The following is a 72,089-nucleotide window of genomic DNA, read 5'->3' as shown; positions in this document are numbered from 1 at the left end:
ATCAAACGATCCTCCTCCCCAGATATCGCCCGATAAATCACCGTGTCGTCCATGAGCATCCTGATTTTACTTTTCAGTGCGCGGTTCAAATCGTTAAAAAAATCAAGAGAATCACACTCCCCTGAGGTACCCCCGAAGTCACTCGTACGCTTTCGGATCTAGCACTGTCAAGCTCTACCCTCTGCTCCCACCCTGACAGAAAGTCTTCAACCCAATTTTCCGGCCCTTGTTTACACCTGCGCAATTTAATTTAAAATGAGTTTTCATGGGAAATTTAATCAAATGGTTTAATGGTTTTTGAATATTAAAAAAGATCGCATCCACTTGCCTTCCGCTTTCACCCGTTAAAGTAAGTCATGTGTGAATAATCCTAATTCGGTCTGGCATTAGTTGGGTTTCCCGAATCCGTTGATTGCTACTTAAAAAGTTAATGTTATCAAGGTATTTTATTATCGAACTGACAATTGTGTGCTCTAAAATTTTGCAACGCATGGAAGTGAGAGAAATGTGTTAGTAATAACTAGGGACCTTCCTGTAAAAACTTTTAAAAATAGGCGTTATTTGCGCGGTTTTCCAATTCTTAGGGTCTTTGTAGTCTGTGAGAGATTTGTTAAATGTAACTTTGAGGTACGGGGTTATGTTAGTCGCTTAATGTTCTATCATCCTGGCTGGTATGTTTTCGGGATCCGGGAGTTTGTTGGATATATTCTCATTGAGCAATTGGACAATTCTTTGTGTGACTGCCGTTATTTTCTCCATGGGTTCCGTATGTTTTGTATCTTGGAGATACGCGAGTGCAATATCGTTCGTGAAAACGCTTTGGAAGAATGTATTAAAATGTTATATTTACCCTCACGGTCAGTATGAATGATATTGTTGTTAATCCGTTAAGCAAGCCACGGTTTGCTTACCCCCTTTTACTTCCCTATCATATGACCAGAAAGCATTTGGATCATTGTCCAAATGCTCGCAAAGTACTTAAAGTTTAAAGTCATGTAAGTCGCTTCGTGATTGCGCTTTCGTTTTAAATTTAAGGGGATCTATACTTTTCCAATAACTCTTTTATCTCCAAGGATGATATGTTCCTGCCTGCATTCTTTACCCTAGAATGTAACATCCTCTGCTTTCGAAGGGCTTTTCTAACGCCTTTATTGTTTCACCTGGAGTGGCGATTTGCTTTAACGTACTTTATAGGGATGAAATTTGTCACGCATTTTTGCATAATATTGACAAATTGAGCCCAAGTTTTTTCCGCGGTGGCATGACTTAAAAGGTTTTTGAACTAGGGTAGTGAAGAGTTTAATTGATTGGCAAAAGTCTGTTTTATGGCAAAAGTCTGTTTTTTTTATAAAAGTTTCAAAGTCTGCTTTATGGTAAGTCTAAATGTTTCTTATCGGTTAAAAAATCTATTTTATTTCTACTTCGAAGTTTTCATCAACGGAATTATTGTCACCTAAGACCTCGTCTGTCTCGATTTACTCATAATACGTTCCGGTGTGTTCGTTAGAAATAGGTCTAATATGTTCTTTCCACGGGCATGCGGGCTGCTTGATGGAGGGAGATTCTTTGAACCAGGTTTAATTAGGAATTGCAATATTTGCGATCGCGGGTCCTATTGCTAAAGGGACGCTATTGCTGTCCCTTTCGATACCACGGAGGTTAAAATCACCGCCAATTATGTTGATGCTGTTATTATTTTCACATTCAAATTTGTATATTTGTTCATTGTCGGTATTAAGTGTTTATAGATCTGAGTGTTGAGGTCTATAGAAAGAACAGAAATGAATGTTGGGTTGATTAGATCGCAGTAAGGTGTACCCAACACTTTCTATGTTATTATTATGAAATACACCTTTTCTGCTTTTAAAAATACTTTTAACAGCCACGAAAACTTCTTCTCCGGATCTTGTACCTCCTACGTGTCGGTAAACTTTAAATTCTATTGGAAAACATTTCTTGGTCGTTTATACGGGGGTAGCTATTTATATTTTCAATCTAATAATGAAAAAAGTAATTTATTTTTGAAAATGTCTCTGTTTTTAAAATTGTTTTTCGAAGTGTTCTCCATGATAATCAAATTCACTTTTGCATCCGCTCAAACCAATTTTCGTAACTTTTTGTCCACTTCAATTGAGGTACCTCCAAAGGTTGGGGTACGAGGCGCACCCTTTCTCTCAATGGCACCATCACATAGCGGACATTCGAACTACCTATCACTAAAATTCCCTACTTTCCCATCCGCTGACGGCTTACGGTTGGCGGCGCCCACGGAGTACGGGTAGGGGCTGCAGATACGCTACTACTCTCATCCGACAGCATCTGGTACCTATTGGAGACGGGGATAGGAACTGCGGCCGCAGCGTCACCTTCCCTTTTCCCCGAGAGATAACCCTCCAATCGCCCCTACGGAGGGGTGACACTACTTCATTGGGAGATGGGGCACGAGTTTAGTCCTTGATCTCCCAGCCACTTTTAGCATTCGGACGAATCCGTGCTGCCCTAATGGCGCGGCGGACTTTTGAATTACTACCCATAACTCTATCCCTCTCGGTAGAAACCACCCGGTCGTCGATCTTAAATTGAAGCTCCTGTACCGTTTTCTCCAGCGTGACGATACGGGCACTAAGAGTCGCGCATTCATCAGCGTTTTAAGCATGGCAACAGGAGACCTAGTTGAAGCCATCATAGTACTATAAAAGAGTTACAAAAAACTAATCGAGTACTTTAAATTAGGGCAGCTTTAATTAAAAAGGAAGGTGGTACTTTAAATTAAATTACACAATTCTGTCAAATAATTCTATTGGACTCTAAAGCTTACTCAGTGGAGAATAAAAGAAAAAGAAAGAGAGTAACCGGACAATAACCAGTCAGAGGAGCGAGAAACCAATAACTACAAGCCACTAATAATACCCACTAAATCTACCACCACACTATTCAAAACTAATTACAAACAATGTAAAACTAAATAATCTAAAATATTCCGCAATTAAAAGTTAACACCACACTACACTTGACTAGGGAAGAAAAAGCACAGAAGCAACAGCAGGCACGCAGGTATGCTCAAGTTCGGTCAAAACGGTTCTCAGGAGCGCAATCTAGCACGACCTTCCTCGGCAAGAGCCAGGTAGTAAGAGAGCTTGAGAAACCTTCATCACACGAAAGCAAGTCCTTACATGCGCAATAGTTATTAACAGAATAATAACATTCAACTCATGCTGCAGGACTATTAAAAAGATGGGACTGTTAAATAAAAAGAGAAACATGCAAGATATTGACAAATAAGGTAAGTAATCTGCATCAAATATACGAAGTCTATTTCACCTGTATTTAAGCCCACGGTCAACTATTGGCTCCCATGCTAATTATTTCAATAGTAACGCGACATTGCTGCCTAGTTCAAAAGAACTAATCACAAGCCCAGCTGCTCTACGTTGCACTCCATCCAGTTAAAAACATAAGCCTATTTCATGAGGATCCCATACACTCGCCCCTTACTTATGGTTTGGCCTAAAAAACATGGTTTTTAAATGTAACATACGGCTTTTTCAGGTGCCGAAAAACGTTGGCCACGCTATTTTTCTTGATAAACGGAAATAAAAAGAAGTCATTTGGTGCTAAATCAGGGCTGTACGGAAGATGACCCATCATTATCGAAGTTTTGGCCAGTCAAATAGGTAGTTGTTTCAGCCGATCTGTGAAAGTTTGCGTTGTCATGATGAAGAATGATCCTTCGTTGCCGCTTCTTTTTCCGTATATCACCAAGCACTTCTGGCAAACAAATACTCGAAGACCATTCAAAATTCACGGTTTGACGTTGCTCTAACGGTGCGGTTGCCACATGTCCAGTTACTATTCCGAAGAAATAGGAGCCCACTTTCTTCGATGTGCTTCCTGCACGAGCCACTTTAGTCGGATTTGGCTCGTCTTGGAAGACCCACACATTGGATTGCTGTTTTGTTTCGGGCTCACACGCATAGATCCAAGATTTGTCAACTACGTAGATGTAATACACAGCTTTTGATGCACCGCGATTGTATTTGTTGAGCATTTATTTGCACCAATTGACACGGGCATCTTTTTGAGCTTTTGTCAAATTATGCGAGATCTAACGCGAACAATTTTTGTTCACAGCTCTATTTTCATGCAATATCTTATTGATGCTCCTCATACTGATCACCAAAGATGCTGCTATCTCATGATAAGTCATTGGACGACTTTCCTAGACTAGTTCTTGCAAAGCTTCAATATTTTCTGGCACAACAACTGATTTTGGAAGACCTTCATGACTTTTGTCGCTGAGCGAACGGCGTCCAGGATGGAATTTGTTTTACCTGTGTTTCACAGTGGCAAAGAATTAGGCTTCGTCGCCAAAAGTAGAAGTAAGTCAATCGATGTACTCCTGTCTTGATAATCCACGTCGAAAGTCGTAAAAAATGATCGCACAAGAGTGTTCACGAGTTAGCTCAAACTTTTCGCGGGGACAAAATTCGCGAGGCACTGTACACAACACAAGCTATTATCAAACGAAAAAATGTTTTGATAAACGCTAGCGTTGAAAGAGTCAAACTTTCAGATGGAAACGTCAGATGGCACCTAGAGCACTTGGTGTTACCAAGGCTCAAAATATAAATAGCAACTCTTGATTTCTTAGAAAATCGCGATTATCAAAAACAATTTTAAAGTAGTGGTTTACAATTTTAGCTTTTTCTAAACCAGTGCTAAGTTGTAGCCCAATGTGATTTAGTGAAGCAACTCAAATTCTTTCCCTTAACTTCCCGTACATATGACCAAAACGCTTTTCGATTATCGTCCAAATATTCACCCAGCCTTTTATTTTTAAATTCTGTAACGCCTGGCTATATGCTTTTCTTGCTAACGCTTTATCTGTTTTATAGTTATGTATTAATATCATATTGTTTATTGTTGGACTGGCGTTCTTTTGTCTCCTTATTGAAGAAGAGGGAATATTTAGTTCATACTTTTTTTGCATCCCTAGCGAAAATCACACTTTGTGTGCGTCACAGATGCTAGCGCAGCAGCCGCTGTAGTTCATTCCATTCCCTTTTTAAATTCCAGCCAGATTTAAATTTCCTTCGCTTTCTTTCTCCCCCTTCCGCCTTTTCAATCTATTCTCCGGACGAAAAATGTCGTGATTTGCTGTTTCATTTTTTGCTCTCACGCGTGGACAAAATGGAAAACACTTTCTCGTTGGGCTTTCGTGGGTGGATTTATCGCTATCATCAATGCTATCTCACCTCTGGCAAAATAAATGCTATGTTTTGCAGGGAATCTTAACAACTATCCGGCAACCGCCACAAAGGCGTGTAGTGAGGGTTTTTAGGACATCAGCCTTTAAGTATTAATACTCTAATAACAATAAAACTCATTCCAAATTATCTTTGATCGTTTTTAAATGTATTTGAAATGATAAAAAAGTGCGTTAAACCCCATTATTCGGGATAATACTTTGTACTTTCTAAAATTTTGCATTTTTATGCTAACTAGCGGACGATTTAGTCAAAAGTTACGTTCGTCGCATCTCCCCCAGTCCTCTTAATTGTTCATTAAACGAAATGAAGCCAATAATGATATTCAACAGCTAATGCGACAGTAAGGTGGGCCGCGGCAATGCAAAAATGTTATAACTTATGAAATTCGTTCTTGATAATTTTTCTCATCACAAGTTCTTCAATTTCCCAAGAACTTAGGAACATTAGAAAATATAATCGCATTTTTTTCCGAAAATGAAGAAAATCATATTCGCAGGGCTGAGATGACTTGTATCGTCCCTCCCACGGCTGCTTCTTGGGACAAGGTTGAGAGCCATTTCCTTCCCAGCCCCATGTCAAATCTGGATGCTGCCTTCTCAAGAAAATATCCCCTCGATTCCCACGCTATCATCCTCCGAACGCGTTCCCTTCGCCCACTCAATCCACGCCCCGTGGGGGCGCCGCCGAAGGCACCCCCGACCCCCTCGCCCCGAATACACCGCCGAAATAAAGTCAATCACCGCAGTAGGCGGCCGCCCACGCCCCTGCAGTCGCCGTCTCCGCAGACGGCGGCCGGCCACCACATCACAGCGACACAGGCCACATAGACGCCAACACAGACGTAGGCAGGAATGACGTAGGTGTGACGCAGGCGAAAAGGAGGCCAATCGGTAGTGACGACGGGCGTGGCTACACTATGCCGAGAGAGCGGTAAAATGCGCCTTTATGGAGTAGGCAGACGAGGTGTGGGGGCGTTGTCGTCTGCGGCAGGGGCGGTGCGCGTGGGGGGTTTGTGGCAGGGCGGGAAATATAGTGGGAAGAGGCAAGCGGGCCAGGAGAGGGGAACGGAAAGCGCGGGAACCGTTCTAGGGATGCCTCCCGAGTGGGCGGATTCCAGCCCGTGGACCCCCTCCCGTAGGTGCATTTTGCTTCGGGGGCGGGGAGCAGGCGCCCTTGCAGATGAGGAAATTTCATTTTGGTACGCCCGGCAGGGTTGATATTACTTGCACACCAAATCATTCTCGAGATCCGCTTCCCCGGCTATCTGTTCTAAAATTTTTACGCAGACGTATCCAATTTCTGCGGAATATAACGCTTTATAGAGGCATACAATGGGACAGTCCACTTCTATTAACATATCCAATGACTTTTCATTTTTCTCATTAATATAGCTGTGAATATTTTGCACCCCATTTTTCAAAAATATTTTCACCAACGCAATGAAAAAAATGTATTCTTGAAAAAGGTTGAGCAACAATCTAATCTATAACTAATCTAATTTATAACCGACAATCTATTTAAATCTAATTTATAACCGACAAGCCGCAGAAGAGGGTGTGTTATGGGGGTTTTCATCCACATCAATATTTACAAATTACTACACCAGTCGCCGCAAGGGCGTGTGGTGGGGGTGTTTGGCCGCCGCCTGTAAAAGAAAACATAACCGTCAAAAACGTTTTAAGTAATCACCCATTCAAACAGAATAAAATCATACGCAAAACCAACAAATTCATGCCAATCCACCCCAACAGAATAGTATATATTCATTTAAAAACCGTTTACTTACGCAAATACATATACTTTCATCTTACACACATGAGCACCAACAAACATACCTATGTCTACGCAACGTTTAATATTGTCATGACTTATAAAGTAAATGACTTTAATATTTCTATAGTGAGTTTGATTTCTCCCTATTAATATTCCTGATTGTCTAGGGAAATAACGAATATTTGTTGCTATCTATACTGGAATATATCTCCCTAAGCTTATCTTTGTCGCCTGATCTGTCTTAATATGTATATAATTTAGTAAAAATTTAAGTTTTTGGTGTTCCTCAAAGAGCCCCCGGTGGAAAAGAGTGTATAATTTTGCCAACTAATGACCCCCCGAGTCCAGAGAAACTTCAATTTTAGAACTAGATAGAGGGCTGCCCAGATCAAAATCCCAATTGCGCAATAAAATAATTGTAATCCGCTGGGATTTTGCATCTTCCATCCATCAGCTGGAAAATCTATGCTTTCATAGCAGGAGGTAAACACAAGGAGTCATAAGAGCAATTGCTTCTTGTAGTCACATCAAACTCGTTAAACTAATTAGTACTAACACCCACTAAAGGAAAAAATATACTCGATCTGGGAACCACAATTTATCCGAAGTGGTCTTAAAAATACAGCAGTACTGGAAGAACTCAGCGATCAAAAAAATAGTGCTAGTTAATAATTAACTTGAGCCGATTTAAAGTTGAGAAAAGAAAAATTGGCTTGATTTACTTGGCCTTTTACAAAGGAATTAGGTGTGACCAGTAGTAGCCTGATGGCACATTTAAGAAAACTTGTAGAAAAAGAGACATTGAGAGTTGTGGAGCGCTTTTCGTGAGGCTGCGATCTTTTTGGATTTTCAAAAGGCATTTGATGAAATTCTCCATTGTAAACTTATTCATATCATGGTTGCAGGTACAAAAAAGGGCGGAATACATTGGGTTGAAGACTTTCTTTTAGAGCGGGAACAGAGGATAGACCTTGACGAAGCTAGTTCCGACAGTGTAATAGTGACATCGGTGGTACCTCAGGGAAATGTAATCGGACCGTTGCTTCTTTAAATTTTTGTCAAAGATTTCATCCGCACAGTGAAAACTAAGATTAGGATGTTCGCTGATGACACAGTGTGTTATCGGGAGATATCTGGGGATGACGGTCGTTTAATTCTAGCACAGGATCTAGATTGCTTAATGGTGGTCAAATTAGCGATTGTCATTAAATCTTAAAAAAATATTCAGTGGAATAAATATTTTAAAAAATCAACGGGATTTGTTTACCAATCAGCTGGAGTTGAACGAAAAGTAGTTTTTACAATAAAATACCTGGGTGTTGCATTAACTAAATACTTAACTTGGAGGACCCGCATACGTAAAATCTGCGGGCAAGCATATAAGAAAATGGGATTTATTAGACGCATTGTTGGTGGAAGTAACTGCAAGGCCAAGGAACGTTGTTACCACGCCCTTGTAAGGCCTTATTTGTAATATGCATGTAGTTAATGGGATCCGAGTGAAAAAGGCCTCATTCGGGAAGTTGAGGAGGTCCAACCCCCGTCCACCCGTTTCGTTAAACACTAATATGATAAAACGAGAAGCGTCACTGCAATACTTATGGAGCTGTGGTGGGAATGAACAGAAGAAAGACGATTTAATGCAAGGTTGAAATTACTAATTAATTTCAGATGCGCATTTTTCAGCACCAAGGTCTCGCAATTATTCGCACACCAACATACGTTGGTCGTTTGGATCATGTTTATAAAATTCGGGAAATAGATACCAGATCTAGCAGACTCAGGGAAGTAGGGATACAGGGACCAGGGTATTACAATTGCTTGATTGTCACTTATTCCTTCCATTGCATAGGAATGTTTGAAGATTTCGGGACGGTTTATTAAGCAAAGATCTAGAATATTTTTGCCCTTCGTTTGTAATCTTATTATTTGGCTCATCGTGTTGGCGGTGAGCCTATTAAAAGAAGCCTTGCATGGATTGCGGTTTCTTGCAGCAGTATCATTGCATTTTTTCAGTCTATTGAAGGAAGTTTGAAATCACCCCAACTATAATATGACAACAATAAAAGAAGGAACACTTAAGAAAAACAAAGGAAACTCTTGCATCATGTTGACGTTTTGACTATACAGCCGTTATCATCAGAGGTAACAGGTTTCTATTAATAAATAAATACATACATACATACATATATATATATATATGCATATACACAAGTATATATATATATATATATATATATACAAGTACATACATACAGAAATACATGGGTGGTCTGAAAAGTTTCCGACCTAACAAAGATCCCAGAAATTTTTTCTGAAATTTTTGAGGCTGGAAACTTTTCAGGCCACCCTCGTATATACTATATATATATATATATATATATATATATATATATATATATATAAATAATGGGCTCATGAATAAATAAACTCCCTCGCAGGGGCTTTGCAGGATAATTTTTAGGAGTAGTTTAAGATTAAGGTTTAGCACCCGTGGCATCCAATAAGAAATCTCGAAATGACACCAACTATCCCGTTCCCAGGCATATTTCATGATTCGAACCATGACTAAGGGCCGTCAGTGACTGCCCCAATACTCCCTTCCACTCGCCCAAACGGCGGCGCGGACCCAAGGGGTGGTAATGTGCGAGCGGAGGAAAGAACGCTCGGCTAAAGATATGGATTGGTAACCAGGCATCACCTTCCCAATCCGCACCCCACTCATACATAACTCCCTTGTTCCCTTCATTCGCTCACCAGTCCCCTCTCCGCGCCTTGCCCGCCCGGCCGGTGCGGGGTCGAGGGGATCGCTTGCCGGGCCGCGGCGTGAGTGCGTGGGTTTTTCGCCTCATCCGCAGCCAGTCCACACCCAACGGCGAGCACCCAAGACACGCACCATGAGCAACTCGACGCTGGGCACCGCACCAAGGATGAGCACTGCAATGGCATCCCGGCGAGGGAGGCGGCAACGCCACTCGCGGCCCGCCCTGCCTGACGGAGCTGGTCCACACCCCGCATGCACCACTGCCCCCACCCACTGTCTCCCTCTCCCCTGTGGTAGACGCCGGCGTTTCGCGAGAGTACGCCCAGACGAGTCGTATCGATCCCCTTCCCTGCGGAGACCCTACATTCCCCACGACTACTCAGCATCCAGCCCGACCCGACGACGGCTACTACTCCCGCCGCCCTCCCCCTTCCTTCCCCTCCCCCCTCGCGGGTTCCTGCGCCCCCGCTACTCTCGCCCATTTAGTCCAACCTCCTCCATCCCAAGCACCAATATCCACGGTGCTGTGTCGGGCGTTACTCGCTACTAGACACTTCCCTTTTACGCATCTTTTTACTTTACTTTTTACGCATCGTGGCGGGCGTACTCCGAGCTATCTCACGAGCTCCTCCCTTGAGGGGCAAAAATAAAAACGAGGCTCATGGCGCTGGACGACTCGGTCCGGCGGAGGCAAGCGAAAGGTTACGCACCAATTCTACGCCTGCGTGGTACTCCTGTCACTATAAAACTTTAGGTGATTCCACACCAGGCAATCAACCAAAAAATCAAGTGATTCATTGATGAATCAATCGTTGTCATTAGATACTTGTATGTTTAAAATGTGCAAGTAATGCAAAAAAATTCAGAAATGAGATGCAATGCGGAGTTAAGTTTAAAATATTTATTTGTTTGAGCAATGTTAACCGCTGGTAAAGAGAGCATTTAAATTTGATATGTATAAAATACCCTGTTATCCGCCGCGGGGGCGTTTCGCGGGGGTTTCCGGTCAACACCCGTAAAAGAGAATTAAACCACGTGCAAAACCAAATCATGTTACCACTGCAGAAATATTACTTTGATCATGCACTCCATAAATTTATAACACACAAAAGAAAGCAATTACATCCAACAATAACAACCAACGTACTCGTATATTGAAAGCATGCAGAAGAACTGTTAAAAAGATGGGTCTACACGTCTAAGGACAACACGCAGGATATTGACCATTTTATGCACTACAAAATTCTAATTAACTCTCACACGATGGTTGTTATATCAATTTCAATGCATATATGTAAGAGGAATAAAAAAATTTTCAATCTATTCGTTTTATCTCTCTGGTTTTACGTATGCGATGTGACCACAATTTAGCCTACTTCCTTAGGATGCCACACACTTGCAGTACACTCAAGGTGAGGCCTAATTATTGTGAAATAACAAAGCTCCTTGACCCTTTCATTAAAACTCCCAAGCATTCCTCTCATTAACCCTGACTTTTTATTAGCTATTCCACAACTTTCACGAATGTGTTTTCTCCAGGACATATCCTCAGTTATCGTTACAACCAAGTATTTTAGCGATTCCACGTGCCTAATGTTGGTTCCTTGTATAGAGTATGTATTTTTTGGTGAAATACTCTTTCTTCAAAAATTTATAGAAATGTAATTTTTCAAATTTAATTCTGGCTCCCATTATTCGCAGCACTTTTGAATTGCATTTAGATCGTTAGCTAATGATACTCTTTCTTAATGAATATATATATATGTATATATATATATGTATATATATATATATATATATATATATGTTTGTGTGTGTGTGTGTTTGTGTGTGGGTCGCGGTAGTCCAGGGGGTAGAGCGTTGGACTACTGGCCGGAGGTTCCAGGTTCGATTCCCGGGCAACCCTCTCTGGGCACCTGTAGCTCCACCCAAGCTGTGTGATTTTTCGGGTACCAGATCTTCCTTGGAAACCATAACTGGCACAGGGAACGTAACTGGCCCCCGTGCCCTGATGTGTGAATTTCACACGCCGTCGGGCTTAGTACTGGGTGAACTTTACCATCACCTACCAAACCGACCTTTGGGTTGATTACTGTGTGTATGGTTTATATATATATATACACGATACACACAGCAATATATATTATTATTATTATTGGGTAATCTACCGGTTAAGGTACGTTTTTGGATGGACATAATTACTAATTAAATAATTGGTGACCCCTAGCAAAACCCAACATTCTACTCTACATCAGGTCCCTCTTCAGCTCTGAGTACTTTCTTCCTCCCTTCATCCCGTCCAACATCCCTATCCTGTTCCTTCCCTTTCCTCGTTTGCCTAACATTCTCCCCTCAATTACAGTCTTCAACATCCCGCTGCCGGTCAATACCCCCTTAAGCCACTTTTCCTGCCTCCATACGATTGCTCCCAACGAACCCCTCTCTTCGCCCACCATACCAAGTACTTCCTCATTTGTTTTCTTCTCTGTGCATTTCACCTTCTCCATTCTCCTCCACACCCACATTTCAAAAGCCTCCAGTCTACGTCTATCCTCCTGCTTCAATGACCACGTTTCCGCGCCGTACTAGCTACGCTCCATATCAAAGTTTTTACGAGTATTTTCTTAACATCCTTACTCAACGTCCCCGTCATCAACTCCCTCCTCCTTGTGAAAGCCTCTTTGCCTAGCGCAATTCTTCTCCTTACGTCCCTACTACTCTGACCGTGTTGGTCCAAAACATTACCGAGATACGTAAACTGCTCTACCTGCTATAGTTTTTGCCCTCCTATTTTAATGTTAACCTTGGCCTTTTTCTTTCTAGAGAATAGCATAACCTTTGTTTTTATATATTAATATATTGATTCTCATCCCATACCTGTCGCACTGAATTTCCAATTCCCTAAGCAATGCTTGCAGCCCCTTGGCTGATTGACAAACTAAAGCTTGGTCATCAGCAAACCTAACTGATTTTACGAATTCCCCGCCCACTTTCATTCCTACCCCCAGTTCTTCCCATGCCACTTTAATCATTTCCTCTGCATACAGGTTGAAAATCAACGGTGATATTGGGCAACCCTGCCTTACACCCCTTCCTAACACTGCCCATCCCGACTCCCCGCTTCCCACCCGCACCTGAGCAGTCTGAGACATGTACAGATTGCGGATTAGCCTCCTTTCCCTCCAATCTATTCCTATTTTCTGCAATATACTCATTTGTTTTTCCCGAAATACCATTATTGTATTTTTTTCTGTTAAAGTGTAGTTGCCCTGTCCCAAAAATCATTAACATATATTTTTCGAAACTGAAAAATTTTCGTCGGTCACGGGAATCGAACCAGCGACCTCCAGCTTTACTATGGTCTCTTCCCGTCCCCGAAAATAGGTATCGTGCCCTTGATAACCTGGAGGAGGGGAGACGGAAAAGTGGTGAAAACGGACTAGGAACGAAAAATATTATCCTAGGAAATTGTGGCCGTCTCCCATCATCATATATAAAATTTTGAATGCAACTAAGTTTATCAGAAAGATTAGAGAAATTGCGAGGGATAAAACTTTTATCATTAGAAACCTTTATGACGGCTCATGGCTTAAAATGAAAAGCCGGGAAGACCACGATAAAGTACTTGATTTTCTCAAAAGACAGAATGCACAAATGAATATGTTAGCCCCAAAAAGGGAAGAAGCTCATTATGTCTTCCATGGTTTAGACAAGGGGATAGACCTAGAGTTCATAAAAGAAGATCTAGTAAGCTAATAGATACCATGTGTGTCACTACGTTCGATCGCAAGACACCGAGAGGAAATCTACGTTGCTCCAATACAAAAGGGATAAAATTTTAATACTGGATTGCTGTAAAGCATAGGAATAATTTGCAGTCAGCTGATTACAATTTCCCCGTTTTACGATAAAACTCCGCAACGATGCTACTACTGCAACAGGTACGGGCATGGGTCTCGGTACTGTCAGGCAGCCCCGAGATGCTATTGAAGCGCCCAACACCATGAAGGGAAAGACCCCCAGGGTCAACCCGATCAAAAGCTGCAATTGTAACGGACCGCATGAGGCCAATTTAAATGAGTGCACAGCATATCAATGAGCAGCAGGCCATAAGGCGTAAGCCAGGCTGGAAAAGAAAGAGGAGAGAATTGCCCTCGAGAAGGCACGAAAATGAGCGACTTTGAAAGAGAAAAAGAATTCTATCCCCAACATTGAAGCTCCGATTCCCTCGGAAAACGTAATGGACCCAAAACTAACAGGAATGTTGTTACAGATTCTTTATTTCTCCATATATATGCATTAAGTTTTGTTCACCTTCAAAGTATTCCCTACTGACCACAATGCACTTCTCCTAACGAGGCTTCCATTGATCGAAACATTTCTGAAATTCATTTATCGGGATGTCCTTTAGGCCTTCTAGCGATTTTTGTTTTACCTCCTCCACAGTGTCAAAACGCTTTCCTTTCATGTCCCTTTTGAGCCTGGGGAACAAAAAGAAGTCACAGGGAGCTAAATCCAGTGAGTAGAGGGGGGTAGGCAATCGATGTCATGCCGTTTTTTGTCAAAAACTGCATCACGGAGAGGGCGATGTGAGCCGGCGCGTTGTCATGATGAGGACCAGTCACCTGGGTGCCAAAGATCTGCTCTTTTCTTCCGGATACTCTCCCTCAATTTCTTCAAAACTTCCAGGTAAAACTTCTGGTTGACAGTTTGACCCGGGGGAACGAACTCCGAGTGAACAATACCTCTGCAATAGAAGAAACAAATGAGCATTGTCTTGATTTCACTTGGCGAGCTTTTTTTGGACGAGAAGATCCAGCAGTCCATTGGCTTGACTGCTGCTTCGTTCCAGGATCTTATCCATAGCACCACGATTCATCACCAGTAATCACCTTGGAAAAAAAATCAGGATCCTCTTCGAGCTGATTTTGAAGCTCAAAACATGCCTGAACTCGACGCTCCCTTTGCTCGTTAGTGAGATGGCGAGGGACAAATTTGACGGCATCCCTTTTCATATGCAAATCTTCAGATAGAATCCTCTGAATTGAACTCCACGATACTCCAGACATCTCACAGAGTTGATCAATGGTTCTGCGACGGTCTTCACGAATGAGGGCATTGATTTTGTCGACGTTTACGTCAGGTCTTAATGTTGTGGGGCGGTCTGAATGGGGTTGGTCTTCAATTGACATTTCACCATTTTTAAAACGTGTAAAACACTTGTAGACTCAGGTTTTGCTTGGGGCAGCTTCCCGATAAGCAGGCTTGAGCATTACAATAGTTTATGCGGCCGATTTCCCCAACAGGAAACAAAATTTCACTGCAGCGCGTTGCTCTTGATAATCCGCCATCACGTTTTTCGCCCAAATGAAAAATTTTTTTCACTGAAACAGCTCTCACGGACAGACCGATCCAGTCATAGCGACGGCGCTGCGCATACTGACGCAGGTGGCGTGAGCCTGACGGACGACCGGCCGAACAAAGGATTGCCCCACTCTCTCTCCCCACCGCAGCCCAATTCCCATTACCTTTGGGTCCCCCCTCGTATATACCTAGAATTTTAAAATGCCAGTTGTGTCGATATTTAACACAAAAGGCATGGTGGCCCATTTTTAGCAGTACGTTGGTAGTTTATTGTGGCCTTGCTGTGCATGGGCTTTGTTTAAAATCTTGAACTCATGATTTTTTACCGCCTAGCAAAATTTTTATTTCCTCACATCATGGTTTGCTTTTGTCTGGGCAGGGGATTAAAACCCACACTATAGTTTGGTGTACTTCCATGTGCATCTACGCTATACCTCGCAAGCCGCCGCAAGGGCGTGTGGGTGGGGATGTTAGGTCACCACCCGTAAACTGGAATAAAACCAAATGCAAAACCAATTTATGTTACCTCGACAAATATATTAGTTTGTTCATGCACAACGTCTACGTCCATCCAATTATTAATATACCACAATTAAAATGCTCTTCTGTTGGTATCAGGGATAAATTTCCGTAAAATGATTACCTTATCAAAAATTCTTACATAATGGTTTTTACGAATAAAAAATCTGAATTAATGCAATATGCTTACACTACAATAAAGTCCGTTCCAATAAGAATGTCTTGATTCACTAAATCTACATCTACATAATACTCCCAAGCCGTCGCAAGGACGTGGGGCTGGGGGTGGTAGGTCACAAGCCATTCTGCAGCTGTTCTATACCTGCACAAAGAGGACAAGAAAAAACCTTGAAAGAGATCAGACACTCATACGATTCAGACAGTTATTACTAACTACTACTCAACATGTTCCGGACGGGACTTCAGGAATTAATCGACGTAATTGCTTCAACAATACCACGTGTTCGTGGCAGCAATGGGTCAAAAAGTAAATGGAGTATTATAAATAGTTTTGAGACTCACAACTATAATGTTTAACAATCAGTTGCTTTTGTGTGCCTACAGATAGTGCCTACCACCGTGAGTAATCACTTTAAAGGAGAAGATAATATTTATAACAGAGATTTCATTTCAGCACTTGACTTGCATTTTTCGTGATATTTTATGGTAAACCCAGGTGGCACAATGTAATTTGGATGTTATTTATGTTAGTGAAATTCGTGTACATTGAAAACTGAAATTATGAACTCTTGAGCATCAATATAAATATTTTTGCCAAACCATATCAAAATTCTCAACCTTTACTCTTCATGCACCACTACCCAAGCATCAAGTTATATATAAATGCATTATTATGTAATGTATTCACAAGTGAGTAAAACCTTTTCATTCTGAGCAATGCTTAAAACTGAACTTCTAAGGGATTTGATTCATTGCAAACAAATTCGGGTGCTCGGAACTTCCCTCCGAAAATCGTCGCCGTGTGTTGTCAATGTTTAATTTATTCGCCGTTACGCGTAAGGATTGTGAATCTGTCTACTTGCCCCTGCCAATGTATATAATACGAGTACGACACAAAGAAATGCTTCTCTGCTGATTAGCTGTTCAATAATAACTCACTAACGATGGCATGCGAGGCGAGCAGCACAATCTTTCATTAATTCAACTGTTATCAGTGGCAATACCTTACAGCAACCGTTCCAGTAGAGCCAATAATCAACCTTCCAAATTGCTCAAATTCGAACCGATCGTTCAATTGCAACAACAAAACGAAATATAATGTCATTCGAAGCGACTAGGAATTTTTTCATGATATTCTGGAAAATTACCAATACGCTACACCTACATAATACCCCGCAAGTGCGTGTGGCGGGGGGTGTTCAGTCACCGCTCGTAAAAGATAATAAAGCACATGCAAAACCAATATATTCATGCAAACTTACAAACACAGTGGCCTTTATATTCATGCAAAAACCAGTTTAACTTACATGCATGCAAAATCATATAATATCAACCAACATACACTGGTAACTTAGAATGTAGAAAACAGTTATCCAACAACGTGAAAATTAGAATTTCAAAGTAATGAGAAGAAATTCCACTTCCACATGGACATGCAACTCCTAGTCTCCGCCCCCAAAGACACAGGTAGGGAATGTGACTCGCCGTTGCAGGCAGCGGTAGTCGCCCCCTCCCCCCCCCCCCACAGAGAGAGACGAAGGATGTAAGGAGAAGCTTGAAAACAAAAAAAGCAGAGCAAGCAATAATGTTACCAGCACAACGTAATTTAATGGCATTCCATGCGGTCATGCAAATGGGTATTATATTTTACTGCATTTCTTTAATTCCATACTTCAGGCTGTGCAGGAAGTTTGAATTTTAATCCATCCAGAGTTCTACATGTCAATTTTCACATATCTCCAGGGAATTTTCATACAAAAATGCGTTTAAATAGAGGTTAAATGTGAGAGTTATCGTGAGAAATCTGCGAGGAAGAAGAGGACAAGTTATTACGCTAACTTTCAATTTCCACTCTTAAAAGGGGTTCTCCAACTCTCAATAGCAGTTTATTGCAGTACTTGGACGAGAATGTTTGTCATGAAAGCCTTCTTTTTTGGAAAAAATATAAAGATGACGAAAAATCCTGAAAGTTAGAAAAACTGGGAATATATTAATTCTTGAAGGCATTCAATTTCTTAAAATTGAGCCATGAGGGAGGGAAAATGTGGTAAAGACTAATGATTTCAGGTACTGGAAAGTTTACTTCTGCTACTAAAGCTATCCTATTTTGTATTCCCATGTGAAAGGGGTTTTCTTGATGGACGGGATGATGTATGTGGTTTTAGGCACACATGATTCTCTTTGTAAATTTTATTTTTGGCGGATTGCACATGTTCTTGAACAAGATTTTATGCATCTTTCGGAGGTTTTTACCTGTTAAAGCAGGGCATGCAAACTCATTTTGGTCAAGGTTCTCCAGGAATTCTATGATTAACTTCCTGAAAGAAGCAATTTCCTAGTTATATTGACTAAACGCCCGCCAAAAATTCACTCTTCTGCTTAGCTTTGGGGTAGAATTACTTGGTTATTATTACATATTATATCCTCTCGAACAAAAGTTGACACCTTTGTGACTTTGTGCGCGTTTTTGATTGAGCAAATCACCCAGATCTCTTGCTGATTCTTGAGTGCTCATGGATCCTCCCATACATCGTGCGTAGGAGTTAGCTGCCCTGCTTCTGGGTGCAGAAATGCTGAGCGAACTTGGACTAGATAGAGAATTAATATTTCAATATCCCGTTCCCGTAAGATATTCTAAGGTTTGTCCCAGGAGATTTTTTTGTGGATTAATGGGGCCACGAGTTGCTTTTATCAGTAGATTATCGGACGTATCGGCCTGCAGGACTTCTGTGAATCTTCCACGAAAGCCTGAATTTTTTTAGTATAATACTCATTTAGTGCTAATGAAATTTTTATTTATACTGCCCCGCATTGCCCCGCAAGTCATCATAAGAGGTCAACATAAGAGCATGTGATGAGTGGTGTTAGATCACTACCCGTTAACTAGAATAAAACCCCATGCAAAACCAAATCATGTTGCCTTTACACAAATATCAGTTTGCCCATGCTCTCGACAAACTTTAATCATACGAAAGTCGAGCAGTCAAAGCCGTAACTCCAATGCCAAAATGGGTCCGAAATTAGTTCAATTTTTTTGAATTGATTAAAAAATTTATTGACGGATTAATATTACATTTTTCAGGTGGCCATGAAAATGGTGAACAAATATTGAGTATCAGATTGGTCTGAGGCAAGGAGCTATTCTATCTCCCATTCATTGTTAAGATTCCTCCTTTGTTTATGAGTGGTTCACTGACAAGTTTCTATCAAGGTCGAAGACCAGCTTGTGCCCATGGAGGTTTGCCTGTTACGGAAGGTATCCCACATACCGAGAGTTATCAAGCTCTTGGACTACTACGAGCGCCAGAACTCTTCCATTATCGTCATGGAAAGACCAGAATCTGTGAAGGATCTTTTTGATTTTATAACTGAGAAGGGGACATTGGAAGAGAGCGTGGCCCGAGCCTTCTTCATCCAGGTTGTGGAGACTGTCATGCAGTGCCACAAGGCTGGAGTCATCCACAGGGATATTAAGGTAAATGTTTTGACTGTTTCCTTGTGCCCTTGTTTTCGCGCAAATGAGCGTTAATGGGCGTATTCAGTATTCCGTCGGGAGCACGTTTTAATGTACTTTGTCTCTTGTTGTGTCAGGACGAAAACATTTTGGTGGATCTGAAGACAAGCTCCCTGAAGCTGATTGATTTTGGCTCCGGGACGTTCCTGAGAGACGGCCTCTACACAGATTTTGACGGTGAGTTTGTTTTTAAGTTTTGTTGTGGGTCGCTGGTGGCTGGATTGGCGAGGCGGTCGATGGGAGGAGAAATGAGTGCGCGCGGAATTAACCCTGCCCTGGTTATGCCCGAGTAGTGGGTGCCACGGCACATCGTGTGCCACGGTGTGGTGGGGGGGAGGTCTAGGAGTGAGGCCAGACGGCTAGACGCGCGGGCGGGATATTATTGATCGGCGAGCCCGGGGCTTGGCGAAAGGGGATGTCAGACATAAGGGGTCTGCGTGACCCGTTTTCCGCTCGTGAAACGACCGCCGGCCCGCTTCCCCGCTCCAACTCCAACCAACCTCTCTCCTCTCTTGCACCGCCGCCGCGGCAAGGCATCCCCTTGCACACTCGCCACCCTAGTTTCTTCCCCTCCATTCCCCTTCTAAGGCGGCGGATGCCTCAGACTCGAGCGAGTAAAGTAAAACCTCTTCCGTCCAACTTCCGATCGATTTTAGGAACCTCGGAGAGACGTACTGACGCCGAATGGCCCCTTTAAGCCGCTCCCTTCATATCCCACTGCCGCACAGCGGGGCCGAACCTGTAAGTAGTGGCCATGTATGAAAAATTAAAAGTTTCTATGCTGGCTGATATATTACTAATGATAGGTTAAAAAACTGATGTTCGGAAAATGCAATTTATACGAAATCGCAAAGGTTGACGGTTGAACAGATTACTAGCGCCGCGCTGAATTAGAAGGTTTTTAGTCCATGTAATTATTACATTAAATTTGTAGTGCTAGTTTAAGTTTTGCAAAACGGAAATACCTCTTGAGAGTCATTAGTGTGAGCAGGTACCCGTTTCCTCAATTTTTAACAGTTCAAAAATGTAATTCGATATTAAATGTCCCTTAAAGTTATTAAGTAACAATGAAAAAAATTACCGATTGTTTGTAAATGGAACAAAGTGCCTATGTGCGCTAGAGCTTCAGATATAAGAAAATGGAAGCCAGCTCTGCATAGCTCTACCAACGCGTTCACTAAGTCATCATATGGCCAAATACGGGACACCAACTGGACACGTGACCGCGTTACGCGGCACGCTCGGCTCACTACGCTGTAACCGCGTAGTAAGACGAGCGTATTCATAGCTACATAATTTGACCAATATTCATATTTTTCCGCGATAGAACAGGAATCGCCCCAGCTTGTAGAAATCTCCCCTGCACAGTTTGCGCGTCCAACTTATGCGAGGGGCGATCGGAAAGTAAAAATCGTTTTGGAATTAAATCATAAATAAAACATATTTTATAGAAAAAAACGATATTTACGTTAACTAAACACCTTGAATTACTTCTCCCTAACGTCACCATGCTATGCATGCATTTTCTCTCTTACTGCCTCTCGACCAGAGCGGGCGTGTTTTCAATTCGCTCCCAAAAACCAGTTTCACCTCACCTAAGCCAGCCTGCGTGCCTGCAGTTATCCTCTTTTGGGGGAAAATTTTGTGCGAGCATTTTCCTTACCAGATTGTGTACAGTTAACAAATATCTTTGGAAGTAATTTTGTTTAGTTAGCTTTTGTGTTTTCTGTTGCAAGTTTTGAATAGTGTGATGGTAATCTTATTGGATATCCATAGTTACTTGTCGTTATTGTTAAGGGCTCGTAACGCCACGTTGGTGAGAATGGTGCGGCAAATACGACCGAAATGGGATGGCGAAATTTTTCTTGCAAAGAAAGTGATGCTTGGGTTAGGAATTCCAAAACCGGCCACGCTAAAAAAACTGCAAGGATTCTCCAGAATGCTGCAGGTGTTTGGGCGATATTAGACCTACCTCATGTCCGATCTCCAAATGGAGTGTCTACCCTCCGTAAATTGGACGATCGGAGGTTGGTTTCTCGAGATAAGGGGAAGGTAACGCTACGGTGAGGATTGGAGTCTGCGGAGGTAGTTCCCATCCCCGTCTTCAACAGGTACCAAGCGCTCCGATGGCAGTACAAACGTACCTATTGACCCTCCCCCTTCTCTGATAGCGCTACCCAGGGGTAGATGTCAGCGGACGTGAAGGTAGGGTAATTTTATGATAACTTGCTGGTAATATTCCTTATTTACCGCTCTACCCTGTGGCTAGAACTTATGATGTACCAAGCCCCTGCAGTCGAAGAAAACTGTAAGCAAAACTGTCACATTCGACCAAACTCTAGAGCAACTTCTCTAAAGGTGATTCGGCGATTGGCCAATACTATTTTCTTCACTTCATCAATGTTTTGTCTGTTGTTGACGTGCTTGGGCGTCCGGCACGCTCTTCGTCGTTCACATCTTCTCGGCCCTCTGAGTACATTTTATACCACCGATAAACGTTGCTTCGGTCCATGGTAGCTCCTCCATAGTCAACATTTGGAATGCGTCCGCGAACTTAATTTCGTTTTTCACACAAAATTTTATCCAGATTCTTTGATCCATTTTTTTGAACAGGCAAAAATCGAAGATAAGCCAAAACATTTCCAAGCAAAACAGCTGTCCAAAATTAACAGAACATTTAAAATATCCGAACTTTTCGGCATAAGTGAGAGACATAAGTAGCAACATTACGTCACAAAAAATCCAAAATCAAATATACTGTATGTAGCCCGCGGAAATTCAAAATTCGCAGTACTTTTCTAACAGACCTCGTTTACCTGATGTATTTGCAATATTTAATTTTGCTCCAACTTGTAAAGTTGCAACCTCAATAAAATGTTTTCAATATTTCTAACGTGAAGGTGTCTTACCATTATGATTCCTAATTGTTCGGGGAAAGAATGAGTTATTGTATCTATCTGCACTGGAATCTATCTTACTTATTAGCGGTCTGATTTACTTTTGTAGTGTGTGGTCATAATAACGCCTTCAGAGTCATTGTTCAACTCGTTTCTTCTGAATCTTTCTTCAAGTCTGAGTCTCGCTTGTTCTCTACGTATCTCAAGTGGCTCCCATCCTATATCCCATAAGAGATCCGTTACACTTGTGTTCTTATTGTAAAACCTTTTAACGAACCTGGCAGATTTTTGCGGGACTTATAATGTAATTCTTTTTGCCAAATTTTCTCCCAAGGATCCTAAATACTTGCAGCATATTCCTATCGAGGTCTAAGTAGAGCAAAATAACACATCTCATTAACTTTCTCATCAAATTTCCCAACCATCCGTTTTATGAAACCGAGTTTCTTTTAAGCGGATTCGCATATTATCCTGATATGTGCTCCCCATGAAAGGCGTGGTATTAGCATTTACCGATTGGATAAAGGAACAAGACCAGGAGGAGAGAATTTCGAGGCTATAAAAGTATTGTTGAAAGCAGACAATGTATATTTTATAATATTAACTAAGAAAATACTTGGTGTATCTTCCTGTTATCCAATCAACCAAGTATCATTCTCTTTCTGGTCCTCAACCTGAGCGGACCTGTCTACTGAGCGCTCCTGATAACCGTTTGACCCACCATAGGCTGCCTGCCAGCTTTTTTCGTGGTGCTTTTGGATTTAGTGAAGTGTAGTGTAGTGTCAAAGTATACGTTGCTTCGTTTATATAGTTTTCGTTTGTATGTGGTTTGTTATTTGTAGTGTGTTGTAGTAGTAGTTTATTTTAGTGGATTGTGGTGGTTTTTGTCCTTCGACTCTGATCGGTGAGTGCTTTCCTTTTGTTTACTATCTTTTTTTTGTCCTCTGAAAACCAGACCTTACTCAAGCATCGTTTTTTCCCGCTTAGGCTTCATATTCCATTCCAAAGCGTAACTTATCGAGTGAGCTAAATTTAGCTAACCCCTCTTAGGAATTTTAGCATAGTGTATACAGGTTAGCTTTTGTTGGAAACTCGGTGGTTAAATTAGGATGGCTTCATCTAGGCCCCCTGTTGCCATGCTCGAAGGCACTGGCGAATGCGCGGCTTTAAGGGCTCGTGTCGTCATGCTGGAGAGGATGGTGCGGCAGATTCGATCGGAGATCGCCGGCGGGAGGGCTCCCCTCAGGAGAGATGGTGCTCGGGGTGGAAATATGAAAACCCGCCACGCCCATAGGGATGCACGGATTCGTCCGAATGCTACACGTGGCTGGGCAATTCTAGACTTACCTCGTGTCCCATCTCTCAACAAAGGAGTTTCTCACGTCAGTAGGTCGGACGATTGGAGCGTCGTCTCTCGGGGCAAGGGGAAGGTAACGCTGCGGCGAGGATTGGACTCTGCGAAGGCAGATACCATCCCCGTCTGCAATAGGTACCAGGTGCTGTCGGATGACAGCACCATCGTACCTGCAGCCCCTACCCCTACTCCGAGGGCATTGCCTAGGGTAAGGCATCAGCGGTCGGGAAGGGAGGGAACCGTTATATTAGGCAGTTCCAATGTCCGGCGTATAATGAATCCGCGGCGCCGCAGAGTCCAACAGGAGGGAGATGTTGGATTCTTGTTGTCCTGGTGTATACCAGGCAGCGGGATAACCCAGGCGACGCGGGCGGTGAAGGCGGCCGTCAATAATACGGGCTACTCCAAGCTACGCATTGGGGCTCATGTCGGGACAAACGACGCCTCGGAACGTGGATCTGAAGAGATCCTGCGCTCCTTTAAGGAGATGCACTCGAAGGTGAAACGAGTCGAGGCAGAGTTGAAGGTTCCAATTAAATTAAGTATATGTAGTATTGTGCCGCGTATAGACCGCGGAAGCCTCGTTTGGAGCCGAATTGAGGGTTTAAATCAGAGATTGCTGGGATTTTGCCGGGGAATCGGAGCGGACTTCGTTGATCTGAGGCCTGTACTCTCATCGTGTCGGGTACCCCTCAATCGCTCCGGGGTCCATTATACTGCCGAGGAATCGCAGTTGGTAGCGCGTAGGTTACACGAACACGTTTCGAGGGTTTAGCATAGCTGGTAGGCAAGAGCGTAGGTCATATATTGGGATAAATAGAGTAGAATCCAGCGCTTTTTGTCAATTCAGATAAGGTTATGCCTTTCAAATCCCCCAAAAAATTGAAAAAACAAACACTTGCGTTAAAACAACATATAACCCACGTAAAGTTAATAAAATTGGTGCCTCTAAATACATAAAAGGTAGCAACGCGAGTAAATGTAATTCTTTTGCCTCTGTTAACCACGAATCGTCTCAAAACACTTTTTTGAGCGTACATAAAACCGAAAAACATAAAGTAATTGACCAAATTAAAATTATAGCATTAAACTGCCGTAGCATTAGAAACAAAATATCGGGCTTTAAACATATTTTTATCAGTACAAACGCAGACATAGTAGTTGGAACGGAAAGTTGGCTCACGGGAGATACAGCAAACTATGAGGTTTTTCCGTGCGATTTCACAATTTACAGAAGGGATAGACCAAATAGATTTGGTGGGGGAGTATTCATTGCAGTAAAGTCACATCTTAGTAGCCAACGATACGAATGCGACGTAAACACATAGAAAACGTTTGGTGCAACATTAAGGACTACAACGGCAAGAGCCTATACATGTGTTCATTTTACAGACCCCCGGATTCTAACACAGATGTTCTACACAAGCTCGACGACCAAATATCCACTCTCAGCAGCAGATATAGCAACAGTATTATTATAATCGCTGGTGATACAAATCTACCGTCATTTGACTAGGACACGTGCTGCGTAGGAAAATCTGCCGAAAATAGAGATTCAAGCCAAGAACTCCTTCATATATTCACAAAACACTACTTAGAACAAATTGTTAAATCACCAAAACGGGGCCAAAGCATACTAGATATCTTTGCGACTTCTCAGCTCGAAATTATTACTAACATTGAAATAATAGACGGAATCAGTGACCATAGGGCTACATTTGTAGAGTTAAAAACTGAGTTCGCTAAAATAAACAAAGAAAAGCGTAAAATATACCTATACAACAAGGCAAATTGTAACGGACTACGAGAATATTTAAAAATAGAATTACCGGAATACAAGACAAAAACACTGACAACCAATACAGAGAACACTTGGAAATATTTCCTAAATATTTTACGCGAAGAAATTAAGTCGTACATCCCATCCAAACTCAAAGTTTTTTTGTGGATGTATGAATTTGTGATTCTTGCATGCGGTTTTTTTTTCTTTTCTAAATTACGGGTGGTGTCCTAACACCCCCTGCCACACGCCCTTGCGGCGGCTTGCGGGGTATTAAGTAGATGTAGATGTAGAAATGCGACAGTAAGGAACCTAGGTGGTACAACGGGGAAGTCATATCGGCATTAATAAGGCAAAGAAAGCTACAGTCAAATTTCAAAAAGAGTTCAAAAAGAGACGATATAGTTTATGTGAATACAACCAAACAGAAACTAAAAGAATGTCGTATTCAGACGAAAAGTATCATGCGCACAGCACTACACTCTATTAAATCTAAAATGCTAAGCGAATATCTTGAGGAAAATCCAAAGTCATTCTGGTCCTACGTTTGGGAAATACAGGGTAAATGTCCAACTGTACATTCTTTGAAGACGGAGAACGGAGAAATCATTACAAATAGTGTGAAAAAGGCAAATATTTTAAACAATTTTTTCCAGTGCGTCTACAACAAAAATACAAATACATGAGCGATCTTACACTGACCAAGCAGGGAATAGCACATCGGCTCCGTAGTATAAAAGGACACGAGGCACCTGGTCCAGAAGAAATACCTACTAGAATACTAAAGGAATTAGCTGGAGACATTGCCCCGTTTTTACATATTGTTTTTCTAAAATCGATACAAGAAGGCTCAGTACCTCGCAACTGGAAGCTAGCCCATATAACTCCCATCTATAAAGGCGGCAATAGGGATAAACCAAACAATTACCGACTCATTTCCTTAGAATCGATCTCTTGTAAAATATTGAAACACATCATTGTCACTAATATTATGAGATTTCTTAATAGTAGGAAAATACTAATCCACAACCAGCATGGATGAAGAAAAGCAGATCTTGCGAACACACAACTTGGTCTCTTCATTCCCGATATACTTAGATCGGGAGAAAACAACGCAAGTCGGTGGAGTATTCCTCGATTTCAAAAAAGCCTTCGACAAAGTGCCACAGAATAAACAGTTACATAAACTTAAATACTATGGAATCAATGAGAATATAATTAATTGGATTCAAGACTTCTTGTCAAATCGCAAACAAATAGTAGTCATAGATGGGTTGTGCTCAACGGATAGAGATGTAACTTCGGGCGTCCCCCAGGGAAGTGTAATAGGGCCTCTTCTGTTCTTAATATACATTAATGACTTAAGTACACACGTTGGTAGTAATCTGAGGTTATTTGTTGACGACACGGTGGTATGCAGGGAAATAAAGAGGCAACTAGATCGCGAGCTACTCTCTAGAGACCTAGACACAATCTCGGAATGGTGCAATAAATGGGGATTAACGCTTGATAATTGCGCAGTTTTGAAATTTTCGAACAAAGGATGCGGCGAACAGGATATAAACTACGAAATAGGTCATTGATCGCTCAGCTACATAAGAGTACTTGGGCGAACCCAAGCATACTTTTCGGTGTAGCGGTCTTTCGAATATTCGCCCTTAGCTTTATCGTCATCCGGCGGACGTATCTTTGATCGGAACTCCCGCACCATTCTTTCTTATGTGGCGATGCGACAATTAAGAGCCGCGCAAACACCGAAGTTTTTGAGCATGGCAACATGCGGCCTAGTTGAAGCGATCCTAGTTTAATAAATGAGGTTTTAAAAGTTTAACATAAATATACTACGCAAAAGTATTCTACATGGAGGTACTATGAATGGTATCATTTGAATCTGCTTTGTAATTGATTCTGAAGCTTAGGCGGCTAATCCCTGGAAAATAAAAAGGAAGGGAGTATACACCAATGACTAATCCTAGGAGATAGATAGTTATTCGCCTTTTTTGGGGCGAAATCAAGAGAATGGATTATTTTCTACCAGGAAAAAATAAGCTACAAGACAATAAGAAACCACTAACATTACCACAGCACTATTAAAAACTAACCACAAACAACACAACAACGAACTAAACTAAATAGCTTCATAATACCAAGGTAACAACACACCACACTTTAATTAGGAACAATCAGTGCAGAGGCACAGACGCAACTGCAGGCACGCAGGTAAGCCCAGGCATGGTCAAACCTGTTCTCAACAGCGAGCTGGAACACGTCATCCCTCGCCAAGAGACAGGGAGAGAGTCGACATTTCAAAGATAAATGCAGCTCCTACGCTAGTATTTAACGATCCTCACCCCAAGATATCTCCCAACAAATCACCGTGTAACCACGAACATCCTTATCTTACTTTTCACTTCGCGGTTCAAGTCGTTAGCAAAAATCAAGAGAAGCAACGGTCCGATTACACTTCCCTGAGGTACCCCCGAGGTCACTCGTACGCTGTTGGAACTAGCGCCTTTAAGGACTACCCTCTGGTCCCGCTCTGACAGAAAGTCTTCAAGGATATTGGTATTACTTATTAGTTTTATGTTCTCAAGCCGCCGTAGTGTTTAAAATGGAAGTGATCCATCTTTGAGCGCATTCAAGTGCCAATTAAACTCTGAGACTCCGAGCGTTCGTGCATCACGGCTGGGTGAAACCGATAATTCCATTGAATTTGCTGACAGATCATGATGCAATTTAAACTACCAAGGGTCAAGAGTTATTCATTATATAATATAGGAACTTTGAAAAACTGTCTTCATCTACATCTCGTCTATATATCTACATATCTCGTCTGTATACATTACACCCCGCAGGCCGCCGCAGTCTTATTGATTACCATCCATAAGATTTTTTCCAAAGTGAACAAGAAAAATTACGGAAATAATAATGACAACGCATAATTTTCATTCTCACAATACTAGTACGAACACATTTTATTCTCCGAAATTATAAGACCAAATTCACATCCCTTCCATGCCATTAGTCCCAGGATGTCCCAGGATGAAATATAGATGGGTGAAATTTATTAATAATTGGTGGGGCTCAAAGCAATTTAAAAATCTTGAAAAAAGATATTATGCGGAATGGAAGTCACCCTTGCAAATATACTCTATGGCTTCAGTCTTTACTTCGTAGAAGTATTTAGTATCAATGTTGAAGATTTTGAAATTTTCCACCTAAATTGCTTTAAGGTACAAAATGCTTCACCGACATGCGTAATCATCAGCAACAAATTTGTACCAAGTCACCCTTGCAAATTTAAACTACCCATTATTTCATTTGAATAGATACCTGAGGTAAATATTAACAAAATTTTTGTTACTATTTTTCACCGTGGGACATGAGATGTCATCCCTTTGCTATTACTTCTTATTTCGTAAACCGTGCTAAATGTGCAAAATGTTGTCTCGTACCGGTGCTTGGACTGCTACAATGAATTCACGCATCCCTTGGTCCATCAAAATTACGCTAGCTCAATTAAATTTGTTGAATATTTCCATATTCGGTCGTGAATATCAAAACTCAGATGATAATCTAATAACAAATTGAGTAGCTTCAGGCGTGATGTGGTGGAAGACAAACATAATGAATAACTAACCGTAGCACTTTTCCACTTGATATTTTATTTTTATTTTACAACCGGGTTTCCATGTATTACATCATCATCAGGTGATGATGATGTAATACATCGAAACCCGGTCGTAAAATAAAAAACTTTATCAAGTGGAAAAGTGCTACAATCAGTTATTCATTCATTATAATCTGATAATACTAGACGTGCGTTCCAATTTATTTAGAGCTTTTGGATCATGCATATTAAGTTAATTTTGGAAATGGAAAACCATACACTTTTCCAAATATTCATGCAATAATAATTTTTTATGTAATTTTATTGGTTTTGTTTATTCTAAACCTTTATTTTAGGGCCAATATTGATGAAATATACATGTGTACAAGAATCTCTTGTTAAACAGACATTTGACATAGCCAAAATGATGAGCAGAGTGTGTGTCTTTCAATGAAGATCAAATTATTTCTCGTTGGATTTTTAAATACTCTTTGACAAAGTTTTCATCTATCAGCTCCACTGCCAATTGGAATTACACCAAGTGTAAATGAATTCAAAACAAAACATGTAAATTAATTTAAAATTTGAAACTTGGTCAATGGGTCCAGGTCTAATGTAATGGCATTGCACGCGCGAAAGTACTTACGAGTGTTTGAGGTGACCTTCGAGGCTGAATATAACTTATGCACGCATCAAAGGCACTATATCTGGAGCTCCTTTGGGTCAGGAGATGCTCCGCGGGTTCAATTAAGTAGACAAACTAGTTACGTTGAATTAAAATTATTTAATCTGTACGAAAGATAAGTTAAATAGTGTCAATCAATCACATCAATTATCAATGGTAACGGACTGCTCAATGAAACCAGTAGAAAGGGGTAAGTGGAGCACATATTCTCTGCTTCCAAGTTCGATGGGCCCCTGGGCGGCTCTCCTCTTTTTCCTGCAGCTCAGAATGAGGCATTTCGTAGAAAATCTAAGGCTCTGAAAGAGAAAAAACACCTCTCATTTTTCTCTTATTCTTATTCCAGGTAATGCACACTACAGTGCCCAATTTTCCACCAAATATTCAACGAAATTCTCCTCCAATGGTTTCTCAAAGCTCAACTAACCCATATATACCCTATCTCTTTCCATGTTACGCAGTCATTAATTTCTGCGGGCAGCGTGCTGGCCAACTAACACCATTGTCACGTTTTTATTCCCATGTAGGGCACAAGTGCTCTTTGTAGGTCTTATGGTAGGTTTTAGATGGGCACAGACTAAAAATATTTCCATAGTTTCGTCCAACAAGAGGCACCAAGTCACCCCAAACTGCATTAAATTAATATGGATATCAATCAATCATTACCTCCAAGAAGTAAAGCCTAAAACTGTTGAGTACATGCATTAATTTGTTTCCCACTTCCGTCTACTTCCTTCCTCCCCAAGCCCAGCCAACCCTTTTCTTTCCCACCTCGCTCCCCTGACCATCTCCTCACTATTTCACAGTCTTCAACGTTCCATTCCGAACTTAAAATGCTCTACTTCCAATTTTCCTACCACCTCAGGGTCTATCCCAGCAATCCCCTCTCCTCCCCCACCATGCCCATTGATAACCTAAATGTGCAATATTATAGATTAACACGTTCCACCCTAATAATGTTTGCTCTTTATAAAGTATTAGCGCTCTACCTGTCTTTAGCTGCTGACAATCTAACTTTCTTGCTTATCTGAATCACTTTTCTTTTGAATATCCCTATTAAAGAATTCAAATGTGTTTAGTCAACTTAATTTTCGGATACTCTGAGGCATGCATGAAGGTGGGATGCTAACGATGGTATTTTCTTTTAATTTTTCAACAGTGACGAAACTGAAAAAAATCCCTCCTCTAATTTTTAGAAGATTCAATCATTGACCACCGAAGTCCTTGGGGAGGGATGGGAATATGAATAAAAAATACTCTGCCGAGGGTAGAAAGAAATAAATCGAATCCATTCCCCTCATAACTATGTAAAACACTCAATTCTGTTCAGAGCACCACAGTTAGTAATTAATTTTTCTATACAACCTTAAAGGTAGTAGCCGTACTGGTCAGAGGCGGCGACCGACAGCTGAGGTAATTACCGCCATTAGGGATGAATGCTAGTTTGTTACGGGGATAGGGAAAAAATGGAGATAAACGTAGTATCTTAATTAGCACACTCTTTACGATAGAGGCCAAGGGGTCACACAGTTCAACGTCCAATCCGATGGACGGCGTGCTCTCCTTGAAGTGCTCTCCACAAAATACCCCAAGTAGAGATTGGAATGCATCTAAAATGGAACCCGGGCCCTCAAGGTGGGGTACAGGAATTACCCTATAGCCACCGGGTCAACCTGATCCCCGGGGTCATTTGACATACTTTATCCATAAGTTCTCATATATCGGGGCACTTACTTCGGAGATGGGAGTGAAGCGGCCGAAGACAATTTTCACGGGGGTAAGGCGGAGACAACGAAGGTTCGAGATGGGTCTCTGCAAAATAAGTGTATCATTTCCAATGCATGTGATTGACTTTGCTTTGATAAACAGTTTTCTGAATTAATCATTATGTTTGACTACCAAATTCCACCAACCAAACGTCGCAGAAAGCTAGATGCGTGGTAAATAAATACACATGCCCTGTGCCCTGTTCCGAAGCCATTTTCTCTTCTCCTTCTGCCTTCGTAAATGTGTATACGAACATGCAATGAAGTTCTATTTTTAGCAGGACGGAGATATATGCTCTTGTATCTGGTTGCATAAATCGAATGAAATAATCAGTCTGGCCTGCCAAAATGTCAGGAATCACGAGGGATACCAAGAAATATTTAAAATGGTCACTACTATAATCAATCATGGCAAATATTAAATACTATAATAATAATATACCGCTTATTGTACAGCTATATTGTCTAATATTAATATTGTACTAAGAAATTTTTGACAACAAAAGAATAAGAATTCATTCGCTTCATTAATGACAATTCCTGACTACACCTACATCTACTTAACACCCCACAAGCCACCGCAAGGGCGTGCGGGGGTGTTAAGTAGATGTAGGATACCACCCATACTTAAGAAAAAAACCGCATGCAAAAGCCACAAATATATACAATCCACAAACAAAACATGGCATACATTCATGCAAAACCCTTACACCCCACTAACATGCAAACACTCAAACTACCAACTAACATACACATGCACGTACAAATATGCCTGATAACTTTGCGATATTTAATTTTTTTATGCATTGTAAATGAAATGTTTTCAACATTACTGAAGTGAATTCGGTTTCTTACCAATGATTTCTGATTGTTTGGGCAGAGAATGAGTATTTGTATCTATTTGTATTGGAATCCATCTCCCTTATTTTATCTTTGTGGTCTGACCTACCTAAGTAGAGTGGGGCCATTATAATTCCTTTAGTGTCATCATTAAACTCGTTTTTTTCCGAACCAATGTAAAAGAAGCTTTCGCTTTCAACAGTGCCGTCGATCATGGCAAGAGAACAGTTAGATGCAGCCATCGTAATTTTACAACCGAGTGCCCGACAAAAGCTAACCTGTATACACTAGGCTAAAATTTCTAAGAGTAGTTACCTAATTTTAACTCACTGAAGTTACAATCACTTCTCAGTAATTCTTTCAGATACTGTTTAGTTAATACTGATCGCTGTTTGGATTTCACGAATTTTTAAGTGGAAGTACGCTGTGCGGAAGCACGATTTCATGAATATCAAAGTGGAATAAAAGGATTCACATAGGTACGTTGCTTATTTTACCCGATCAAAGCGATTAGTCGAAGCGCTGAACGCTTATATTTTGGGTGGACATAACCCACATTACTTCGCTTTTTAACCCCTTTCACACATTGAATGTGTTCTTCTCGCTTTTGGTCGACAGGTTACTTTCCGTTAGGCCTTCGACAAATTAGTTTTCGAGGAGACGGCGTCGGGAGACGATCAACCCTCTTCCGCTGTGTAGTATGCACGATAAAAGCGGCTGCCCCCCCCCTCGGGTTGAAGTGCGTGCATGCATAAAAACCGAGCGTAGGGTCGAGCAGCTGAAGTGTTCTTTTAATCGACTTTCGTGATTTGCTTCCAGCAGTCAGAGAGAATACTAAAATCAAAAATTTATGGAAGTTTTGACCGATTGTGTTATTTTTCTATGCGGATACGTCATTGATGTGTTCGAGCCGTTTCTTCAGTTAGCAGAATAATAATGGCGTTTCCACATGGGCGCACTGAATTTCGAATGGACCATAGGTCACAGAGAAGAAGCAGAATTTTTCGCGTAATCCTTCTGAAATGCCATGCTCCCAATGTAAGCGGTGTTCCAAATGTTATTTCTCGTGTATAATGCGTATCAGCCCGTTTTTTGGGATTCAATATTCCATCTGGGTCCATTGGAAACAATATACGTTCCCTCTCTTATTTCTTGATGAACACTGTAGAGCTTTACCATACGGATTTTGCCCACAATAGTTGCAATTCAAGGCCGCGCGACCATTAATGCCGGTCGTATTACCTTTCATTCGACATTGAATACGACTGGAATCGGGGTAACACCTGCCAGCACGCCTCTGTTTGTGGAGGTATGGGCTCTTTGAACGTGAAAACTGCTCAGACATCCGCGGAAAGGTAACTGTTAATTAAGACTTGCCCTCAGACGCCGTGAGATGTAATCTCTCAATGTGCAGACAGAAGAGAGTCAAGTGAAATCAATATTCAGCAGCATATCTTCATTAGCTTTATCGCCCATTGAAAACCATGGTTTACATTTTTACGCCTTGATGAATAGGCCTAAAAAAACCACAATAATCCTTAGATTTTGGATTCAATGCAAATGAATTATATATTAATGGTTACTGTCAAAAAAATTATACATATTATGATTCCGACGTCAAATTAAAAACGCTTGGACCATTGAAACCGGCGATGAACGAAATAAAGGCAGATAATGTTATTGCTAAATTTCTAGTCGGGTGAATCATTTTAATTGAATTAGGAAGACCAACTTTCCGTTGATTGCCTGCCGTTTCCATTTTTCTTAAAATTTTGGGAGAATAAATCTAATCAAAAGAATTTAATATTCGCAGCGGACAGCGGATATTCGCAGCGACGCGGGCTGGACCTGCGGATTTTTGTCGCTCCTCACAGATGTTGCGGATGATTTTGAGAATAAAAATATCGCGAATGATGTATCAAATACCATTCCGAGATCGGCAGCTATCCACAGTAAATGATATTTTTCTTCGTAAATAAAATTATTTCGTTCTATCTGGAGAATGGGTCGCGGTCGTCCAGAGGACAGAGCGTTGGACAACTGACCCGAGGGCTCGGGTTCAATTTCCGGGCAGGCCTCTCTGAGCACCTGCACCTGTGATGTGATTTTTCAGGTACCAAATCTTCCTGGGAAACCATAACCGGCACATGGAAAGGAACTGCCCCCACTACCCTGATTTGTGAATTTCACACGCCGTCAGGCTTAGTACTGGGTGAACTCTATCATCACCTACCAAACCGACCTTCGGGATGATTACTGTGTTATTGGTTTTACAATTGTTTTATTGGGAGGCCGAGTTTCTTTAAAGCTGATCCGCATATTGTCCTGATATGTGCTCCCCATGAAAGACGTGGTGTTAGGACTACCCCCTGATATTCAAATTCATTGGCCGTAGTTAGTACTGAATCCTCTTTTTTGTAGTTTATGCCCTGTTGGCCACTTCCTTTGTTCCAAAATTTCAAAACTGCGCATTTGTCTATATTAAGTATTAATCCCAAATTTGCACCATGCCGCGATTGTATCTACGTCTCCAGAGAGTAGCCCGCGATCCAATTGGCTCCTTATTTCTCTGTATACCACTGTGTCGTTAACAAAAGACCTCAGATTGCTACTGACGTGTGCGCTTAAGTCATTAATGTTTAGTAAGAACAGAAGAGGCCCTATTACACTTCCCTGGGGGACGCCCGAAGTTACATGTCTATCCATTGAGCAAAATCCATCGATGACTACTATTTGTTTGCGATTTGATCAGAAGTCTCTAATCCAATTAATTATTTTCTCATTGATTCCATAGTATTTAAATTTGTGTAATAGTTTATTGTGTTGGACTTTTTTGAAATCTAGGAATACTGCATCGATTTGTGTGTTGTTTTCTCCCGATCTTTGTAAATCGTAAATGAAAAGACCTAGTTGTGTTTCGCAGTATTTGCTCTTCCTAAATCCTTTTAACCCTTTATTAACCTTTTAACCCATTATTAACCTTTTAGCCCTTATATAATCTTAATCCTACGTCTTTGGTGAATGTAACACTTAGATATTTTACCGTATCAACTACTTCTAGGTCAACTCCAGCTAATTTGTAAACATATCCCGTTTATCTTTTCAAGATTTTACCACCGAGCATTTTTTGAGAATTAATGACAATCCCCCTTTAGAGCACCATTTACTGATGCAATCTAGATCCTGCGCTAGAATTAAACGATCCTTATCCCCAGATATCTATCGGTTAGTGCCGCGAACATCCCAGTACATGCCATTGTGGCGGCTTGCGGAGTATTATGTAGATGTAGATGCACGTGTTTGGTGCCGAGAAAACAATCTTTTCCCCATGTTTTTCTCTGGTGAAGGGGGGAAGTGTTGTTAATGATGGCGGTGAGTGTTTGTCCCATGACAGCGCCGATTGAGGCTAGCGGCCGCTGTGGACCATGGACGAATGCCTGACCCTATCATGTGTTATTCCTTTTTTTTCATGTGGTATTGTTCCTTCTTACGGGTGGTGACCTAACACCCCCCGCCACACGCCACCCTTGCGGCGGCTTGCGGAGTATTATTTAGATGTAGATCATCGCGCATCATGATATCTTCATGTGACGGTGCAAGTGGAGCGAGTGGCATCCCATGATAGTGACGACGGAGGTTAGCGACCGCTATGGACCCTTAACGAATACCTGATTCGCCAAACCTGCTATCGCAGGTCATGATAATAATTAGGGAATTAATGAAACTCCCAGGGTTGAAGGAAACAGTAGGGGACTCGCTCAAGGCGACACAGTTGGGCTGGGGCCCCCTGGTGGAAACACAATTTTTATGGTTTAAGTTTGTTTAAAGTTTGAGTTTGTTCTGGTCCGTATTAAAGTCCGGGGTTAAATCAGAGAACCATTGGACTGCCTCCATCTTATTTTCCGATTTTTTCCACTAACCACCTAAGTCAAGGCGCCAGTTACTGGTGAAGCAGCCGCTAGAATCGTGGGGTAATTTTAAATTTTGGTCTATATCCCACGCGAGGATACAGAGATACGACAATGTGTTGGGGAACTACCCGTATAACAGTATTCATACCCACGCTGAGTAAACAAAAGCATCCCAATTCACACCAACACATGCGAATATATTGATGCTAAATCAATTTTAACTAACACCCATCTACATCTACTCAATACCCCGCGAGCCGCCTTGAGCTTGGGAGCGACACACACAGACTATGCGACGATAGAAGAAACTACGCCTACAGCGACCGCCTGTCAGCAGTGGCATCTCGAATAAGAAGACTTGGACACCTTTCCATTCTGCACGCTTCTCAGCGTTGCTAGAATTCGATCCCTTGGCCACGTGGTTGGTGGTGAAGCTCGCCGACTCTTCCCCCGCCAAGGCCGCAGAACCTTGCATCGGCACTACGCGACAGCATTCTTGCAACGGTTGCGCACTCTTTTCCTCTGTGAATTTGATTCGTCGCCGGGATGAATCATTCGCCCGACATCAGTGTATTGCCATGGAATAATGGTTAAAACGTCCCAAGTGTTCGCTCCAACAAAATTATTTAAAATGCGAAATCCTACCTGCTGGGTCTTGTCTCTCGATAAAGTTACTGAGCGGAAAAGTTCTCATCGGCGAGTCGATTTGTTATTCAATTTCAATTTAATTTTGTACAGAAATATCAAGGAACCAGTCGGGTCAGGTAATCAAAAAAAGCTCAGCGTTAAAAAACATTGGGGGGATCAGAGTGGTACGGTGGCTAAGGTACTGGCTTCATGGCAAGAGGGCCCGGATACAAATCCTGGCGGCGGCAGATGAATTTTCAGTGGTATCTTGAACCCTATTCGAGGTGCTTTTTGGAGAGCACTTTGAGTTAGTACGCCGTACGTCGGATGGGACGGTAAAATGCGGGCCAATGGCGCAAATGACCTCAGCTGTCTGACACCTCCCCTAAAACTACTACTACTTAAAAAAATCGAAAAAATTATACTCAATTTATTAATTGCTGTCAGGCATACATATAGCTAATGCCCACCCGTATTATTGCATTTATTGACAGTTTTACTACTACGTAATACCCCGCAAGCTGCCGCAAGGGCGTGTGGCGGGGGTATCTAACAGTAAGATTGAAATAAAGACAAAAATTAGGTTTTATCTACTCTAAATGAATATTTTGGTCAAAAGTGTTAGGTGCATCGTAGGAGCCGCGAAGAGTGCAATGGAATGCATTTCGCGGCTACTTATCAACGACCGCTTAAAAACGGCGACGGGCATTCAAAGTAGAAAGTAAGGTGAAACCGAAAGCGAAACCGAAAAAAGGTGTGTGAGTGGAGTACATGTTGCGTAGGGCCGGCGCGTCAGCTTCCGGTGGACGTGCGGATAATCACCGCCTTCGATATGCCCTTCCCCAGAGCCTCTCTCCCTACCAAACGTCACCTTACCTTGTAAGAGTTCCCGCCCCGTCCTCCCGAATTATCTCATTCCCCGCCGCCAGGCACGACTAAAGAGGCAAGCAATGGACTTCTATGCCCATTCATGGCGACCTACAACCACAACTCGAGGACGTTGGGAGTCAGATGCAATTTCCCCTTCCCTCTTCAATGCTGTTACTCTCCTAGCCACACCACAGGGTTCTCTTCGTCTCAGCCGGCAGGGGAAACACCCCTCTCCTTCCTCAACGTACACAAGAAATTCGACCGGGTCGTAGGTAAGGAATATGCGAGGCCTTTCTTGGGGAATGGAGTGAGGGAGTTTTTGAGGGAGAGGGAAATGGCGTTAGGAGGAAGAGGAGGGAAGGCAATCTGTTTGCTCGGTCGGTGGCTGGCTGGCCTGAGTGGGCGGGAAATGAAGCGTCGGTGGCGGTAGAGATGACGGTGAGGAAAGGGCATCTCGGCTCCCGGGCCAGAGTCGCTCACAAGAGTGATTCATCGTGGCGAGGCGAGCGAGAAAGGCGAGGGTGCTGGGAAGATTACCCGCCTTTGAGTTCACATTATCTGAGTCACACCCGCGGAGAAAAAGTGGAAGATGGGTGAAAGAACACATTGTCTGGCGATTAAAGAAGAGAGTCGGGCGGATGAACTAGTATTTTTTCGACGTCATTACTAATAATTTCCAAATCCCTAGTGCCCGCCGTATGATGAAATCTGGGATGACTTACTTTATCACCCTGGGCACCGTTATACAGGTAAATATACCTGTAAAGCGAAGTTTCATGTTATTTTACATATTTATTTTAAAACATTATTCACATACAGCAGTGGCGCCAATTTACAGTGAAAAATATAACAAACATGAAAGAGGACAAAATACAATAACAGCATAACAATAAACAACGAGAACCAAGCATGGGCAGGGGAAAAATTTAATTTGTTGAAAGGTGGGATTAAGCTTGGGTGGTGAAATTGTTTCTTGATTAATTAAAAGGATCAACAGGGTGAGGGAGTGAATTTAGAAGGGAGGAGAGGCGAAATAAAGGTGAGCGCTTGGTGAGAGATATTCTAGGAATAGGCAGATGGAGTAGGGGGTGGGTGCGGGTGGATCGAGTCGGTATCCTGAAGTTGAAGACAGAGAGAGCATTTCAGGACAATCAATAGTCGAGTTTAGGGTGTTCTGGAGGAGTTTTAAATCAGCTTTAAGTCTGCGCCTTTGGGGACTAGAAATGGATGAAGAAGACAGAAAAGCATTTGAGGATATGTTGCGGAAATGTGGGACCAAACTACTTTTCTCATTGTGTCCAAGAATTCTGCAAAAAGATATCATTGTTCGACTTGGTGATTTCCCCCCAAATTTCACTACTTAATCATGAATCCCGCATGTGCCAAATGCTGATTTTTATTCGTTTAAGATTTCCATTTACCTTCGCGGTTAAAACCGTTAACAAAAATCAAGAAAAGTAACGGCTCGATTTTAATTTCCCGTGGGACCCCCTAGGTTACTCGTATGCTGTTGAAATGAGCGGCGTCAAGGACTAACCTCTATTCCCGCTGTGGACTTCGCAGTCGGTGAGGGATTTATTAGATATACCTTCGAGGTAGGGGAGATGTTAGCAGCTAAATGTTTTATCATCCTAGCTGGTATATTTTCGGAACCGGGGATATGTAGGATTTAATCTCATTGATCAATTCAACGATTCCTTGTGCGTCCACTGTTATATTTTGTTTTGGTGGTAACCTAACACCCCCCGTCACACGCCCTTGCGGCAGCTTGGGGGGTATTATGTAGATGTAGATATTAGCCATGGGTTCAGTATGTCCGGATTGTTTCTTGGAGATACGCGGTGGCAATATCGCTCGGGAAAATTTTTTGGAAGAATGTATTTAGAATATAAGTATTTCCCTCGCAGTGAAAAATAAATGATAATGAATGACTCTCCATCCTCGGGATGCCACCGTGTAGGTGGAATCCCGAGAATGAAGAGTCATTCAGAATTCACCCATTTAACCACCACGCCATTTTTTCAGGTTTGCGAACAGGAATTAATCCAAAGGAGTAAATCTAGCAAGTAGGATGGGGCATGATTCTGCAATTCAAACTTTAACTCTTGAATTTTGGCCATTGCAATAACGTATTTGTGAGCTGGTGCATTGTCTTGATTAAACAACACTTTCTTCTTAGACAAATGCGACGGCTTTTGCTTGATTCCTTCGCTCAAACGTTGCAATAAGTTCGCCTAATGCTCGGCGTTGATAGTTTTTACTTTTTCAAGATAGTCAATGAAAATTTTCCCCTCGCGCATCCCAAACAACCGACGCCATGACCTTGCCTGGAGATGAAACGGTCTTCGTCTTCTTTGAAGGCGGTCCTCCCTATTGAATCCATTGTTTTGGTTGTTCTTTTGTCTCGGGTGTGAAGTAATTGACCCATGTTTCAACCAAGGTTATTAAACGGTGCAAAATATCTGCTTTGTTGTTGTAAAACTTTGCTAAACACTCAATTTAAACATATTCACGACACTGGTTTTGCTCGAGAGTGAGCTAACGTGGCACCCATATTACACACAGCTTTCCCATGTGCAAATTTTCTGTAAATATGCGATGTACCGCACATTTTGCAATGCCTACTATGTCTGCTAGGTCGCGCACTATCAGTCGACGATCATCCAGTATCATTTAGTGGATTTTCTTAACTGTTTCTGGAGTCGTCACCTCATTTGGTCGACCAATGCGATGCTCGTCTAGACGGCTCGTACGGCCTCGTTTAAACTCTGCTACCCAATATTTTACTAATGTACACGAAGGAGCAGACTCACTTAGAGTAGAATCCAGTTCAGCTTTGATATTGGTTGGTCTGAGGCCTTTCAAATAAAAGTATTGTATCACATAACGATGACCAATATCCTCCATTTTCTCAAATTCACAAAAAACGTTCATTATTGAAGGCGGCAAAGCAAATACTAAACAACGTAACGTCTTCAAACTTGAAGCATATGGTTTCTAGACTGCGTACTTTCTAATGCAGTGATATTTTTAAACAACTACCGCCGTCTGTAGTTCAGGCCGGGTACTTATAAGGTACACCTCGTATATGTAAACACTGATATAAATTTCTAAAATATAGAAACATAAAGAAAGGGCTCTCACAAATGAAGTTTTAACGTTTCGACGCCTTGGCCGACGTGATAAGAATTATAATCAAAATCAAAAAGGAAACCTTTGGCAACATTACTCAAAATGAAGCATGAGATGGTTTTGATAGCTGATGACACAATTTTCCCTGTCACACACCCCCGTGGCGTGTTCTGAGCTAAAGGGAGATAGTTAAAAAATTTTAGCTACGGATTTTATTGGCAGAAGTGATTACAAAGCAATCATTAGAGGAAGGATATTTTTATTTCGAAACCCATTAATTTACAAATGACACGGTTTTGTTTTCATCCAATGGTTTCCATCTCCAGGTAGCTTTGACTTCACTTTCTTTGAGATTCACATTTTGGGTGAGTTAATCTTAATTTTTATTTAAAATCTATTGATCGCGGCCTCACTTTTGAGAAACTTCTGATCATTATCTTGCCAATTTCTCACGTCAATATTAATGCTGTAATAAGACTTAGTAAGATAGTCTATTTCTGTGGCGTTCAAAGCTTAAGTATCTTTCTTAGAAGTAAACGTGTTTGTGTCACTCTTGCAATGAACAACGACCCACGTCACGTCACGGAACGCGATGCCGAAGTTTTTGGAGCAGCGTTATTCCATCAAATTTGCGGTAAAGCTTGGGAAATCGTCCACCGAAACTGTCGGTATGATTAACCAGGCTTACGGGGAGTCAGCCAAGTCCAGAAACATGATCTTTCGGTGGCACAAGATGTTCGTGGAGGGCAGAGAAGAGGTCGACGACGAGTCTTCGAGAGGTTACCGATGATGCCTTCGCGGGAGCGTTCCAGGAATGGGAACGCCGCTGGAACAAGTGTATCGACTCACAAGGGTCCTATTTTGAGGAATATTAGCTAAAGATATGTAAAAGTGTAATAAATTTTTTTTCCTGAGCTCAGTACACTTATTTTCCGGACGAACCCTGCATATATATATACAAATAAATATATATATAAATATAAATATATATATATATATATATATATATATATATATATATCGCGCTATTTTATGCCATACACTCATTAACTTTTCCTAATTCACTCTGTCAAACGCGTTTGCGAAATCTACGAAACAGGCAATTACATCCTATATATCCTACATACACGAAGCATGTTCATAAAGTAATGGTCGTTTGGTCACAGGAAAAAATATACTCATATGAAACACAATTTTTTGGCAGTTTTAATTAGCTACAAACGTACTTAATACGTCTCGACATAATCGCCGTACCGCTGCACCAGCTCCTTTAACCCCTCTGCGTAGTAGCTCGCCACCTGAGAGTTGAACCAACACCGTTCTTGACTTCCTCTTCGGTTTCGAAACGTTGTCCACCGAGTCGTCCGAGTCCACCGAAAGTAGTCGCTAGATCCAAGTTCAGGACTGTACGGTGGGTGGTCAAAGAGTTCCCAACGAAAATCTTGAATTTTCCAATTGGTTTTGGCTGCAGTGTGAGGACGCACGCTATCGTGGAGGAGAATTACGCCAGATGACAGTTTCCCGCGTCATTTGTTTTGGAACGCAAGTCTCAGTTTGTTGAGAGTTTCACAGTACACATCAGCTGTAATTGTTTTCCCACGTTCCATAAACCAGAGAATCACTTTTCATAAGATAAAGGAAGGCGTTAATGAAGAGAGTGGCTACTTCTCCGTTCAGAATATTCTGTCGGAGGTCCTCGGTTACAACAAGGTGTCTCACCAAAGGAGTGTACGTATTTGCATGATGACAATGCACGTCCACATGTGTTACATCAAACGACCGCCCTACTCAATGAATTCGGCTGGGATATCATCGACCACTCTCCTTACAGCCTGGACGTGTCCCCCAGCGACTAGTATTTGTTTCCCGGTGTCAACAAACCTTGGAGAAGAGAAATTCAAGTCAGACGAGGTAGTGCAAGAAACAGTCGTCAGTTGGCCTTGTGACGCGGCGGGAGAAAGATACGGCGCTGGTATTAAAAATCTGGTTACAATGATGCAAAAAGTGATTGATCGTCAAGGCGACAATGTAGAAAAATTAAAAAATAATATTTTGAAAAAAATGCATTTATTTTTACACATAATTTAATTTCAGCTCTATATATTTTGCTGGAAATGTTCAATAAGTTCGATGCTAATTTTAAAATAATAACTGTTTAGTTCCTCAAAATAGCCATTAAATCCGACATCACTTCTTCACGGTTGGAAAATCTTTGACCACCGCGCCAATATACAAATTTCTCAAAATGAAGCATGAGATGGTTTTGATAGCTGATGACACAATTTTCCCTGTCACACACCCCCGTGGCGTGTTCTGAGCTAAATGGAGATAGTTAAAAAATTTTAGCTACGGATTTTATTGGCAGAAGTGATTACAAAGCAATCATTAGAGGAAGGATATTTTTATTTCGAAACCCATTAATTTACAAATGACACGGTTTTGTTTTCATCCAATGGTTTCCATCTCCAGGTAGCTTTGACTTCACTTTCTTTGAGATTCACATTTTGGGTGAGTTAATCTTAATTTTTATTTAAAATCTATTGATCGCGGCCTCACTTTTGAGAAACTTCTGATCATTATCTTGCCAATTTCTCACGTCAATATTAATGCTGTAATAAGACTTAGTAAGATAGTCTATTTCTGTGGCGTTCAAAGCTTAAGTATCTTTCTTAGAAGTAAACGTGTTTGTGTCACTCTTGCAATGAACAAAGAGCGCAAACCCTCGCCCATCTCTTTCATTCGGGAAAGTCAGCTGCTGATAAAAGGACTTCGGGAAATATTGAATAATACCCTATGTATAACTGAAGGAGTGACTTCCTGCCATGTGACACTAGCCTCTACGTTGAAATTGTTCGTAAACTTAGATTGTGTATCATATTTCACTGGTGCGTTAATTCCAAGACAAAACGAACATATGACGAAATAATAAAAACTTCGTTGCAATTTTCCACAGTTAAAACTTTATTGCCGACCATGGTTTCGATACACTGTATCATCATCAGGTGGTGGACCTGATGATGATACAGTGTATCGAAACCATGGTCGGCAATAAAGTTTTAACTGTGGAAAATTGCAACGAAGTTTTTATTATGTCTTGATTCCACAACATCACGCCTGACTCTTCACTTTTCATATGACGAAATGTTTTAACGCTAGCGATATAAGACGTCACGCAATAAACAGATATTCCACAACGGTATGTGTTTTTTATGAGGTTTTATTATTGTATGACGCTATTTTCAACGATACTCGGTGGAAAATATTCATTAAATAGATAGGATATTCACAGCGAGTGCACAGTTAATTGACGTACACGTTTGTCGCCACCAGGTGATGATGCCACACAGTGACGAAACCATCGCGGTGAATAAATATTAACTGTAGAATTGGTTTGTTTCTCTAATACATCTCTTTTTGTTTTAGCTAAATGGTTTTAACTAAAATTGTTGATCAATACCGTAAAACGTGAATAAATAATGGCATAAACCCACTGCAGAAAAAATGCCAGGATATCAGCAATAAGAAGATAATTCGTTCTCTTCACATTCATCAAGTTTGTCCTATAATCACGGAGAAATATCCCCAAACGATTTGAATATTGGTACGAAAGTTTTATCGATATGCTTTCTCAATTTAAAGCTTAAATTGTAGCATTTTTATCTGTGTTAAACTGGACATTATGGGAATGGTCACTTTACCGTTTTGATTCTACATAAATTCTCCACGATCCACCTCTTCCATGCACCAAATCACAGACAATAACACCAAAGATGTGCGTACCAGGGTGTGCGAGCGCTTTATGGGATGGCTGAAGGATATACATATACATTGATATAATGTACATTCATACAATAAACAATAAATTCATATAAACTAAAATGAATTCATACAATCTAAATGCAAATTCATAACCCGCAAAGCAATAAATACGCCACTTAAGGTGTAGGCTGGAATAAAGAGATGATTTTGCATATTGTTTCATTTTATTTCATGGGTGGTGACTTAACACCCATCGCCACACGCATTTGCGTGGATTTGAAGGATGGAATGCAGATTTAAATGTCTATGAATTGAGATCACTAGCAATTGTTATCATATAATTGCTATCTGTGTTGCTGAGAATGGATAGTTATTCCTCGAGCTTGATTAGAATAATTGTATCGGAATCATGGGGTCTGTAAAATGGGCACACGAATGTGCCTCTTTCGCTGTACTCCTTTATGTTGGACAAAACGCTTTCTATGTCATTGTCGTTACATTCCTTTTGTTGGCTACTGAGATGTGCATTTGCAGCAATGATTACTCCCCCAGCCTATTTATTAGCCCCGTCTCTTATGCAAATTATTGAACCACTTGGAAAAACTTCATCTACACCTACTTATACCCACCGCAAGGGCGTGTGATGGGGGGTATTAAAAAACCACCCGTAATTAAGAAAGAAATAAAATCACATGCAAAAGCCACAAATGAATACAATCCACAAGCAAATCATGGTGTGCATTGATGGAAGAACACTAATACCCCACACATATGCAAACACTCAAACTACCAACCGACATGCACAAGCACCAACAAATACACCAAATATGTTTAAAATGTCTCATTTTTTCCGACTTGAATATTCATTGTTTTTAATATTTCTAAAGTGACTTCGGTTTCTTACTATTATGATTTCTGATTGTTTCGAGAAAGAATGAGTATTTGTATCTACCTGTGCTGGAATCTATCTCCCTTATTTTATCTTTGTGGCCTGATCTACCTAAGCAGCGTGGGGCCATTATAATTCATTCAGTCTCATAGTTAAACTTGTTTGTTCTGAACCTTTCTAAAAGTCTAAGCCTCGCTTGTTCTCTCCGCACTTCAAGTGGTTCCCAGCCTAAATCCCCTAAGAGACCTGTCACACTTGTGTTCTTATCATAACAATTTTTAACGAATCTAGCCGATTTTCTCTGGACTTTATTTAATTCTTTTTGCCAAATTTTCTCCCACGGATCCCAAATACTTGCGGCATATTCCAAATGAGGTCTAACTAGAGCAAAATAACACCTCTCTTTAACTTTTTCATTACATTTCCCCACCACCCGTTTTATGAAGCCAAGTTTCTTTAAAGCTGATCCGCATATTGTCCTGATATGTGCTCCCCATGAAAGGCGTGGTGTTAGAAAAACCCCCAAATATTTTACTTGATTGGCCGTAGTCAGTACTGAACCCCCTATTTCGTAGTTTATATCCTGTTCTTTCCTTACTTTGTTCCAAAATTTCAAAACTGCGCATTTATCTATATTAAGTGTTAATCCCCATTTATTGCACCATTCCGAGATATTGTCTAATTCTCTAGGGAGTAGCTTGCGATCTAGTTGGCACCTTGTTTCCCTGTATACCACCGTGTCGTCAGCAAATAACCTCAGATTGCTACCAACGTGTGTGCTTAAGTCATTAATGTATATTAAGAACAGAAGAGGCCCTATTAAACTTCCCTGGGGGACGCCCGAAGTTACATCTCTATCCGTTGAGCACAACCCATCTATGACTACTATTTGCTTGCGATTTGACAGGAAGTCTCTAATCCAATAAATAATTTTCTCATTGATTCCATAGTATTTAAGTATATGCAACGGTTTATAGTGTGGGATTTTGTCGAAGGCTTTTTTGAAATCGAGGAATACTCCATCGACTTGCGTTGTTTTCTCCCGATCTAAGTATATCGGGAATGAAGAGACAAAGTTGTGTTTCGCAAGATCTGCTTTTCCTAAATCCGTGCTGGTTGTGGATTAGTATTTTCCTACTATCAAGAAGTCTAATAATGTTAGTGACAACAATGTGTCACAATATTTTACAAGAGATCGATGTTAAGGAAATGGGTCGGTAATTGTTTGGTTTATCCCTACCGTCGCCTTTATAGATGGGAGTTATATAAGCTAGCTTCCAGCCGCGAGGTACTGAGCCTTCTTCTATCAATTTTAGAAAATCAATTTTTAAAAACGGGGCAATGTCTCCAGTTAACCCCTTCAATGTCGAAGTTTAGATGTTATAGAAAAAATGGTTAAAAATATTTGCCTTTTTCATTTTTTAAACTCTTTTTGAAATATGAGTTTAGCTTTTCTTGCCTTCTTAATGCCGATCTGACTTCCCAGTTGTACCATCGAGGTTCCTTACTGTCGCTTGTAATGAGTTTGGATGGGATGTACGCCTTCATTCCTTCGCGTAAAATATTTAAGAAATATTTCCAAGTGTTCTCTATATTCGTTGTCAGTGTTTATGTCTTGTATTCTGGTAATTCAATTTTTAAATATTCTCGTAGCCCGTTGAAATTTGTCTTGTTGTATGAGTATATTTTACGCCCATCTTTGTTTATTTTCACAAACTTACCTTATAACTCTACAAATGTAGCCCTATGGTCACTGATTCTGTCCATCATTTCAATGTTAGTAATGATTTCGGGCATAGAAGTCGCAAAGATATCTAGCATGCTATGGCCCCGTTTTGGTGATTTAACAATTTGTTCTAAGGAGTGTTTTGTGAATATATGAAGGAGTTCTTGGCTTCAATCTCTGTTTTCGGCATATTTTCCTGCGTAGTACGGGACTCAATCAATTGACGGTATAGTTTTATCACCAGCGACTATGATAATACTGTTGTTATGTTTATTGCTGAGAGTGTAAATTTTTCGTCAAGCTTGTGTAGAACATCTGTATTAAAATCTGCTGGTTTAAAAAAGGAGCACACGCATTCTATGTCATTTACGTCGCATTCGTATCGTCGGCTACTAAGATGTGACTTTACTGCAATGAATACTCCCCCACCCAATCTATTTGGTCTGCCCCTTCTGTAAATTGTGAAACCGCTCGGAAAAACCTCATTGTTTGCTATATCTCCGGTGAGCCAACTTTCCGTTCCAACTTCTATGTCTGCGTTTGTACTGACAAAAATGTGTAATGCCCAATATTTTGTTTCTAATGCTACGGCAGTTTAATGTTATAATTTTAATTTGGTCAATTACTTTATTTTTTTCGGTATCATGTATGCTAACAAAACTGTCGAGGCAATTCATGGTTAACAGAGACAAAAGTATTACATTTACTCGCATTACTATGTATTTATATGTCTAGAGACAAATTTTATTAACTTTACGTGGGTTACATGTAAAATCAATGCCAGTGTTGTCGTTGACGTAAGAAGTTAATTTTAATATTTACTATTAAGAAATGACGTATGAAGGTTCTTTATATGTACTTATATCGATAATTGCTGTCCAAGTTTTTTACTCAACACTTCCGTGTTACTTTGACGAAATCATACAAGGTGTGATCAAAAAAAACCGGACAGATTTCATTCTGCGCAAACCGCTCAACGGATCAAAACGAGACACAGTGCGCCATCTTGCGACATATCTGACGACTAAAACGAGAGGTTTTGCGTTTATTTAAGGAAGTTAGGGAAGCTTAGGGGGTCGAACGCCCGGCAGCCCGTTTCGTTAAACAGTAATACTAAGCGAAAATCGCAATTCTTATGGAGTTGGGGTGGGAATGATTGGAAGAAAAACGATTCAATGCTAGGTTGAACTTGCTAATTAAATTCAAATCCGCATGTTTCAGCACCGAGGTCTCGCAAGTTATTGGTACACTAATATACATTGGTCGCTTGGATCATGTATATAAAATTCGGGAAAAAAGATACCAGAACTAGCAGACTCTGGGATATAGAACTTAATTACAATTGCTTGATTGTCACTTTTTCCTTCCGTTGCATATGAATGTTTGACAATTTCGGGACGGTTTATTCAGCAAAGATCTAGAAGGTTTTTGCCCTTCTTTTGTGATCTTATTATGTGGCTCATTGTTTTGGCGGTGAGCCTACTAAAAGAAGCCTAGCATGAATTTCGGTTTCTCGCAGCAGTATTACTGCATCTTTTCCTGTGTATTCAAGAAACATTGAAGTCAACCCAAACTATAATATGACAATAATAAAAAAGGAACACAAAAAAAATGAAAGGTACAGGCTGTCGAAAGGTAGATAGATAGATAGAGATCTTTATTTGGGCGAAATTGAAACCTAATGATCCCTTCTTCCATTTAACCCATTGTCGTATACATATTATATTAGGCATTAAACTTATAGTTACAATCTTATGCACACATATGTGTATATGTGTACATAAGATTATACACATATATCTATATGTATTATATAGACAGACATATATTCATTTAGCACAGATTTGCACATCGAAAAGAAAAATAAGTGTGAGTGTGTGTATATATATATATATATATATATATATATATATATATATATATATATATATATATATATATATATATATATATATTTGTGGGAAAAGATATATATATATATATATATATATATATATATATATATCTTTTCCCACAAACCTCATTCTTTGCTTAGACTTTCCTTATTTTATTGTTCTCTATCTTCACTGTCATTTACTTTGAGTATGTATGGGTTAATCTTTAATTTATATATGTATATAATTTATATATTTATATTTGTATATGTATGTATGCATGTATGTATGTATATGTGTGTATGTGTGTGTATATATATATATATATATATATAGATATATATATATATATATATATATATATATATATATAAAATATCTTCGAAATGGAACGCTCTTCGGCGACACACAAATATATAAAAACACAGATGTAGATTTTTAGAATATAGAGACACAAAGAAAGGACACTCACAATTTGTTATTTTACGTTTCGACAGCACGGCTGTCGTCTTCAGAATGGCGACATTGCCATTGCCATTCTGAAGACGACAGCCGTGCTGTCGAAACGTAAAATAACAAATTGTGAGTGTCTTTTCTTTGTGTCTCTATATTCTAAAAATCTACATCTGTGTTTTTATATATATATATATATATATATATATATATATATATATATATATATATATATATTTATTTATATATATATATATATATATATATATTTATATATATATATATATATATACACATACACACATATACATGCATACATATGTATACATATATAAATTGAGGATAAACCTATATACCTACTCATATAAACCTATACCTACTCAAAGTAAATGACAGTGAAGATAGAGAACAATAAAATATGGAAAGTCTAAGCAAAGAATGAGGTTTGTGTGAAAAGCTAGGGAGAGCGTTGTATTGCTCACCTAATAAAAACCCACGCAGGAAAACACCCACGAAGAGAAGGGGGCTTGTGAAAAACCTGCGAAAACCCTATTAATTAGAGGAAAGATACAATCCTTTTTACATAGTAAACAGGGTTCGTCCGGAAAATAAGTGTACTGACTCCTGGGCTGGGCGCGCCGCTCCAGGCGCGCCCAGCACCGCTCTGACGGGCTGCGATTGGAGGGGGGTATATTGGCAACCGACGCTGAAAAAGGCAGTCGTCTCTGAGCTGTGGTGTGGTGAGGAGCTCTGTTAACGCAAACCTCCACGCTTGACCCACGTCACGGAACCCGATGCCGAAGTTTTTGGAGCAGCGTTATTCCATCAAATTTGCGGTAAAGCTTGGGAAATCGTCTACCGAAACTGTCGGTATGATTAACCAGGCTTACGGGGAGTCAGCCAAGTCCAGAAACATGATCTTTCGGTGGCATAAGATGTTCGTGGAGGGCAGAGAAGAGGTCGACGACGAGTCTTCGAGAGGTTCCCGATGATGCCTTCGCGGGAGCGTTCCAGGAATGGGAACGCCGCTGGAACAAGTGTATCGACTCACAAGGGTCCTATTTTGAGGAATATTAGCTAAAGATATGTAAAAGTGTAATAAATTTTTTTTCCTGAGCTCAGTACACTTATTTTCCGGACGAACCCTGTACATATTATTAAGTTACTGAAATTGAAATGGAGAAATTAAATATGTTGACAACACATGCGGAGTAATGAGAAGCGTGATATTAACTAAAAATAATGATGCAAAATCCTACTGCATGAGATGAAAAAACAAAAAAAGGAGAAACAGTGGTCTGTATAGCAGCTGAGTGGAATGGGGTAGGGCATACTGGTTAAGTTAAGTACCTGAGGACAATTAAATTGTGAAGTGCTCTCCTAAATGTTGTTTTTGATGAAGAGTTTTTTGTCTTCTGGGAAAGAGTTCCACAGACGGCATGCTGTAACATGAAAAGATTTGCGATAGATTTCAGTGCGATAGTGTGGGACAAGTTTATTATTGCCCCTAGTATTCCTGCTGTGGATGGAGCTGATAGGGAGGAAATTTCTGTATAAATAGTTAGGTGTGTGGTTTGAAAATATTCTGTAGGAAATTGAAAGAATATATAAATGCCTGCGGCTTTCTAGCTATAACCAGGATATTCCAGGATATTCGGAAATGGAGAGGGTTATGGGTGGGTAGAAGGCTGCTTTGAGTGAGGTGGGTAGGCAGTTGGAAATCCTATATGAAAGATCTCCCAGAAATGGGATCGAGCACCACTTAAAATCTTTAGATACTGCGGGCTGTGATACGAAAATGCTTTTTATGGCCATTGCTTTTTGTTTTTTCCGTAGTAATGTGTCAACTAGTTTGGGGTTGAAACCATTGTTGGTCTCTAAACTTCTAGCCAATGGAAAAGACACCCAGGATAGCCTTCTCAAATCAGGCATTTATAAACTGAAATAGGAGGATTGCAACAGCGTTTATGTCGGTCAGACCGGCAGGAATATCAAGTTACGAGTCAAGGAACACGCTAGGTGTCACAAAAATCAGAATAACAACTCTCTCTTCGCCAAGCATTTACTAGAATTCGACCACAGCAGTTACTTTGTCCCAGAGATATTACACACACTCCCAAAAGGATTAAAAATGGACGCTCTCGAGCAATTAGAGATTAGAAGGCACTTGGTAAACCCCAACACGACACTTTGTAATGAGCAATCGTTCCCATACCCCTCCCCACTCCTCTCAGAAAAACTAGCCTGGAAATGGTCAAAACAATCCATCAACGCACCTGCGAGCCCCCACCCTCTCAAATCCTTCCAACCCTCCCCGCCCCCACTCTGTCCTGAGGGTATATATTCTTGCTCTGTCTGTTTTACAAATTTGTACCTGATGATGCCGCAAGTCGGTGAAACGCGTTGTACCGTATAATAAAATCTGTGGAAAAGTACGAGTCTTTCTTTTTAGTATGGATATTAAATACTTCCACGATGTGAAGCCTGAAACAATAGAATAATAGCGGTACTTGTATTAACCTGTTCGTCGCCGCGTGCAACGACAGCTATGAAGGAGATACAGGAACAGCGTGTGTGCGTCAAATTTTGTTTCAAACATCGCAAAAGTGCTACGGAGACATTGGAAATGATTCAGCAAGCCTTTGTTAATGAAGCAATAAGTCGAAGCCGGTGTTTTGAGTGGTACAGTCGTTTTAAATCGGGCATAACTTCGACAGATGAAGATTCGCGAACGGGGCGGCCTTCCACTTCATGACTCAAACCATGTCAAATTGGTGAACGATTTGGTGCAGGAAAATCGCCGTTTAACTGTTGGGAAATAACCGAGGAAGTAAACATTAGTCTTGGATCCTATCAGACAATTTAGACAGACATTTTAATAGATCACGCGTGACAGATAACGCGCCGACTCACACGGCGCTGATCGTGACAGAGTTTTTCGCCAGAACCGGAACTTCCGTGATACCGTAGCCACCCTGAGCCACAAACTTTCAAGACCACGTCTGGAGAGTTGGTGGCTTTTTTGTTTCCAAAGTTAAAACCAACCTTGAAAGGGCGCCGATTCGATTCTATCGTGGACGTTCAAACAAATTGTACGGGGAACCTGAGGAAGACCCCTAAGGCGGCTTACCAGGCAGGGTTCGAGAGCTGGAAGAAACGTTGGCAACGGTGTGTCGTCAGCCAAGGCATGTACTATATAGTACTTTGAGAGTGACAAGTTCGATTTAGCTGGATCCGTCGAAATTAAGATGTTATAAAATCAGTCCTCTCTTTTTTTTACCACACCTTGTATACCGTACTATGAATCGCTGTGATTATCTTATCTATTTAATGAATATTTTCCACCGAGTATCGTTGAAAATAGCGTCATACAATAATAAAACCTCATAAAAAACACATACCGTTGTGGAATATCTGTTTATTGCGTGACGTCTTATATCGCTAGCGTTAAAACATTTCGTCATATGTTCGTTTTTTCGTGGAATTAACGCACCAGTGAAATATGATACACAATCTAAGTTTACGAACAATTTCAACGTAGAGGCTAGTGTCACATGGCAGGAAGTCACTCCTTCAGTTATACATAGGGTATTATTCAATATTTCCCGAAGTCCTTTTATCAGCAGCTGACTTTCCCGAATGAAAGAGATGGGCGAGGGTTTGCGCTCTTTGTTCATTGCAAGAGTGACACAAACACGTTTACTTCTAAGAAAGATACTTAAGCTTTGAACGCCACAGAAATAGACTATCTTACTAAGTCTTATTACAGCATTAATATTGACGTGAGAAATTGGCAAGATAATGATCAGAAGTTTCTCAAAAGTGAGGCCGCGATCAATAGATTTTAAATAAAAATTAAGATTAACTCACCCAAAATGTGAATCTCAAAGAAAGTGAAGTCAAAGCTACCTGGAGATGGAAACCATTGGATGAAAACAAAACCGTGTCATTTGTAAATTAATGGGTTTCGAAATAAAAATATCCTTCCTCTAATGATTGCTTTGTAATCACTTCTGCCAATAAAATCCGTAGCTAAAATTTTTTAACTATCTCCATTTAGCTCAGAACACGCCACGGGGGTGTGTGACAGGGAAAATTGTGTCATCAGCTATCAAAACCATCTCATGCTTCATTTTGAGAAATTTGTATATTGGCGCGGTGGTCAAAGATTTTCCAACCGTGAAGAAGTGATGTCGGATTTAATGGCTATTTTGAGGAACTAAACAGTTATTATTTTAAAATTAGCATCGAACTTATTGAACATTTCCAGCAAAATATATAGAGCTGAAATTAAATTATGTGTAAAAATAAATGCATTTTTTTCAAAATATTATTTTTTAATTTTTCTACATTGTCGCCTTGACGATCAATCACTTTTTGCATCATTGTAACCAGATTTTTAATACCAGCGCCGTATCTTTCTCCCGCCGCGTCACAAGGCCAACTGACGACTGTTTCTTGCACTACCTCGTCTGACTTGAATTTCTCTTCTCCAAGGTTTGTTGACACCGGGAAACAAATACTAGTCGCTGGGGGACACGTCCAGGCTGTAAGGAGAGTGGTCGATGATATCCCAGCCGAATTCATTGAGTAGGGCGGTCGTTTGATGTAACACATGTGGACGTGCATTGTCATCATGCAAATACGTACACTCCTTTGGTGAGACACCTTGTTGTAACCGAGGACCTCCGACAGAATATTCTGAACGGAGAAGTAGCCACTCTCTTCATTAACGCCTTCCTTTATCTTATGAAAAGTGATTCTCTGGTTTATGGAACGTGGGAAAACAATTACAGCTGATGTGTACTGTGAAACTCTCAACAAACTGAGACTTGCGTTCCAAAACAAATGACGCGGGAAACTGTCATCTGGCGTAATTCTCCTCCACGATAGCGTGCGTCCTCACACTGCAGCCAAAACCAATTGGAAAATTCAAGATTTTCGTTGGGAACTCTTTGACCACCCACCGTACAGTCCTGAACTTGGATCTAGCGACTACTTTCGGTGGACTCGGACGACTCGGTGGACAACGTTTCGAAACCGAAGAGGAAGTCAAGAACGGTGTTGGTTCAACTCTCAGGTGGCGAGCTACTACGCAGAGGGGTTAAAGGAGCTGGTGCAGCGGTACGGTGATTATGTCGAGACGTATTAAGTACGTTTGTAGCTAATTAAAACTGCCAAAAAATTGTGTTTCATATGAGTATATTTTTTCCTGTGACCAAACGACCATTACTTTATGAACATGCTTCGTGTATGTAGGATATATAGGATGTAATTGCCTGTTTCGTAGATTTCGCAAACGCGTTTGACAGAGTGAATTAGGAAAAGTTAATGAGTGTATGGCATAAAATAGCGCGATATATATATATATATATATATATATATATATATATATATATATATATATATATATATATATATATATATATATATACATATATATATATATATATTTATATTTATATATATATTTATTTGTATATATATATGCAGGGTTCGTCCGGAAAATAAGTGTACTGAGCTCAGGAAAAAAAATTTATTACACTTTTACATATCTTTAGCTAATATTCCTCAAAATAGGACCCTTGTGAGTCGATACACTTGTTCCAGCGGCGTTCCCATTCCTGGAACGCTCCCGCGAAGGCATCATCGGTAACCTCTCGAAGACTCGTCGTCGACCTCTTCTCTGCCCTCCACGAACATCTTGTGCCACCGAAAGATCATGTTTCTGGACTTGGCTGACTCCCCGTAAGCCTGGTTAATCATACCGACAGTTTCGGTGGACGATTTCCCAAGCTTTACCGCAAATTTGATGGAATAACGCTGCTCCAAAAACTTCGGCATCGCGTTCCGTGACGTGACGTGGGTCGTTGTTCATTGCAAGAGTGACACAAACACGTTTACTTCTAAGAAAGATACTTAAGCTTTGAACGCCACAGAAATAGACTATCTTACTAAGTCTTATTACAGCATTAATATTGACGTGAGAAATTGGCAAGATAATGATCAGAAGTTTCTCAAAAGTGAGGCCGCGATCAATAGATTTTAAATAAAAATTAAGATTAACTCACCCAAAATGTGAATCTCAAAGAAAGTGAAGTCAAAGCTACCTGGAGATGGAAACCATTGGATGAAAACAAAACCGTGTCATTTGTAAATTAATGGGTTTCGAAATAAAAATATCCTTCCTCTAATGATTGCTTTGTAATCACTTCTGCCAATAAAATCCGTAGCTAAAATTTTTTAACTATCTCCCTTTAGCTCAGAACACGCCACGGGGGTGTGTGACAGGGAAAATTGTGTCATCAGCTATCAAAACCATCTCATGCTTCATTTTGAGTAATGTTGCCAAAGGTTTCCTTTTTGATTTTGATTATAATTCTTATCACGTCGGCCAAGGCGTCGAAACGTTAAAACTTCATTTGTGAGAGCCCTTTCTTTATGTTTCTATATTTTAGAAATTTATATCAGTGTTTACATATACGAGGTGTACCTTATAAGTACTCGTACAACAGCGATGGAAAGAAATTGCTATTATAAGGTAATCTACCGGCTAAGGTAGGTTTTTGGATGAACACAGCTACTAAATAAAACACTTTGTGACTCCTAACAAAACACAAAATTCAGCATCATACTCTATATCAGGTTCCTCTTCATCTCTGAGTACTTTCTTTCTCCCTTCATCCCGCCCAACATCCCTATCCTGTTCCTTCCCTTTCCTCGTTTGCCTAACATTCTCCCCTCAATTACAGTATTCAACAGCCCACTGCCGGTCAATACCCCCTTCATCCACTTTTTCTGCCTCCATAGGATTTCTCCCAAAAAACCTCTGTCCTCGCCCACCATACCAAGTACTTCCTCATTTGTTTTCTTCTCTGTCCATTTCACCTTCTCCATTCTTCTCCACACCCACATTTCAAAAGCCTACAGTCTACGTCTATCCTCCTGCTTCAATGACCACGTTTCTACGCCGTACATACCTACGCTCCATATCAAAGTTTTTACGAGTCTTTTCTTATCATCCTTACTCAACGTCCCTGTCATCGACTCCCTCCTCCTTGTGAAAGCCTCTTTGCCTAGCGCAATTCTTCTCCTTACGTCCCTACTACTCTGACCGTGTTGGTCCAAAACACTACCGAGATACGTAAACTTTTCTACCTGCTCTAGTTTTTGCCCTCGTATTTTAATGTTTAGCTTAGCCTTTTTCTTTCTAGAACATCGCAAAACCTTTGTTTGGTTAATATTGATTCTCATCCCATACCTGTCGCACTGAATTTCCAATTCACTCAGCAATGCTTGCAACCCCTTGGCTGACTGACAAACTACCGCTTAATCATCAGCGAACCTAACTGATTTTACAAATTCCCCACCCAATTTCATTCCTACCTCCAGTTCTTCCCATGCGTCTCTAATCATTTCCTCTGCATACAGGTTGAACATTAACGGTGATAATGGGCAACCCTGCCTTACACCTCTTCCTAACACTGCCCATCCGGACTCCCCGTTCCCCGCTCGCACCTTTGCAGTCTGAGATATATACAGGCCCTCCTTTCCCTCCAATCTATTCCTATTTTCTGCAATATACTCATTAGTTTTTCCCAGTTTACTCTATCAAAAGCTTTTTCGAAATCTACGAAACAGGCAAATACCTCCTGGTTGTGTTCTATATTCCTCTCGATTAATAATCTCATTACTGCAATGGCATCACGCGTACCCCTCCCCTTCCTAAACCCAAACTGGTCATCCCCTAAGTAATCATTTGCCCTACTTTCTATCCTTTTGTTTATGATCCTGAGAACAACGTTAGCTGCGTGGGATAACAAACTTATTGTCCTGTAGTCCTCAAATGACCTAGCTTTTACCTTTTTCGGAAAAGGAACTTAAACTGATCCCGCAAAGCCTTCCGGTCAGATTACTTCCTCATAGATACTACGAATCAGTCTGTATCCTTTTCCTTCTCTTCCTCCCACATTTGCCTAAACATTTCAGTAGTTCCGCGGGAATGTTATACATCCCCGCGGCCTTATTTGCTTTCATCTCCCTTAATGCCCTTTCTAGCTCATCGTCGAGTATGCCTGGACCTAAATTATCTTCCTCTACGTCATATTCTTTTTCAATGTCTAACTTTTTGGTCGAAGTTCTTTACTATACAGTTCTTCTATATACTCCTTCCATCTCTCTTGGATCTTTCCTGTGTCAACTATTATCTTACCCGCCTTATCTCTAACTGTTAACATACTATAGATCTCCCTTTCTTACTTCCCGATAAAGATTTAACTTTGCAGTACAGCGCACCAATTTCACCGTTCCTCTGACCCCTTGCCATATCCTCGATCTGCGTTTTCCACCATGCTTCTTTTGCTTTATTTGTTACCCGTCTCAATTTATTGTTTAACTCTTTGTACTTCATTTTGCCTATCTTTGTATTTACATTCTTCCATATTCTCCGCTCATCCGTTTTTGTAATCATCTCATCCGTGATCCATGGTTTCCTGGTCCTTTTAGCGTTAACGGCTCCAATAGTGTCTTGTGAGGCTTTCGATAACCCTTTCTTGAACCTTTCCCATTTTTCTTCGATAGTACTTAGCTCTTTAGCATCCTCCATGATTTCCTCTACCGCCTGTTGGTATATCTTCCTTTTCAAACCATTTAATGCTTCTACATTCCATTTTCTAACTCGCCGCCCCTGCCTTATCTTTTTGGAACGGACGCTACATTTCATAACAACTAAATTGAGGTCAGAGTCCGCATCCGCTCCCGGGAAGCTGTGCGAATTTATCACACTGTTCCTAAATCTGTGTCTAACCAAAATATAATCAGGCTGATACCTCTCTGAGTCACCAGGCATTTTCCATGTATACCTGTGTTTTTTGTGGTGTCTAAACCAAGTGTTGGTGATGCCTAGCCCCCGTCTCCTGCAGAACTCAACTGCTTTCCCTCCACGGTCATTCCTCGTGCCTAAACCGCAGTCCCCCACCTCATAACCATTTCTTCCTTCACCTACCGTCGCATTCCAATCCCCATCACTATCAAATGTTTCCCTGCAGGAACACACGCGATTATGTCCTCTAACTGATCGTATATCCTATCGACCTCTTCTTTTTTATGGTTGCTCGGTGGAATGTATACCTGGATAATAACCAAGTTCGTCGGTTCTGCTTTTATCTTTACTAGTAATAATCTATTTGTTACCTGCTTTATGTCGACTGCGCTTCTTCCTTCCTGTTCATTTTATACTATGGAAGCCCCTCTTTGCCTCTCGGGCCCCCCGCTGTATATCATTCTATACTAATCACTCCAATAATCCCCGCTATCCTTCCATCTCACCTCGCATAGACCTAAAATATCTATACTTCCCTTCTCCATCTCTCGCTTAATATTCTCTAGTTTCCCTGTCCTTATCATTATCCTAACATTCCACGTTCCTATTCTAACTATTGTGGTCTACTTCTTCTGCGTGTTCTGTCCTGCTGCTGCGGGTTTTCCCCTGCAAGGATTTCGTGGGATGTGGACCGCGGGGGCCTTGACTCTCTCGCTGCCGGGCACGACACAAGGCCGATTGGGGCGAGCCCCGTAGTTGTTAGGACTCAAAATCTCTGTATTGTCCATCATTTAAATATTGGGAAAGATAATTGAGGTGGTTTCCCGTTGCCTTCCTCAATAGTGTTTTTAACGTGACACCATCACTTACTGGTCGCCCCACTGGGGTCAGACGCAATTGCAGCCGCCTCACTGAGGAACAGACGCTGCGTGGACTACCTTTCGTCTGGATCCTAACCTTCGATTTATCTGGTATGGGTGACATGGAAGCAATTATTATTACTACCGCCAGCACAGCTGTAGGGGTCATCGGAACGCACAAGCCCTTCCGCCACGTCAAGGTTGTAGTCCAGGGAGGGATATATATATATACAGGGTTCGTCCGGAAAATAAGTGTACTGACTCCTGGGCTGGGCGCGCCGCTCCAGGCGCGCCCAGCACCACTCTGACGGGCTGCGATTGGAGGGGGGTATGTTGGCAAACGACGCTGAAAAAGGCAGTCAGCTCTGAGCTGTGGTGTAGTGAGGATCTCTGTTATTTCTTTCAATCAGTCAATTTAATTTCAGCTCTATATATTTTGCTGGAAATGTTCAATAAGTTCGATGCTAATTTTAAAATAATAACTGTTTAGTTCCTCAAAATAGCCATTAAATCCGACATCACTTCTTCACGGTTGGAAAATCTTTGACCACCGCGCCAATATACAAATTTCTCAAAATGAAGCATGAGATGGTTTTGATAGCTGATGACACAATTTTCCCTGTCACACACCCCCGTGGCGTGTTCTGAGCTAAATGGAGATAGTTAAAAAATTTTAGCTACGGATTTTATTGGCAGAAGTGATTACAAAGCAATCATTAGAGGAAGGATATTTTTATTTCGAAACCCATTAATTTACAAATGACACGGTTTTGTTTTCATCCAATGGTTTCCATCTCCAGGTAGCTTTGACTTCACTTTCTTTGAGATTCACATTTTGGGTGAGTTAATCTTAATTTTTATTTAAAATCTATTGATCGCGGCCTCACTTTTGAGAAACTTCTGATCATTATCTTGCCAATTTCTCACGTCAATATTAATGCTGTAATAAGACTTAGTAAGATAGTCTATTTCTGTGGCGTTCAAAGCTTAAGTATCTTTCTTAGAAGTAAACGTGTTTGTGTCACTCTTGCAATGAACAAAGAGCGCAAACCCTCGCCCATCTCTTTCATTCGGGAAAGTCAGCTGCTGATAAAAGGACTTCGGGAAATATTGAATAATACCCTATGTATAACTGAAGGAGTGACTTCCTGCCATGTGACACTAGCCTCTACGTTGAAATTGTTCGTAAACTTAGATTGTGTATCATATTTCACTGGTGCGTTAATTCCACGAAAAAACGAACATATGACGAAATGTTTTAACGCTAGCGATATAAGACGTCACGCAATAAACAGATATTCCACAACGGTATGTGTTTTTTATGAGGTTTTATTATTGTATGACGCTATTTTCAACGATACTCGGTGGAAAATATTCATTAAATAGATAAGATAATCACAGCGATTCATAGTACGGTATACAAGGTGTGGTAAAAAAAAAGAGAGGACTGATTTTATAACATCTTAATTTCGACGGATCCAGCTAAATCGAACTTGTCACTCTCAAAGTACATGCCTTGGCTGACGACACACCGTTGCCAACGTTTCTTCCAGCTCTCGAACCCTGCCTGGTAAGCCGCCTTAGGGGTCCTCCCCTAATTAGGTTAGATTACCTAATATATAAATATATATATGTGTATGTATATATATATATATAATATAATATCCGCCTGATTCGTTAAACATTTAATGATAAGAGCACAAGTGTGACAGGTCACAGGTCTCTTAGGGGATTTAGCCTGGGAGCCACTTGAAGTACGAAGAGAACAAGTGAGGCTAAGACTTTGAGAAAGGTTCAGAACAAACGAGTTCAAAAATGACACTAAAGGAATTATAATGGCCCGACACTACTTACGCAGTTCAGTTCTCAAAGATAAAATAAGAAAGATATATTCCAGAACAAATAGATACAAGTACTCTTTATTTCCCCGAACAATCAGATGTCATAATAGTAAGAAACCGATGTCACTTGGAAATATTAAAAATATTGACAAGTCGGAACAAAATTAAACATTGCAAGGATATTAGGTGTATTTGTAGGTGCATGTGTATGTTAGTTAGTGGTTTGAGTGTTTGCATGTGTGTGGGGTATTCTTGAATGAATGTATACCATTTTTTGTTTGTGGATCGTACGAATTTGTGGCAATTGCATGCGGTTTTTTTCTTTCTTAATTACTGGTGGTGTCCTGACACCCCCCGCCACACGCCCTTGCGGCGGCTTGCGGGGTATTATGCTGATGTTGATGCATTTGCATTCTTACTTTCAAATAGTATAGACTTGTCTTTTAATTGTTTCATTAAAATGAACCATTAAAATTTTTTATCAATGTTAAGAGCACTGAGCAGATGCGCTCGCATTCGGCATGCATGTCCCAAGCTGCAGGGGGACCAACTAGCTTCTTTAACTTTGGCAATCTTCGCGATCGGCACGAATGTTTTCGTCCTCAACGGAAACGTAAGTAACACAATCAAAAATTAAAACTTGCGCCATGCAGTTTGGACTGTGCACTTTCACTTACCAATGCGGACATTCCAGAGGTTTCCCTTGTTTATTTAGAGTTGAACCCTGCCGAGGGATAGTTTGATCCAAAAAGCATATTGAAATGTTGAAAGGTTGGAAACCTTACGACTTGGTGGCGGGGGAAGAGGTCAAAGCGCAACAAGGCTAAAGGACCGCTGGGGAACTTTGAAAGGCTTGAGCCGTGTTAGGTGCGAGCGCAGAAAAGGCGGGTCCAATAATAGCATGTGCAAGTGGGAACGAGATATAGGAAGGGGAGCGAAGAATGCACAGCGACTGGGCGGCCGCCGTTTCTGGAGCTCCAGCTCCTATCCAGCGGCTGGCCGTCGACTCCGGGGGCGTCGGGCCCCGCCGGGCCAGAGGGTGAGACGATTAAGTCGGGTAAACGATTGGCGAGGCCGCGGAAACTAAGATCGGGGGCTTTCCACGGCGAGGAAACAGTTCTGTTTCGTTCGTGTCCTTTTTTCCTCGAAACAAAAAAGATCATAAAAGACACGACAGCAATCGCGTGGGAGAAATATATTTTTTCGATATCTTGTATGTTTCTTCCTGTATTTTATTCTTTTTATTAAATAGACCCATATTTTTAATAATTCATCAGCATGATTTGAATGTACATATCCAGTTATTAGACATTTTTACATGCAAGCATTTTCTTTTATGTAATTAACGCTTGCCGAGTGCATGAACAAAATATGATTTGAACAGAGAGGAAAAGATTTGGTTTTGCAACCGGATAGTGATATGTGTAAAATTTGCATGTGGTTTACTTCTCTTTCACAGGTGGTGTCCTGATATCCCCCACACACTCTTCTACATCTACATCTACTTAATGCGCCATCCGAGGTGAAGCGCGTCCAGGACGTCGAGGGTGTTCGGTTGGGACTAACGGTCTGCAGCATTGTTCCGAGGGAGGATCGCGGGTCTTTGGTTTGGAGCCGAGTGGAAGGCATAAACCAGAGACTTTGGAGATTCTGCTCGGATATAGGAGCCTCCTTCGTCGACCTGAGGCCAATCCTCCGATCATGCAGGACTCCCCTTAATCGATCTGGGGTCCATTACACGGCGGAAGCGGCGAGTAAGGTAGCGGATAGAATACTCGACCACTGTAAGCCTTTTTTAGGATAGAGGGCAGGTTATTTAGTGGGTCGGTAACATCTGGGGCTAGCGCGTATAATATGATTAATAAAAATATAAAAGTCACCGACAACACTGGCATTGATTTAGAAAGACATGTAACACGCACTTCCCCACAAAGGCGCCCTAAATTACAGTCAGTCACAAAAAAGGACGTTATTTAAAATAAAAATAATTTAACTGTACTTGTTATAAATTGCAGAAGCCTCAAAAACAAATCAGCGGATCTCGAAAACATAATCGAAACTCATTCCGCTGATATAGTATTAGGCACAGAGAGCTGGCTGTGCAATGACATAAACGTCCAAGGAATTTTCCCAATAGATTTCAAAGTTTACCGACACGATAGAGATACAAGACCCGGAGGAGGGGTTTTCGTGGCAGTTAAAAGTCATTTTGAAAGCAGGCAAGTTTCATTTGAAAATAATAACATAGAAAGTGTTTGGTGCACATTACTACGAACCAATCAACCCAACATAAATTTAGGCTCTGTTTACAGACCTCCAGACAGAGATATGAAAACACTTCATACCCTCAATGATCAAATTTTACACTTAAAAATAATAACAGCATCAACATAATTGGTGGCAACTTAAATGGCATGTTTATTGTGGATGTATGAATTTGTGGTTTTTTCATGCAGTTGTTTTTTTCTTTTCTAAGTTACGGGTGGTGTCCTAACACCCCCCGCCACACGCCCTTGCGGCGGCTAGCGGGGTATTAAGTAGATGTAGATTCGGTCCGTCCCTTCTGTAAATTGTGAAACCGTGAGACCTTATAGTCACTTCCGCCAAAAAGCGTTAATAAATGCCAATTTTTTGTGTTCGCCGGTAGATTTTACGTGTATAGGTGCCCCATGATAAGTTTTTAGTGATTTTAACACCTAAGTATTTTACCGTATCAACTAGTTCAACGACTCTCTTTGGTTCCTAATTCCTTTAATATTTTCTCAGAACCGGTAATGTGGAGACTGATTCGTCGAAAATTTTCCCCTCTGCCCGTGGCCTACAGCTGTGAATGAAGGAGAAATTATTCCTCGGAAGGGGTGCTGCGATTTGAAACTATTTCGAAGTGGGCGCAAGTCTCTCCTCGCAAGTAGTTCCCGGGCGTATTCTTTCGCTTTGCAGGGAAGATCACATCCGACCACGTGGGTAGCTCAGGAGTTCCCCAGGTCTAGCCACAGCTCAAGAAGGTTTACGCTGCCGTCTAGCTGGGAAGGGGGCTGCTACTCGACGAAGTTCTGAAGCTGCGAGAAGAGGTGACGCGCTGGGAGTAACACTCACCAATGGCCGCCTCTAAGCAAGGTGGGATTTTGACGGGAAAAGGGAAGACACGTGGCGGCAGGTGGGACGGATGTAGTCGCCGACGGACGCAGAGGTGCAACAGATAAGAACGGCGAAGCATGCGAGTGAAAAGGAATCCAGGGTTTAGTAGGGACTCGTCGCCCTCCTTCCCCGCCGACCTCGTGTCGTGTCTCCCTTCCGAGCCTCGGGATGCGCCCCTCGGAGCAGGAAATGCAAAAGGGGTGGCCACATTCCTCACCGGCGGCCACTTCCTCCGGGCAAGGAGAGGGACTTTTCCCGACCCCCCGACCACTCTTCCATCCGGTCACCGCCCGCTCGCGCCCCCAACCCCGCAACGCCGGCACGCCCCCCCCCCCCCTCCGTAGCCGGAGCCATCGTGCCTGTCTTACCATCTCCGTGTGCCCCGTCGACCTCGCACTTCGCACGCGAAGCGAAGTTACTTGGAGTTCCTCCAAAAACGAGAGAATGACGGGGAGGACCTAGGGTGGGGGATTGGAGGGGGATGGGATCGGTCGGCTAGCTCTCCCCTCGAGTGATATACAAAAGTGGGAGAATAGATTCGTGACTGATCTCTTCGCATTCCTCTTCTCAGGGAAAAGGGAGGGGGATGGTGGACCGAGTGGGAGGCAGATTGAGACGGGAGGTGCTGTGGGAGAGTCAGAAGGCTCGGATGCCGAGGACGATGACACGGCCGTCGGCGGCCGATTGAGGCGAGGGCACGACCGCTCTGAATATGAAAAATCCAAGGACAGGTGAAGGCCGGGTGAAATTCTATTGCACGGGAAAGGGGGGATTGAATGGGGAAAGAGGAGACCCGCTTTTCTGCCGATGGCGCGGTAATTTTTTTTTGCCTGTGAATTGATTTGTTGCTACTTTGATGTTGATTAAGCCTTAATTTCTTGCGAGCAATGATTTCCGTAACGGTCAAATCGAGAAATGATCTTGCACTGTCCATGTCGGTCAGGCCGCCGCTGCAGCCTATTGAAGAGTCTGCATTGGGAAGAGTCCGCATTGTTTTAGACTACCTTGCTCGTTTGGTACAGATGATAGATCAACCACAGGTGCAATGCCTATTACATCAAATAGAGTTCATAGTTCATTTCCCCTGAGAATAAATAATTATGGGACAAGTATATATCCTCTAAAATTGAAACCAAAAAACAATTACGTAGCGCATTACTAGACTTTAAACGTGAAGTACTCTGCGAGTACTTGGACACTGACCCTAAAGCTTTCTGGTCATATGTTAGGGAAGTAAATGGGAGTAAACAAACCGTGGCTTGCTTAAGGGATTGTAACAATATAATTCATACAGACAGTGAGGGTAAAGCTAACATCCTAGATTCATTCTTCCAAAGCGTTTTCACGATCGAAGTTGCCACCGCATATCTCCGAGAAACAATGCATACTCAACCCATGGAAAAAATAGCAGCCGACCCACAAGGCATTCTCAAATTGCTTAATGAGATTAAACCCAACAAATCCCCGCGTTCCGAAAATATACCAGCTAGGATGAGAAAACATTTAGCTCCTAACATTGCCCCGTACCTTGAATTTATATTAAACAAATCCCTCACAGAGTGCAAAGTCCCTAAGAATTGGTAAACCGCACAAATTACGCCTTTTTTTTAAAGTGGTGACAGGGAGGAACCCAGTAATTACAGGCCCATTTCTATCACTTCTATGTGTTGAAAAATCTTGATGCTCATAATTGTCAGTTCCATAATGAGATACCTCGATAAAACTAATTTTTTAAGTGACAGTCAACACGGATTCAGGAAAACCCGCCCAAGCGAGACCAAATTAGATATATTCACAAATGACTTATTTTTATCGGATGAAAGTGGTAGGTAAGTGGATGCGATCTTTTTAGATTTTCAAAAGGCATTTGATAAGGTTGCCCATGGTAAACTTATTTATAAATTGAAGTTTGGAGGTATAACAAAGGGCGCATAAATTGGGTTGAAGGCTTGTTTTCAGAGCTGGGTAGTCCTTGATGGCGCTAGTTGCTACGGCGTCCGAGTGACCTCGGGGGTACAACAGGGAGGTGTAATCGGGCAGTTGCTTTTTTTGATTTTTGTTATCCATTTGAACCGCGAAGTGAAAAGTAAAATTAGGATGTTCGCGGATGACACGGTGATCTATCGGGAGATATCTGGGGATGAAGATCGTTTTATTCTAGAGCAGGATTTAGATTGCATTACTAAATGGTGTTCTAACTGGGGATTGACTCTAAATTATAATAAATGCTCGGTGGTAAATTTCTTTAAAAGATCAACGGGATTTGCTTACAAATTAGCTGGAGGTGACCTAGCAGTAGTTGATACGGTAAAATACCTAGGTGTTACATTCACAAAAGACCTAACTTGGGGGACTCACATACGTAAAGCCTGCGGTCAAGCATATAAAAAATTGGGATTCATTAGACGCATTGTCGGCAAAAGTGACTCGAAGGTCAAGGAACGTTGTTACCACGCTCTTGTAAGGCCTCATTTAGAATACGCATGCAGCGTGTGGGATCCGAGTGAAAAAGGCTCATTCCGGAAATAGATAAGGTTCAACGCCGGGATGCCCGTTTTGTTAAAAATTCTTACGATAAAACGCAAAGCATCACCGAAATGCTTATGGATTTGGGGTAGGAATCATTAGAAGAGAGACGATTCAATGCAAGATTGAAATTATTAAATAAATTCAGATCCGCATGTTTCACCACCGAGGTCTCGCAAATTATTCGCACTCCTTCATTTATTGGTCGTTTGGATCATGCATATAAATTCGGGAAATAGATGCCAGACTAGCAGACTCAAGCACTCCTTCTTCCCACGGACAATACGGGATAGCAACTGCAGGGTTATAGATGTCAAAAATTCCACTTGCCACCCTCAGCGTCTAAAAAATAATTAGTTTTACTTCCACTAACTGCGTGTGTTTTGTTATAATAACCCATTTTTTTGGAATGACCTCATTCGTGTGCTGTTCATCTGTTTTTAAGTCTCCCTTTCAATCCCTCGTCCCTCTCCGCGAGGGAAATTCCTGCTACCTGCAACGTTGGGTCGCATTCCCTGCCTTTTAGAGTCTCCTCGGGGGGTAGAGTGTTTTGTGGTGCATGTTCATGTGGTAGAGATGTTTCACATTCTTACTTGTTGTGTCCTGGCTTGATTGTTGTAGGATGGCTTTCGTGCTGCATCCTGGGGTGCAGTTTTTTGTTGGTGTGTGGTGTATGTGTTTGCATGAAGGGATTTTTGCATAGGTGTGTGCGCTGCTGTGGGTGTAATTTTCCATGTTGTTTTTTTGCATTTCGCATTGTTCATTTTTACGGTTGGTGACCTAACACTGCAGGGTTATAGATAGCAAAAATTCCATTTGCCACCCTCAGCGTCTAAAAAATAATTAGTTCTACTTAAAGGCATGCTCTTCCACTAACCTCATGTGTTTTGTTATAATAACCCATTTTTTCCGAATGACCTCATTCCTGTTCTGTTCATCTGTTTTTAAGTTTCCCTTTCAATCCCTCGTCCCTCTCCGCGGGGGGAAATTCCTGCTACCTGCAACGTTGGGTCGCATTCCCTGCCTTTTACAGACTCTTTGGGGGTAGAGTGTTTCGTGGTGCATTTTCATGCGGTAGTGATGTTTCAATTTCTTGCTTGTTGTGTCCTGGCTTCGGTGTTGTAGGATGGCTTTCGTGCTGCATCATGGGGTGCAGTTTTTTAGTTGTTTTGCGGTATATGTGTTTGTATGAGTATTGGATGAAGGGATTTTTGCATGAGTGTGTGCGCTGCTGTGGGTGTAATTTTCCGTGTTGTTTTTTTGCATGTGGTATTTTTCCTTTTTACGGTTGGTGACCTAACACCCCCCGCCACACGCCCTTGCGGCGGCTTGTGGGGTATTATGTAGATGTAGATGAAACACCCCCCGCCACACGCCCTCGCAGCGGCTTGCGGGGTATAATGTAGATGTAGCAGCAGATGCGAATTTCGGTGAATTTCCAGGCCCCCTTGTATTGCGTATTGCAGTACCTTCGTCCAACTTATGCGTAATCGCGCATCCCTTTTGTTGGATACGAATTTTGCCATAAAGGGACTGAGTCACCTTTCATTGGCCAAATGTTGGCAAGAGAGTTTGATCACTTTTGGTTAGGGTACCGGTAAAAATGCCATTTGAAGAATGCTGTATACTTGCATAAACGCGGACGACTGCTGTGATGAAGTTTTGGTTTCATCAGAAATAACATCATCAATGGGAATGAAATCAAAAGATCTCTGGATAAATCATCTTGAACAATTCGCAAATGGAAATGCCATTTCCAAGTGATGCCCAGACATTGTTTCTGTCAGACTGGAGACGATTTTGAGCGAATAGCCATGGAAAACCTTGCTTTGTTCCCGGGCCACGTGGCTCAACTTATTCTACTTGCTGTTCGTGCTCGAAGGTTTTAGTGCAATGGAACTTTTCGAATAAAAGTCTTGCCGCGGAATTGGGGCCCCATTCCATCCTCTGGCCGCCGCCTTGTGGCCTCAGATGGCGGAATTCGACGCGGTGAATTTTTTTCCTTTGGCGTGCTCATTTTTATTTTTAGACGATTGTGTTTCAATCAAGTCTATTTTTAATGCATGATTATTTCATGGCCGGCGGAAATTGACATTGCCGTCAGAATTAGTCAGGACGTGATTTAAAGAAAGGGAGCTGGGAAATCTGGTTTCGTAAATTACCGCCGGTAATGATATCCTTCACCAGTGGTGAAAATTGGCGCACAAGTGTTCATTTTTATATGTCGCCATAGTTAGTCTGAAGTACCTGAATGGCTTCCGTAAGTGAATGCCTTGGGAAGCAATGTAAGTACAAGTAGTACAGTTATAATATAAAATGAGATTAATGTTTGTTGCCAACAGGATAAATTTCAGCATTTCAGTGGCGAAGCCTGAGGTGTGATCGACACGTCGGTTGCTCAAACAAACCACTGCAACTTAAAAGCTTCCTTATATGTTTTTTGATCGCGCGACCTTGACGGTCAGGATTTAAAAAGATATCTGTTTTCCCGCTGGTAAAACACAACCCGGAAAGTCAAGGAGACGCAAAGGCCAAGACAGTATTCAAACGAATCACCCAACTCCCTACCCTTCCCCTCCCGAAACTGTTTAAAAAAACTCCTTTAAGTGCTTCCCCCACGAGCTCATTCGGTAACGTGGACGTAAACAAAATCGATTGGCGCGTAGCCGCGTATGTCTATGCCGGCGTTCGTTCCCCCGCCGAAGCACACACCGACGACCGCTGCGAGAGCCACCAACATCTCGCTCGCCTGGCCATTGCACACGCTCCTCTCTCGCGCCACGCCGCCGAGTGTTTCCCGCCAACCCCCCCCCCCCCTCCGGTCCCTCACGCCCGGAAACACCCCCCGTCCCAGGCCGCCGTCGTTCCCAACTACAAAATCTCCTCCCCACCACTTTCGCTCCGCACTCACACCGTGCCTCACCCCCTGGCCAGATTTTTCCGCGCCAACGGCTCGGCGCGGACGTTGTCCCCATGCTATCCTTGGCCGTGAGAATATAATCCCGACTCCTCCAAAATATATGCAACCGTCAGAGGCACTTTAAATAGAGATTTAGGGAACCGCGTCCAATTGTCGCAAACTCCGGGTAAGACGCGACACCATGCGGTGAATCGTCGCTACTATACGTCGTAGTAGTAGTATTTAGGGGAGGCGACCGCCAGCTGAGGTAATTTGGATAGGGGATGGACAGGAAAGGATGAAGGGCGGAGAGAAACCCGGCGTCGGCATTAGCCTACTATTGACGAAAGGCGCCAAGGGGTCCGACTCTTAACGTCCCATCCGACGGACGCCGTACTCACTCAAAGTGCACTCCACAAAGCACCTCAAACCCGGGCCCTCTGAGTGGGAAGCCAGCACGATAGCCGCCGCACCATCTCGATCCCCTAATATACGTCGTTCGAGAGTACATAGGAGAGGAGTGGGAGGATTTTGACGGGAGGGGGGGCCATCGTCGAAAGTTGATATCGTTGCCCGCTTCTGCAATGCCGCGGTGTCTGGAACCCCCTCCCCCCCGCCGCCGACACAACTTCAACCCCCCGCCCCCGCGCCGCAGTCCCCCTCCTACACTCCTCTCCAACGGATATTTTTACTCTCCATTTCCCCCTCATCACCACGCCCTCTGATCATTATTCTCGCCCGCATAATTTGCGTCGTCAGATGACGCTCGACTCTCGCGGCTCCGAAATATTTCGCCTTCCTCATGCTGCGGGAAGCGACGGATTTTGTCCATGAGAAAAAGCGGCTTCCTGGGGGACGTCGCACTATTCGGAGGGTAAAATTGAGATCACGCTCGACAAAAGAGTCGGCGAAATAACTTGGGGGATGGGGACCACACCGCTCTGAGGTAATCGATGGGTCGCAATGATTCCGAGTCATTCGTGAGGGCGGGCCGGGGAACACCGCCCGCCAGGAGAAGTTGGCAATGCGGCCACTGAAGGTCGTCGACGCTCGCGCCTCCTCGCCGTGCGCCCCTCAGGCCTCAACCCATCCCTTCACTCTCGACCTCTACAAATTCCTCATTTACTCGTCTCGCAGCCTTCGCGAGTATTGCATAGAAACACGTAACCCGACGCTTAAAATACCGCTACATGTTGAAGGTCTTGAATGAGCTCAGTATTCATTGATTGTAAAAGAAACGAAATTGAAGATTTAGAATTCTTGAAAAAAATGTGGAATGTGAGACGCGTGGCTCACGTAGCGTAACACAAGGGAACTCCATGATCGACATCCTTTCAAGAAGTCAAGTGCCTAGATGCTTGCTCTGCACAGAGTTGGTTCCCTTATGTTCTTCCACCATCGGGTTTCGTGGCACGGCGTCGCCGGCTCCTATTTATAAAGGCGCATTCCAAGCATTCCCCGCCCATTTAGGCTGATGGGTCGACGTCCGCCTCTTTTCGGAGTGATTCAGACGCGTTGTTGACTCGGGGGAGGGCCAGAAATCTGGCGTGGGGTTCACGTCGCCCGTGCTCTCCGAGGGGTCGAAATGCGTAACGCTCGCTCCGGCGAGCAGTGCAATGACCTTAGCGTGTTCATCGCCAGGCACGTGATTTCAGAAATGTGGTCTCTCGGGTTGAAGAATTTGCTGCTTCTAGGTATTCAATCCCTGGACGGTGGCTACATGTCTGGGCTCCGTGGCTTCTGAACTATATCTACATAAATACACAGCAATCCACCATAAAAGTGTGTGGCAGGGGGTTCAACCGAAAGGCGGGATTGATATATATGTACATATGCAAAAATAACCCACCAAATGCAATCCACCAAAATGAGTGTTTGGGTAAGGGATGAGTGAGAGGAAGGGTGTTTAAACGCCTAGGAAAGAGAAAAAGCTTTACCTAAAAAAACGGTATTAAACGTGCAAATAAAAATGAACCAACTCAATTTAAAATAGAGATCGCTTACATATGAAGACAGGTCACAGAGAATTGGTAAATAAATTGGGCGAATTTCTATTAATTCATGGCCCTACAACTTACGGCACACCCACATCTACAAAATACCCCGAAAGCCGCCGAAATGGCATGTGGCGGGGTCACCCACCGTAAAAGAGAAAAACAACAACTAACAAAATTACCCAATTTATGCAAACCTACGCCCAAGGTAGCGTATATTCACGCAAAGCAGATGTACATTTTCATACAAAAACCTTTGGTAATATGCCCTTTAGTCACAGGTAGAAAACGTGACTACCCAATCTTTTTCGCAAACGTATTCAGGATGCACCAAAGAGAGAGACGAGAGATGAAAGGGGAAGCTTGATGACCTGCGAAATATCGAATAAAAAGTTAGGACTCATTAAAAGACTACTGGGAAATTGCAATGAAAGGGCAAGGAGCTTTGTTATATTT

At 41.7% G+C, this 72,089-nt stretch overlaps 1 protein-coding gene across 1 annotated transcript; it reads left to right on the top strand.

The window, feature by feature from the left end:
* Positions 1 to 19,102: 19,102 nt before the first annotated feature.
* Positions 19,103 to 64,949, top strand: LOC139691241 (serine/threonine-protein kinase pim-3-like). The gene is made up of 3 exons (XM_071588985.1): positions 19,103 to 19,345; positions 19,462 to 19,561; positions 64,786 to 64,949. The coding sequence occupies exons 1-3, from the start codon at positions 19,103 to 19,105 to the stop codon at positions 64,947 to 64,949; spliced, it is 507 nt and encodes a 168-aa protein (XP_071445086.1).
* The last annotated feature ends 7,140 nt before the right edge of the window (positions 64,950 to 72,089 follow it).

The sequence above is a fragment of the Hetaerina americana genome, unplaced genomic scaffold (genome assembly GCF_022747635.1).
Source record: "Hetaerina americana unplaced genomic scaffold, ioHetAmer1.1.p SCAF_31, whole genome shotgun sequence".
NCBI classification, from domain to species: domain Eukaryota; kingdom Metazoa; phylum Arthropoda; class Insecta; order Odonata; family Calopterygidae; genus Hetaerina; species Hetaerina americana.
The sequence above is the reverse complement of the archived record's forward strand: the minus strand, read 5'-3'. Positions and strand labels throughout refer to the sequence as shown.

What these genes read in the sequence shown, in the direction of transcription:
- LOC139691241 (XM_071588985.1), top strand. Translation starts at nt 19,103, where the DNA reads ATGGAGGTTTGCCTGTTACGGAAGGTATCCCACATACCGAGAGTTATC. An exon ending in TCATCCACAGGGATATTAAG is followed by an intron (nt 19,346 to 19,461) that starts GTAAATGTTTTG and finishes TTGTTGTGTCAG; the next exon opens with GACGAAAACATTTTGGTGGA. An exon ending in CCTCTACACAGATTTTGACG is followed by an intron (nt 19,562 to 64,785) that starts GTGAGTTTGTTT and finishes TCCTCTTCTCAG; the next exon opens with GGAAAAGGGAGGGGGATGGT.